The sequence below is a fragment of the Ranitomeya imitator genome, chromosome 1 (assembly GCF_032444005.1).
Source record: "Ranitomeya imitator isolate aRanImi1 chromosome 1, aRanImi1.pri, whole genome shotgun sequence".
Taxonomy (NCBI): Eukaryota; Metazoa; Chordata; class Amphibia; order Anura; family Dendrobatidae; genus Ranitomeya; species Ranitomeya imitator.
The window spans coordinates 352,457,870-352,529,958 of record NC_091282.1 but is presented as its reverse complement, the minus strand read 5'-3'; the positions used below and the strand labels follow the sequence as shown (position 1 = coordinate 352,529,958).

At 44.6% G+C, this 72,089-nt stretch overlaps 1 protein-coding gene across 1 annotated transcript; it reads right to left on the bottom strand.

Annotated features, from left to right (window-relative positions):
- Positions 1-19,552: 19,552 nt before the first annotated feature.
- On the bottom strand, positions 19,553-49,471 carry LOC138657771 (tubulin polymerization-promoting protein family member 3-like). Its single transcript, XM_069745435.1, has 3 exons — positions 49,302-49,471; positions 48,688-48,841; positions 19,553-20,183 (listed from the first exon to the last, which is right to left on the bottom strand). The coding sequence occupies exons 1-3, from the start codon at positions 49,469-49,471 to the stop codon at positions 19,995-19,997; spliced, it is 513 nt and encodes a 170-aa protein (XP_069601536.1). The 3' UTR covers positions 19,553-19,994.
- Between the last annotated feature and the right edge of the window lie 22,618 nt (positions 49,472-72,089).

Below are 72,089 nucleotides of genomic sequence, written 5' to 3'. Positions count from 1 at the left end.
GCTCTGCGTCATAAACTGTAGTAAAACACTTGGGGGTTCAAATTTCTCACAACACATCTAGATAAGTTCCTTGGGTGGTCTAGTTTCCAATATGGGGTCACTTGAGGGGGGTTTCTACTGTTTAGGTACATTAGGAGCTCTGCAAACGCGATGTGACGCCTGCATACCAATCCATCTAAGTCTGCATTCCAAACGGCGCTCCTTCCCTTCCGAGCTCTGCCATGCGCCCAAACGGTGGTTCCCCCCACATATGGGGTATCAGTGTACTCAGAACAAATTGGACAACAACTTTTGGGGTCCAATTTCTCCTGTTACCCTTGGGAAAATACAAAACTGGGGACTAAAAAATAATTTTTGTGGGAAACAAAATAATTTTTATTTTCACGGCTCTGCGTTATAAACTGTAGTGAAACACTTGGGGGTTCAAAGCGCTCACCACACATCTACTTTCAAAAATGGTGTCACTTTTGGGGGGTTTCAATGCTTAGGCACATCAGTGGCTCACCAAACGCAACATGGCGTCCCATCTCAATTCCTGTCAATTTTGCCTTGAAAAGTCAAACAGCGCTCCTTCCCTTCCGAGCTCTGCCATGCGCCCAAACAGTGGTTTACCCCTACATATGGGGTATCAGCCCACTCAGGACAAATTGCAAAACAACTTTTGGGGTCTAATTTCTTCTCTTACCCTTGGGAAAATAAGAAATTAGGGGCGAAAAGATAATTTTTGTGAAAAAAATATGATTTTTTATTTTTACGGCTGGGCATTATAAACTTCTGTGAAGCACTTGGTGGGTCAAAGTGCTAACCACACATCTAGATAAGTTCCTTAGTGGGTCTACTTTCCAAAATGGTGCCACTAGTGGGGGTTTCAATTTTTAGGCACATCAGGGGCTCTCCAAACGCAACATGGCATCCCATCTCAATTCCAGTCAATTTTGCATTGAAAAGTCAAATAGCGCTCCTTCCCTTCCAAGCTCTGCCATGCGCCCAAACAGTGGTTTACCTCCACATATGGGGTATCAGCGTACTCAGGACAAATTGTACAACTTTTGGGGTCCATTTTCTCCTTTTATCCTTGGTAAAATAAATCAAATTGGAGCTGAGTAAATTTTGTGTGAAAAAAGTTAAATGCTAATTTTTATTTAAACATTCCAAAAATTCCTGTGAAACACCTGAAGGGTTAATAAACTTCTTGAATGTGGTTTTGAGCACCTTGAGGGGTGCAGTTTTTAGAAAGGTGTCACACTTGGTTATTTTCTATTATATAGACCCCTCAAAATGACTTCAAATGAGATGTGATCCCTAAAAAAAAATGGTGTTGTAAAAATGAGAAATTGCTTGTCAACTTTTAACCCTTATAACTCCCTACCAAAAAAAAATTTTGGTTCCAAAATTGTGCTGATGTAAATTATACATGTGGGAAATGTTACTTATTAAGTATTTTGTGTGACATATCTCTGTGATGTAAGGGCATAAAAATTCAAAGTTGGAAAATTGCGAAATTTTCAAAATTCTTGCCAAATTTCCATTTTTTTCACAAATAAACGCAAGTCTTATTGAAGATATTTTACCACTATCATGAAGTACAGTATGTCATGAGAAAACATTGTCAGAAACATCAGGATCCGTTGAAGCGTTCCAGAGTTATAACCTCATAAATGGACAGTGGTCAGAATTGTAAAAATTGGCCCTGTCATTAACGTGCAAACCACCCTTGGGGCTTAAGGGGTTAATCAAAGAACCCTTTAATGTAAACTACCATAATTATACATCCCAGTTATGGTGGTGCACAATAGATGTGCAGGAGCTGCCTGTGTTTTACAGTAAAGGCTCCACTATAACGGGGATAACTGCTAACAGATATTTGCATATAGCTGTAGGGTGGGCCCCTAGGGTCAAATCCCCCTGTGGGCCACAGGCACCCCAGTCTGACCCTGACTGTGGGGCAGTGCACCTTAATAGCAAGTTACTAGTTGGCAAAGGCATTTTGCGTAATATCATAACTTTGGTAACCAAATGGTATCTCAGCCACCATATCATCAACAGTAATACATAGGAACTAAAAAAAGATATACAAGTCCTGGACAGTTGAGAGCACAAAACTGTGATTTTAGATTGCATTAGTCCTTAATTTTTGGGAAGCGGTAGACACATTTTCAACTTTTACAAAATCTAAACTTAACAAATGTTCTAAATATATCAATATTCCTAGACTTTTTCCAAATTGATATAAGATACTTGAATGTGTGTGGTCTTCTAACGTTAGATACATAAAAGATGAACTTTTTCAAAAGTAAAATAATGACTTTTTACATTCTTTACCTAAACTTCCCTTGATGTTCATGACTTTAATTCATTTGTTATCATTTAAGGAGGAAGTATTGCTCTTTTACAAAATCCATCTGTGCCACACATCCTGTTTGTGTTTAAATAACCCTGGTGTTTCTATAATATATACTCCTTCTTGACCGCTCTAAAGGTAGTTCAAACATTTAGAAATGTATTCACATGGAATAATAAAGAAAACCTACTACGTTTTGGTGTAGCTATTAGTGGTGAGTGAATTTGTTCGGAAAACGATTGCCAAACATAAATTCGGCATGAATATGGCACATTCGGATTCGTGATCGGAAACACAAGCAAAATTGTATAAAATCGGGAAAAATTGGAAACATTCGGTAAAAAGTGCGGGAAAATATTTGCGTTGCCACAAAAGTATTTTCAACACTTTGTCTATGATAATGGTGGCGTATCATGAGGGTGGAGCACATGTTTGATTAAGGGCGGGGGCTTGCAGAGCTCAGAGCCGCGGCATTCTCATGAGCAATTGATTTTTTCTTCTAACTTTATGTATACACATTGCGGCTAGCCAATCAGGGCGCAGGAAACACCCACAATGTCCTGACACAACAGCATGTGTCATTTCCTGCTGAAATCACATGTCCCTCTCAATATAAAGAGCGGACATCTTGTTTTAGCGCCATTTTGACAATGTAACAGCGCAGAGAGGCTTCTCCTGAAGCTGGCAGTGTTAGCAGCTAGATTTTAGGTAGTTAGCTAGGCAGTTGTTTCTTATTCAGATAGATTAGCTAGCTAATTTGGGGTTGGCTTCGGTCTCGTGCTCTCCTGGGGTAAATATGTATTGAGTCTCCTTCACATATACTTCATCTGTACTGCCATGGGAGTATTAGTTGGGAGGTTTTTGTCAGGAGTTTAGTACGTTGCTCAGGATTTAGTTCCAGGTATCACTACCTGCAGCCCCCTTCTCTCCTATATTTTACAAGATATAGTTATACTTAAGCACTATGCACTTGGGAGTTTTCTTTCCCTTTGAGATACTCTTACATATATGCCCTTTACCACTGTTGTGGATATAGATTACATTAAGCCAATATTTTGGCAATCTTCTATTAATGGTTTGCACGTGATCTGGTTATCATGATCGGAGGCATTTTTGTATTGTTTTAATTTTTTTCTGTATTGTGTATAAAAGCTTCAGGCTTTTTTTTAGTGATTTATTGAATACCGTATATACTCGAGTATAAGCCGAGATTTTCAGCCCAAATTTTTGGGCTGAAAGTGCCCCTCTCGGCTTATACTCGAGTAACGGTCGGCGTTGGGGTCGGCGGGTGAGGGGGAGAGAGGTCTGAGGCATACTTACCTGCTCCCGGCGCTCTCCCTGCCCGCCCCACGGTCTTCGGTGCTGCAGCTCTTCCCTTGTTCAGCGGTCATGTGGGACCGCTCATTAAACTTATGAATATGGACTCCACTCCCATAGGGGTGGAGTCGCATATTCATTCCTCTAATAAGCGGTGCCAGTGACCGCTGACAGAGGAAGAAGCACCCGAAGACCAGCTGTCCGGGAGAAGGAGCAGGACGCCGGGAGCAGGTAAGTATTACATATTCACCTGTCCACGTTCCATACGCCGGGTGTTGCTCCATCTTCCCGTCCTCTGGCTCTGACTGTGCAGGTCAGAGGGCGCGATGACGTATAGTGTGCGCGCCGCCCTCTGCCTGAACAGTCAGTGCGGAGAGACGCCGGGACGGGAAGCTGAGGAGCTGCAAGCAAGAGAGGTGAGTATGGCATTTTTTTATTGCAGCAGCCGCAGCATTATATATACCGGTAGCACAGTTTTATATGGCACATCTATGGGGCAATATAATGAACGGTGCAGAGCACTATATTGCAGAGCTTTCTATGGCACAGCTATGGGGCAATAATGAACGGTGCAGAGCACTATATGGCAGAGCTTTCTATGGCACATCTATGGGGCAATAATGAACGGTGCTGAGCACTATATGGCAGAGCTTTCTATGGCACATCTATGGGGCAATAATGAACCGTGCAGAGGACTATATGGCAGAGCTTTCTATGGCACATCTATGGGGCAATAATGAACGGTGCAGAGCACTATATGGCAGAGCTTTCTATGGCACATCTATGGGGCAATAATGAACGGTGCAGAGCACTATATGGCACAGTTTTATATGGCACATCTATGGGGCAATAATGAACAGTATAGGGCATTATATATGGCACAGCTTTATATGGAGCATCTATGGGGTAATAATGATCAGTATGGAGCATTATATGTGGCACAGCTTTATACAAAGCATCTATGGGGCAATAATGAACGGTATGCAGCATTATATGGGGCACAGCTTTATATGGAGCATCTTATGGGGCAATAATGAATGGTATGGAGCATTCTTTTTTATTTTTGAAATTCACCGGTAGCTGCTGCATTTCCTACCCTAGGCTTATACTCGAGTCAATAAGTTTTCCCAGTTTTTTGTGGCAAAATTAGGGGGATCGGCTTATACTCGGGTCGGCTTATACTCGAGTATATACGTAAATTATATACTGTTTGAACTATACATTCATTGTGGTCTGTCTTGAATTTCTTGGGAGGTCGTTGTGTTAATCGTTAAACAAATGTGTTCTTGTGACTTATACTAGGACTAATATGTATACCCAGATTAGCTAGCTAGTATCCAGTGTGGCTGTGAAATCGACCTTCCAGCAATTTTTTTGTTGTTGCCATCACTGAGGTCCACAGACAAAGCCAGCATGGCATATTTCGTACAAGTGTGTTGCGCACTGCTTGTATTGTGCTCTATGCACGAGTATACCGTTCTAAATCTTATTTTTCACTAGCTAAATGTGAAAAAGCATGCCATATCTCACTTTTGTCATTTAGCGCTGTGGTGACATAATTTTGTAATTTGATCTGTTGTGCAGGAAGAAATATTTTGGGGGGCAAAAAATTTTGTGAAATTCCACACTGTGCATAGCTCATGCACATTAAAAAAAAAATATTAATTTTTTTCTGTTGCTGAACATGATACAGCCCGCCATATCCCACGTTGTCATTTTTTGGTGGTGATATGTCTGCAGACATAACGCACATTAAAAAAATATATATACCGTTTATACTCGAGTATAAGCCGACCCGAGTAAAAGCCGAAGCACCTAATTTTGCCACGGAAAACTGGGTAAGCTTATTGACTCGAGTATCAGCCGGGTTGTATTGTCCCCTCATTCCTATCCCAGGATGCATGGTTCCCCCATCCTGTCCTGCTTTGTGTGGCTCTCCCTGTTGTATGCATTGCTCCTCCGGTCTCCTCGTATGCATGGCTCCTCCCATCCTATTTTGTATGCATGGCTCCCCCGTCCCATCTTGTATGCATGGCTCCCCCGTCCCATCTTGTATGCGTGGCTCCCCCGTCCCATCTTGTATGCATGGCTCCCCATCCCATCTTGTATGCATGGCTGGGCTCCACCACCCTCCCTTATCCTCCCCCTTGTATGCATGGCTTGGCGTCCTCTCCCATCCCCCCATCATATTATTATTATTTATTTATATAGCACTATTAATTCCATGGTGCTGTACATGAGAAAAGTGGTTACGTTCAGGGTTATAGATATCGTTTACAGTAAACAAATTTACAATGACAGACTGATACAGAGGGGAGAGGACCCTGTCCTTGCGGACTTAAATTCTACGGGATAATGGGGAGGAGACAGGTCGGGGGAGCGGCAGCTCTGGTGGTGGTGAGGCGGCAGCTCTGGTGGTGGTGAGGCAGCAGCTCTGGCGGTTGGTGACGCGGCAGTTCTGGCTGGGAGGCGGTTGTGTGAGGAACGAATAAGTGTGGAGGAGAGTAGGTCTTGGGAGGATCGAAGATTACGTGAGGGAAGATAGTGGGAGATTAGTTCAGAGATATAGGGAGGGGACAGGTTGTGGATGACTTTGTAAATCAGTGTTAGGAGTTTGAACTGGATTTGTTGGGGAATTGGGAGCCAGTGGGGGAATTTGCAGAGGGGAGAAACAGGGGAGTAGCGAGGAGAGAGGTGGATCAGCCAGGCAGCAGAGTTGAGGACAGATTGGAGTGGTGCAAGAGAGTTAGCGGGGAGGCCACAGAGGAGGGTGTTGCGGTAATCGAGGCGGAAGATGATGAGGGCATGCACAAGAGTTTTAGTAGATTGTAGGTTAAGGATGGGATGGATTCAGGCAATATTTTTGAGTTGGAGGTGACAGGAGGTGGCAAGAGTTTGGACATGTGGTTTGAAAGACAGGGCAGAGTCGAGAGTTACCGTGAGGCAGCAGATTTCAGGTGCGGGAGAGAGCGTGATTCCATTTACCGTAATAGATAGATCAGGTAGGGGGGATACACGAGATGGGGGAAAGATGATGAGTTCGGTTTTGTCTACATTGAGTTTTAGGAAGTGAGAGTTGAAGAAGGAGGATATGGCTGATAGACACTCCGGGATTCTGGACAGCAGAGAGGTGACATCTGGGCCAGAGAAGTAGATCTGAGTGTCGTCCGCATACAGGTGGTACTGGAAGCCATGGGACTTTATGAGTTGTCCTAGGCCAAGGGTACAGATGGAAAAAAGTATTGGCCCTAGGACAGAGCCTTGAGGGACTCCAACAGAGGGCGGGATGAGAAGGTAGTGTGGGAGTGGGAAATGCTAAATGTGCGGTCGGAAACGTATGAAGCAATCCAGGACAGGGCAAGGCCTTTGATGCCAAGGGAAGAAAGAATCTGTAGCTGTAGGCAGTGGTCGACTGTGTCGAAAGCAGAGGACAATCACCCTCCTCGCACTGTCGCTAAACGTCCCTGCTTCTCCATTGTCCCAGCGATGCAGCTTCTTCCTGTGCTGAGCGTTCATGTGGTACCACTCATTAAGGTCATGAATATGCGCTCCATGCCTATGGGAGTGGGGACTCGTACATATTCATTACCTTAATGAGCGGTATCACCTGACCGCTGAGCACAGGAACAGGAAAGAGCTGCTGGGACAGAGATGCAGAGACAGAGATGCAGCGATGAAGGGTGAGTATTGATGTATTCTGGAAGCCGTCGGCTGCAGCTGTCACTGTGCTACAGCCGCCGTCTCCCTGCTACCCCCCCCCACGACTTTCTGAGACCGTGACTGGGAGTTTTCAGCACAAAAAAAATGTCTCAGCTTTTACATGACTATATACAGTACTTTTTTCTGTTGTAAAACGTGATACAGCCTGCCGTATCCTACATTGTCATTTTGTTGGGTTGAAATTAGGCTGTTTGCAGACCTCACGCACATATAAAAAAAATGTTTCTGTTGCTAAAGGTGATACAACTCGCCATATCTCACGTTGTAATTTTGTGGCAATGAAATTGTTGTGTGTGCAGAGCTGTTGCACATAGGAAAACAAAATTTTATGGGTTTTATAAACGTGATACTGCAGGCCTTATTCCGACTTTGACATTTTTTGGAGCATATCTTCTACGTTATACAGGCATCACCCACAAAAAAATTCTTCTGTTACTAATGTTGTACAGTAGGGGACATCTCACTTTCAAATTGTAGAATCTAGTCTGTTATAGAGGTCTAATCCAGAGGCCCACAAAAAATTCTTCTGTTACTAAAAAATTATTGTGTTACTAAAGTCATAAAGTAGGGGAGATCTAATTTTTAAATTGTTTGGAGCATATCTGCTTTCTCATACAGTCCTCATCCACACTCAAACAATTCTTTCTTCTGTGACTAATGCGATTAAGCACACCATATTTCACCTTGTCATTTACTGTCGCTGAAATTCAGCTGTTTGCAGAGCTGATGCAGAGTTTAAAATCTAATTTTTTGTTGCTAATATTGTGCTCCTACCACACTGCCTGAGTAACATGACTGTGAAAAAGCAAGGCCATGGTAGAAGGAAAATTAGGCTTGGTGTTCAAGGTGTGCGTGGGGTAGGTGGTAATGTTTGTGGAAGCACTAGTGAACCAACAACATCACGTCTTATGCAAAGACAACTGACAACTTCTGTTACTCTGTTACTAGGCAGGCTACTTCACTGCCTTTCTTTGGCAGATGCACAGTGGTACACCTTGTTGATGAGGCCCAGAAAGAGCATGTGCTCCAGAGGATGGCAAACGCAGCTTCAAATGTCCTCTCCTCCTCTTCCTCCACCTCAACATCACACCCAGCACAGTCCACAGAGGTGGCACCTAAATTACACTTGCTTTCCCCCGTGTCCCAACTCTCCAACCATACAACTGCTTGTACAGAAACACAGATCGGTGAGTCTGAAGAGCTGTTCACACATTCTATGCCATGGTCATCAGAAGTGTATTCAAAAGCTTGTCAAGAGGACAAATCTGCACCGATGTCCAATTTTTTTTTAGCTTGGATCTGGGGAAGGACGAAGTAGGGGCCGAGCAGCATCCTGACCCTCGTCACCAGATGTTAACCCCCGTGGGGCAGGTGATCCAAATGAGACTCAGATATCTGAGGCTCACGCGAACTGTACTGTGCTGTCAGGGCAGGAAGAGGAGGAGGGTAACTCCAAGGGTGAGGAAAGTGATAACACAGAGGTTGATGATGAAGTGGTAGATCCAAGTTGGCGAGAACACAGAGGCACATGGCTGAGTAAGTCATCTGAGGAGGAAGACGAGAAGCTTACATCACGCCATACATCGCAGACACATAGTGATGCAGCCATGATGAGCAGCATCTGCAGGTCTGCAGCTAGCAGGGGTGGCAAGGGTTGCCTAGCCTGGGCCTTTTTTGACACTGCAAAGGATGAGCCAACTCATGTAATCTGCCAACGTTACAAAAAGAAACTGAATGGAGGTAAAAAGTGCAATAATTTGACTACTACTTGTTTGAACCTTCACATGTGCAATCAACATGTGTTACTCTGGGAATCCCACTGCACTAAAATGCGGACCAGCGAACGTCAACAACCATCAACCACCCCATCAATCACATCTGCTTTTTCATCCTCCTCCGTTACCAACTATTGAGATGCAGGTCTCCGATGGCAGAACCTCGGGTTCTTTACCTGCTCCAGTCACGCTGACTGAGAGTCTGCTGTCAGCTGTAACAGAAACGGACACGCCTGCTGTTTTTTGATCTCAGAGAATGAGCACACCACAACTTTCTCAATCCGCCATAACATCTCCAGCTGCACCTCCCTCATGGTCCAGCAGTTTGTCCGGTTCATTGTCCTCTCTCAGCACTGCAGCCAGCCCACGGTACAGCAGTTGTGGTCACGTCAAAGATTGTATCCTCTGACGCATGACAAAGCTAAGAGGTTGAACTCCACCATCTACAATTTGTTGGCCAAGGAAATGCTGCCTCTCCGCTGGTAGATACAGATGGTTTTCGAAAACTGATGGTCGTCGCAGTCCCTCAGTATCAGTTGTCCAGTCGTCATTACTTTCCTAAGAAAGCTGTGCCTGCGCTACACCAGCATGTTGCAGTTATCACCTGTTCCTTGACTAAATCTGTGTTTGCTAGAGTGCATTTCACCACAGACACTTGGACGAGTAAGCATGGCCAAGGGCATTACATCTCGCTGACTGGGCACTGAGTGACTCTGGTGGCTGTAGGATCAGGCGCTGATCCACAAGTCTTAGAATCCCCAAGGCTTACAGGACAAACCTCTATATTTTAAGGTACCGTCACATTTAGCGACACTGCAGCGATCTAGACAACGATGCCGATCGCTGCAGCGTCGCTGTGTGGTCACTGGAGAGCTGTCACACAGACAGCTCTCCAGCGACCAACGATGCCGAAGTCCCCGGGTAACCAGGGTAAACATCGGGTTACTAAGCGCAGGGCCGCGCTTAGTAACCCGATGTTTACCCTGGTTACCAGTGTAAATGTAAAAAAAAACAAACACTACATACTTACATTCCGGTGTCTGTCGCGTCCCGCGGCGTTCTGCTTCCCTGCACTGTGTAAGCGCCAGCCGTAAAGCAGAGCGGTGACGTCACCGCTGTAATCTGCTTTACGGCCGGCCGGCGCTGACACAGTGCAGGGAAGCAGAACGCCGGGGGACACGACAGACACCGGAATATAAGTATGTAGTGTTTTTTTTTTTTTTACATTTACACTGGTAACCAGGGTAAACATCAGGTTACTAAGCGCGGCCCTGCGCTTAGTAACTCGATGTTTACCCTGGTTACCAGTGAAGACATCGCTGAATCGGCGTCACACACGCCGATTCAGCGATGTCTGCGGGAGATCCAGCGACGAAATAAAGTTCTGGCCTTTCTGCTCCGACCAATGATGTCACAGCAGGATCCAGATCGCTGCTGCGTGTCAAACACAACGATATCGCTATCCAGGATGCTGCAACGTCACGGATAGCTAGCGATATCGTTGTTAAGTGTGAAGGTACCTTAACACTTCCTCCACTGCTTCTGAATCCTTCTCTATCTCCTCTAGGGCCACCACCAGCGCCCTCAACCTCTGCCTTAATGAGACACACGTTCCAACAGTGCAGGGCGAATCCCCATCACCTCCGTACTGCACAGCCTGGGCTCACCACAATCAGGCAGTGTTAAAATTGATGTGCCATGGAGATCGCAGTCATACAGCTGAAGAGTTGTGGACAGCTCTCTAGGACGAGCTTGAGCAATGGCTGTCTCCTCTGAACCTGCATCCAGGGAAGGCGGTGTCTGATAACGGTACAAACCTGGTGGTGGCCACACGTGCCTTGGATAGCTCACACCCTCAACCTGGTGATCAAGCATTTTCTCCTTCACTATCCTGGCCTGCGTGAGCTGCTACTGAAAGCATGGCAGCTGTGTGCTCACTTTCGCCGTTCGCACCCCTCAGGTCATCGACGTCCATGCCAATTAACAGGTTGATATGCAATGTGCCAACATGATGCAATTCCACTAAGCACATGTTGCAGCTACTGTAGCAGCAGCAAAGAGCCCTAACGCAGTATGTCATATCATATCAGCCTGGGTCAATGCGTGGCACATATCACGTTTATGGAGTCGGCACAGATTAAGGATCTCTGCACACGTCTGTACAGTTTCGAAATGGCTACTAAGATGGTTAGCACTGACAACACTGTCATCAACATCACTATTCTGGTCATCTATATGCTGGAGCAGACTTTGAATAGCCTGCGGGAGGAGGTGGTGGCCCAGAGGAAGAGGAGAGCAGAGGAGGATGCTATGTTATCATTGTCTCAAAGTCCCAGACTGCCGTCACACAGGCAGGTGGCAAGGGAGAGTGGATTACTGCCATCGAGGGGGGTTACTGATAACAAACTGATCGGTGCAAGATCCAAGGGACAAATGGAGGAGGAAGAGGTTATGGGCGAGAAACTGTCAGGAAATGAAGAGGATAATCATCTTTCTGTTGTGCGTGGTTGGCGGAGGGAATGGAGGAAACAAGCATCAGTTTTACCCAGCCACCAACACAGCAAGGGCTTGGACCTCATGTTAGAGCCCTACATATGATTGCCTTCTTGCTGCACTATCAGCAACATGATCCCCATATAGTTATGATTAGAAATAGTGCTGACTACTGGTTTACCACTCTGTTAGATCCACGTTTTAAAACCAAATTTTGACAAATGTCTCCCGCCCTGGAAAGGGACCCACGAATGCTGGAGTATCAAAATACGCTTTTACACAACCTTAAGAGAGGTTTTCCTCAAGACAGCCGTGAAGCACACAGTGCGCATTGCAGCTCTAGACTTTCAACGTCCGGCATGTCAATTCATTAATGCCAAAACATGAGCAGAAGCAGCCGTAGTAGTGTAAGTGGAAGAAGCATTTTTTGTGAGTCCTTTGACACTTTTTCTTAGACCAGCTCGTGCACCAGCATGAGAGAGTCCAAGTCTTACACATGGTGAATGAATGGATAGGATGGTGCAGGAGTATATAGAACTGAATATCGATACCATCAGGGAAGGTTTGGACCCTTTCACATTTTGGTCTTCCAAATTGAATGAGTGGCCTGAGCTCACCTCACATACCTTGGAGGTTTTATCAAGCCAGCATTCTCTCAGAACGTGTCTTCAGCGCTGCTTGAGGTATCCTGATGGATAAGCACAGACGGCTTTCCTCTGAAAGTGTAGACCACCTAACTTTCATCAAGATGAACAAGTCATGGATCTCCAAGGACTTTTGCACCACAATCACAGACTGTACAGACTAGGCGATGTTGTATTTTTTAGTATGCTGCATTAACCTTGCGTAACTGCACTCTGTGATATCTTTAGTGTGGCTTCTGTGCCTGCTGTTGCAGATGTTAACACAAATTTGTGGAAATATGAACAGTCATGGTTGGTCTACATCTGATGGGTTGGCTGTAGTGAAAAACATGTCAGTCCCTATTACAATATTTCTACTCTCGTGAAATGTTTCCACTTCGGTGGTGTCAGGCCCTCATTTTTTTTTAATTTGAAAACTCCTGGTTGGGTGTTCATCTGCTGGGATGGGTGTAGTGGAAGACCTGTTGGTCCCTATTATACTATTTATACTGTGGTGAAATTGATGCCACTTTGGTGGTGTCTGCCAATAATTTTTGGAAATGTGAACACTCCAGTTTGGGTGTCCATTTGCTGGCTTAGGTGTAGTGGAAGACCTGTCGGTCCCTATTATACTACGGGGAAATTGATGCCACTTTGGTGGTGTCTGCCAATAATTTTTGGAAATGTAAACACTCTTGGTTGGGTGTCCATCTACTGGGTCGGGTGTAGTGCAAGACCTCTTAGTCCCTATTATATTATTTATACTGTGGTGAAATTGATGCCACTTTGCTGGTGTCTGCCACAATTTTTTTTAAATGTGAACACTCCTGGTTGGGTGTCCATCTGCTTGGTTGGGCGTAGTGGAAGACCTATCGGTCCCTACTATAATATTTCTACTGTGGTAAAATTGATGCCACTTTGTTGGTGTCTGCCACTAATTTTTGTAAATGTGTAGACTCCTGGTTGGGTCTCCTTCATATGTGTTGCCTGTAGCAATAGGCCTCCAAAACCATCAGGCCTCCACTTCATGGGAGCCAACTACCCGTGTTACTACTATCCTTAGATTTTTCTGACAATGGTAGTCTACAAAAATGATATTTGTGTCACCTGAGTGTGGCTCAGCATGAAAGCAGATTGAGCTCTTGTATGTGGTATCAGGGCTCCCAGCACAGCAGGTCTACACCAATCCCTCACCCACCTCGTCTTGCTTTGACGTTCAGTTGAAAGCTGTAAATGCGGCCCAGACCACGATACCTCATGCATGCTGATTGCTGCAGTGCCATGCTACAATATGTACTGTGGGTGAATTGAGGCCACTTTCCTGGTGTTTGTCCCTCATTTGATGTGTGTTGGCAGCTGTTGGGGCCGTTAGAAGGTGTTGTGCATGCGTTTGTTTTTGCCTCCCATTGACTTGAATGGCGACCAGCTATGTTTGTCGAATATTCGACGAATACAGTACATTGGCAAATGTTGCAAATTCGGCGATCGTAATCTGAACCGAACATCGAAATATTCGCTCATTTCTGTAACTATTCAAAAGGATCATAGAAATACATAGATATTTTCACCCTTTAGCAGTATTAAAAATCAATACTAAATATATATACATACACCAGAGGTGTAACTATAGGTAGCAACGAAAGAATTTGTACCTTATAATAAAACCGAAGGCTCCAATTATATATGAGGTCAGAAATAACATAAATAACAGAGTTCCCGCACGCCACCCCTTCTCCATACCGATCCCTCCATCCGTTCTCCATTCTGAGCTCCCCTCTGTTCTCCATACCGGGCCCTCTCCTGCTACCCCATTCTCCATAATGAACCCCCTCATGCTGCCCCATTCTCGATACCAAACCCTCAGGCTGCCTCATTCTCAATACCGAACCCCCACATGCTAACCAATTCTTCATACTGAACCCTCCCATTCTACCCCATTGTCCATACTAAGCCCCTATTCTCCATACTGAGCCCCCATACTACCCTATTCTCCATACTGAGTCACCTCATGCAACCCCATTATCCATACCAAGCCCTCTCATGCCAACTCATTCCCTATACCAAGCCCCCATTTTTCATACTGAGCCCCCTCCATTATCCAAACCAAGCCCCCTATGCCATCTGTTCTCCGTACCGAGTCCCCCATGCCACACATCGATACTGAGCCCTTCCTCCATTCTCCATATTGAGCACCCCATGCTCCATACCTAGTCCTCCATGCCACCCCATCTCCATACCAAGCCCACCTCTATTCTCCATACCAAACCACTTCCATAAGTCATACTGAGCCACTCCTCCATTCTCCATACCGAACCTCCCCCTCATGCCACCTCTTTTCCATGCAGTACCCACTTCCATTCTCCATAACGAACCCCCCTCCAGTCTCTATACCGAGCCCCCCATTCTCCATACCAAGGCCCCATTCTCCATACTGAGCCCACCTCAATTTTCCATACTGAGCTCCTGCCAATTTCAGTAATGAGCCTTCCTTCATTCTTTATACCAGGCCCTCCATTCTCCATAATGAGCCCCCCTCCATTTTCTATAGCAAGCCTCCCACACCATTTTCCATATCGTTGCCCCCCACCTCCCATTCTCCAAACTGAGTTTTGACCCAAGCTGCCTCCCTGTATCTTTGACTCTGCTCCAGGCTCCGGCTTGTCCTCTTTTTCGGCACTCTGCAAGATGTCGGCAGCATGATGATGAAACCTCATGGCGCTGACATGTGCATGCCGCCGCACATCAGGTCAGTGTCATGACTCTGGATGGGCTGGTTCTGGCTCCTTCCTGGTCAGGTCTGGGTTAAAATAGTCCGCCTCTCTTTGGTTCTGGGGCATTTATTTAATGCTGGTAGTTTCTGGGTGCTGAGACTCAGGGAGAACCTGCTTTCTGATAAGTTGGAAAAATGCTCATTTTTTTGTCCTGGAACTGTCTTTCTTGGGGTTTATTGTCTCCAGGGAGGGGTTTCGCATACATACCGAGAAGGGTCAGGCCATTGTAGATTGGGTTCAGCCTTGTGACCTGAAAGGTCTGCAATGCTTTTTGGGATTCGCCAATTACTACCTGAGGTTTATTAAGCGGTTCTCACAGGTAGTCAAGCCCCTCACTGATTTGACACAGAAGGGGGCTGACATTAAGAACTGGCCTGCCTCAGCGGTAGCAGCATTTTTATTGTTAAAAAAATGTTTCATGACTGCCCTGGTTCTGGTACAGCCAGATCCATCTGAGCCCTTCATAGTAGAGATTGATGCCTCAGAGGTGGGGGCAGTGTTGTCCAAGGGTCCTGCCACATTGACCAATCTTAGACCATGCGCCTTCTCCAAGAAGTTCTCCCCAGCAGAGAAATTATGATGTGGGCAATCGGGAACTTCATTCATTTGGACTCCAGGTGCCCTGGAGCAGATGTTGCTGTATAGCGGTTGAGGGATTTATGGTGGGAGGTCCAAAGGAACATTGAGGAGGCTCAGTGGACATTTATGGTTTTTGCAGACAGGAGACAGGCTGCGGGACCTTCTCTCCAGGTTGGGGATAAAGTGTGGTTGTCCACCAGGAACATTAAGCTTAGGGTTCCTTCGGCAAAATTGGGACCTAAGTTTATTGGCCCGTATCAATTCATGGAAGTGGTCAACCCTGTGGCTTTTCGTTTGCGCCTCCCTTCATCCTTTAAGATCTCCAATGTGCTCCATAGGTCCCTGCTGAAACCATTGGGGGCCATGGATAAGGGGTCATTGGGTCCCGCACCACCCATGTTGGTCGATAGTCAGGAGGAGTACGAGGTGGAGCGCATCATCAATTCTTGGATGGTCGTCATACTTTCCAGTATCTGGTGCACTCGAAAGGGTATGGTCCTGAGGATTGTTTTTGGGTTCCTGCCCGATCGTTTCATCCCGACTGTCTGGTTTGGTCTTTTCATGCTCAGTTTCCTGAGAAACCTGGGGGTCCAGTGGCCCCCCATTGAGAGGGGGGGTATTGTCATGACTCTGGATGGGCTGTTCTGGCTCCTTCCAGGTTAGGTCTGGGTTAAATTAGTCCACCCCTCTTTGGTTCTGGGGCAGCTATTTAATGCTGGTAGTTCCTGGGTTCTGAGTCGGTTATACTTCCGTCTACTCGGTTTGAAATAGCTGGCCCAGGTTATTCGTCTGTAATCATTGTGCCTCTGTGTGTTAGGGGTCGAGTTCCTGCCTCTGCACAGGGGGAATCTCGGGCCATCTCCGCTGCGGTCTCCCGTTCTTCTCCTGCCGCAGTGGAGCCTGCTCAGCAGAGACGTCAATACCAGCGTCTCGCTCAGACTGACTCTGTGCTAAGAGTTACTGCTGCATTTCCTGCTTATGCCATTGAAGTCAGTGCTGGGCAGCGGCGAGCAGACGCTTCTGGGACTAAGTCCTGCTTTTCACGTTCTGAGCATGCCCAAAGTAAGATCTCTCAGTGGAGATCGAGGGTCACATGATCAGATACTGCAGCTAAGGTCATTGGTCCTTCTTGGAAGGTCCTTGTAGGTGCTAGGACTAAATCCTGCTTTGCACTCTGAGCATGCCCAAGGCAAGATCTCTCAGTGGAGATCTAGGGTCACATGCTCAGGTACTGCAGCAACTCCATTGGTCCTTCTTTGAAAGGTCCTAAACGTGCTGCAACTATTTAAGGCCCGCATGGCCACACGGCCATGCGCTAGTATTGTCTATTGTTATGTGCTTTGCGCCGGTATGGTCACATGAGAGTGTGTTCAGGGACCCGGCTGAAATAAGCCCCTAGAATGCTGGCTCCTCCAGCGAGGAGTTTTGTGTACATGCGTGACCACTAACTGCTCTCTGTTTGGGCAGTTAGCCTGTGCCTCTGTGGCGTCTAACAGGGCACAGTGCTTCTCTTTCACGGCTACTCGGAGTATTAACTGAGTTAGTCTATACCACCAAATAGTTCCGCCATTTGCTAGCAGCAGGTACTCCTGCACGGTGGACCCCGGGCTGCGAACGCACCAATATCAATAAAAACATCTCTATTTACTCGGTGCGTTCCGCTAGCCCTAACAGCATACTAGCGCCAGGGTCTGGCTAGTAAATGGCGGACATCCAGCAATCTTTGCGGTATATCCAGCAGCTGGAGGGTAGGTTGGCGGCTCTCGAGAGCTCAACCTAAGCTGTGGATGTTACCGCAGTTGCTGTACAGGCTGCTAGCGTGGCTGCAGCAACCTTGTCCACTGCCACCTCTGTTCCAACATTATCTCGCCTTCCGCTGCCAGAAAAATTTTCTGGAGATAGCAAATCTTGTAGGGGATTCGTGAGTCAGTGCTCTATTCACCTCAAGCTCCTGGCTGCACGTTTTCCTACAGAGCGGGCTAAGGTGGGATTTATTGTGTCTCTCTTGTCGGACAGGGCGTTGGAGTGGGCTACCCCGCTGTGGGAGCGAGGTGATCATGTGGTGCAGAGTGCTCCGCTGTTCCTGAGCACTCTGAAAAAGGTCTTTTTAGGACCTCAAGTCACCCATGACACAGCGCTCCAACTACTGGCATTAACTCAGGGTGAGTCCTTGGTCAGCCATTTTTCCGTCCGCTTCCGTACTTTAGCTTCTGAGCTGGAGTGGTCGGATAAAGCCCTTATCCCCATATTTTGGAGGGGCCTGGCTGATCACGTTAAGGACGCTCTGGCCACTAGGGAGATTCCTGCCACACTGGAGGAGTTAATAACTGTCTCTACTCGAATTGACCTCCGTTTTAACGAGTGGAGGTTAGAGTGAGCTCAGTGTAGGCAGAGGTTTCGGCTGGCTCCCACCTTTGCCAAACCCCTGGAATCTCCGGTCCAGGTTCCTGAGTCACATGAGGCCTTGGAAGTGTCACGAGCGGGATCTAAGTCCCGGACCGCTTGTGCACTCAAGGTCTGTCATGTTTGCCAGCAGTCAGGACATCTTGCCACCAGATGTTCCCAGCGGTCGAGGAAACGTCAGCGTCTAGTGGTAGTAGGTGGAGGTACACTAGACACGGTGACGTTTGCCTCCAAATTGTCCTTTAAAGGGACAATTACTATAGGCTCATCCTCCCACTCGGTAGAGCTCTGCGTGGATTCTGGGGCGGAGGGCAATTTTATGTCTTCTGCCTTCGCCCAACGGCACGCAATACCCCTGGTTATGCTAGCTCAACCAGTAACAGTACGAGTGGTGAATGGGTTAATGGGTTGACACTGCCCTCACAGATAACACACCAGACCATCCCTTTTACTCTGTCCATGTCGCCATCCCATCAGGAGAATATATCTCTACTCGTCATTCCTGAGGGAATTGATGAGGTCCTGTTGGGGATACCTTGGCTACGGTACCACATTCCTCATATCGAGTGGTCCTCAGGCAGAATTCTGGGATGGGGTGAATCTTGTGGGGGTAGGGGCCAGAGGGAGTGCGTTCAGGTTGCATCTCTATTTACTCGGTGCGTTCCGCTAGCCCTAACACTGTGCAGGTGTGCCTTGCTGTGTATGACCCCTGACTACTGCCCTTGTTTTCTGCTTGGTACTTCTCTGTCTGTCCTGGCTTTCTGACCCCTTGGCTTGTCTCTGACTATTCTGCTGTTTTGCCCCTTGGTACGTCGCTACCGTCTGGCTCCCGTCCCTCGCCTTGTCCTTTGACTATATCTCTGTCTTAGTATTCTGTGTCCTGCATTTTTTGGTAGACACTCCGTTCTCGCACGGTAGCTGCACCCCCATCGTCCCTGCAGTGATCACATGACCTGCCTAGTTCAGGTGCGGTGTGTACTGCGTGCCTCATTCCTCCCTCTCCCTGCGCTCCCGCTAGCACCCCCTTAAGCTGCCTCTCTATGATACCAGGCAGCGTCATTACAGTCAGGGAGCTGATTGTGCCAGTGCACACAGAAGTTCATTTGTATTTTGTATTTGCGAATACAAATGAATGCGGCGCCCCCCTCTTCCCCTCCAGAAATACTCCGGTTTTTTTAAGGAGCCTGGAGGAGGGAGATTTAATTTTTTTTTTTTTAAATCTTGATCTAGGCGCCACCCCCTGCAACCTAATGCCCTAGGCACTGGAATTCCGGTGCCTTGTGGCAAGTATAGGTCTGGCTATTGTGGTGGTTGAAGGGAGCCAGAATTTTATAATATTACCACGCCTGTGCAAGGGATTGACAAGAAAGTGAACCTCTAACCACTGTAAAGATATATGGGATCCCTTGGTATTGTAAAGAATAATCATCTATGCTTTCTAAAGCAAATGAAAAAAAAAAAGTTATGTATTCTTTGGAAAATTGGGTGAAATTAATTTGGGCCTCATGAACACAGTTGTATTATAGCCTCTTAAAAATTACAAGTTGTATAGAGACGCAATACAGCAGCAATTCAAATCTACAGGTCACATAGAGGTTCACAGAGCGCCTGCTGTGGCTCTAACGTACAACATTATAAACACTGTGAACAGGCTACATATACATGTGCTAGGGTTAATCAGAGACTCAGGAACAGTCAATCTAGATGAGCAGTCTGCATGCTCCTAGTAGAAGAAAAGACGCAGTGTGCCACTTGCTCAGTCCTGGGATAGAATAACATGTCTCATATGACCTAGAAAAAATGAGAGGATCCAATTTCACATTTGATGGTGTATTATTGACAGGTTAATGTAAGCTAAGGACAGATGTCTTAGATACTAAATAATTAACTGTTTCATCCTAGTGGATTTCGGGACATTACTGATGTTTTTAGGGTCCCTTCAGTTATTATTCCTTCAATTGTTGTTCTTGAGTTACTCCTTGACTTTCTTCTCATACGACCCTTCTCCTTTATACGCCCCAACGTATCCAGAGTTGTCAGTCAGTTCTTCACGTCCTGCTATGCCTTTGCCTTTGCCACTCTCATCAAAACGTTCCTTGTGTGATCCCGTGTACTTTGATGTGTCTGTTAGACGATCCACGGCCCCTGCAGTCACAGCTTTCTGTAAAACAGAGCAGAGTTATGCTGTTTATATGAAAAATCCAGGTAGTCAAGAAGGAGGGTCTCGCACCACAGGAACAAAGAGGTTTCAAAGGGATCAAATTACCCCTCTACTAAAAGACTTGATGTCATTTCTGTCAATCTCCTCTCCTGGTGGAGCTATACAATTACTGGCTTTTAAATACACAGTAGCATATACATCTATGACATCTTATATGATACTTTTGGTAATGTATACTGCATATCTGAGTTGATAAACAAGGTCTATGCACTAATGATTTCATACTGGGTTACAGTACATTTGAAAAATTACTTTATAACACATACATCCATGTATGTGCAACCCACTAACAAACGGTAAAATAAAAAAGCATTTACACTGGCAGATTTCTGCGGACTGACATTATACAAGTAGGTCAGCGCTCATTTAAAGAGGACCTTTCACCAAAGTTTTCATGTTGATCTGGACAGACTATGTAATAGTGACTACAGAGCGGAATCAAACATTTTTGTTTTTCTTTAATTTCGCCACTCTGTTGCAGAGATATTAGCAATCAAAGTATTTGGCACTTAAACGGTTACTTTTTATTAAGTCCAAGTGGGCATTACCAGACAGAATTTCTAGAGGCATGTACTTCTTCCTCTTTCTGATGCTGACCAATCATAAGCAGACAGCAACACACTGCGGGAGGGGGGAAGAACATGCCCCCACAATAGCTTAGAACAGGTTCAGTGTGAGACATGGATTGGCAAACATTCTGCTCTCCTCACTGCAGTGTGATAACATATGCTGAGTGTGATTAAAGGGGTTATCCAGTCTAAAACTTGACAAGTATGCAGTCTGTGACTGCACAACCCCTATGGAGAATGATGTACCCACACAGCTCCCTTATACATTATTATGTTCCCCACCCAGCCTCCTTGGAAAATAATGTCCCCCGCACAGCCCCCTTACACAATTATGTCCCCAAACAACCCCCATGGAGAATAATGTCCCCACACAGCTCCCTTATACATTATTATGCTCCCCACCCAGCCTCCTTGGAAAATAATGTCACCTACACAGCCCCCTTACACAATTATGTCCCCAAACAACCCCCATGGAGAATGATGTCCCCACACAACTCCTTTACACATTATTACGTGTCCCACCCAGCCTCGTTGGAAAATAATGTCACCTACACAGCCCCCTTACACAATTATGTCCCCAAACAACCCCCATAGAGAATGATGTCCCCACACAACTCCTTTACACATTATTACGTGTCCCACCCAGCCTCCTTGGAAAATAATGTCTCCTACACAGCCCCCTTACACAATTATGTCCCCAAACAACCCCCATGGAGAATGATGTCCCCACACAACTCCTTTACACATTATTACGTGTCCCACCCAGCCTCGTTGGAAAATAATGTCACCTACACAGCCCCCTTACACAATTATGTCCCCAAACAACCCCCATGGAGAATGATGTCCCCACACAACTCCTTTACACATTATTACGTGTCCCACCCAGCCTCCTTGGAAAATAATGTCTCCTACACAGCCCCCTCACACAATTATGTCCCCAAACAACCCCCATGGAGAATGATGTCCCCACACAACTCCTTTACACATTATTACGTGTCCCACCCAGCCTCCTTGGAAAATAATGTCACCTACACAGCTCCTCTACACAATTATGTCACCAAACAGCCACCATGGAGAATGATGTCTCCACACAGCTAGCATGGAGAATAATATCCCCCACACAGCCTCCTTTCACAATTATATCCCCACACAGCCTAATAGAGGATGCATGTTATTTTAGTTGGGAGAGACTGTCAAACACCTCTGGTGATGTTTATTTGCTAAAATATAAGTAATTGTATTAGCGAGTATAAATAGCAATATGTTTAGGTAGAGTCACAAGATCATGTGTAAAAATTTAACTTCTTCCCCAGCTACAAGACTCTTTATGATGGAAATGACCATCAAATTAACAGTTTGGGACACCAATGGTAGAAATCATCAGAAGTAATCTTGCAATATACAAAACTGAAATTCAGATATTTTGCCGATGCACGCAGTCAGGTTCCAGCCCATCAATCTGCTATCCAGTAAAAAAGAAAAATAATACCGCAGCACACTTTCCAAGGTACAAAAAAAAGGTACTGAGCCTCGCTGATTAAAGATTACCAGTTTTTTTGTATCTTGGATGGAGTGCTGAAGTATTCTTTCTTCTTACTGATTGAAGATATTGTTTAAGGGATTGTTCACTATTGCACAGTCCCATCTTAACCCCTTCATGACCCAGCCTATTTTGACCTTAAAGACCTTGCCGTTTTTTGCAATTCTGACCAGTGTCCCTTTATGAGGTAATAACTCAGGAACGCTTCAACGGATCCTAGCGGTTCTGAGATTGTTTTTTCGTGACATATTGGGCTTCATGTTAGTGGTAAATTTAGGTCAATAAATTCTGCGTTTATTTGTGATAAAAACGGAAATTTGGCGAAAATTTCGCAATTTTCACATTTTGAATTTTTATTCTGTTAAACCAGAGAGATATGTGACACAAAATAGTTAATAAATAACATTTCCCACATGTTTACTTTACATCAGCACAATTTTGGAAACAAAAATCTTTTTTGTTAGGAAGTTATAAGGGTTAAAATTTGACCAGCGATTTGTCATTTTTACAACGAAATTTACAAAACAATTTTTTTTAGGGACCACCTCACATTTGAAGTCAGTTTGAGGGGTCTATATGGCTGAAAATACCCAAAAGTGACACCATTCTAAAAACTGCACCCCTCAAGGTACTCAAAACCACATTCAAGAAGTTTATTAACCCTTCAGGTGCTTCACAGCAGCAGACGCAACATGGAAGGAAAAAATGAACATTTAACTTTTTAGTCACAAAAATTATCTTTTAGCAACAATTTTTTTATTTTCCCAATGGTAAAAGGAGAAACTGAACCACGAAAGTTGTTGTCCAATTTGTCCTGAGTACGCTGATACCTCATATGTGGGGGTAAACCACTGTTTGGGCGCACGACAGGGCTTGGAAGGGAAGGAGCGCCATTTGACTTTTTGAATCAAAAATTGGCTCCACTCTTTAGCGCAGAGGTCCCCAACTCCAGTCCTCAAGGCCCACCAACAGGTCATGTTTTCAGGATTTCCTTTGCATTGCACAGGTGATGCAATTATTACCTGGGCAAAACTAAGGAAATCCTGAAAACATGACATGTTGGTGGGCCTTGAGGACTGGAGTTGGGGACCTCTGCTAGCGGACACCATGTCACGTTTGGAGAGCCCCCGTGTGCCTAAAAATTGGAGCTCCCCCACAAGTGACCCCATTTTGGAAACTAGACGCCCCAAGGAACTTATCTAGATGCATAGTGAGCACTTTGAACCCCCAGGTGCTTCACAAATTGATCCGTAAAAATGAAAAAGTACTTTTTTTTCACAAAAAAATTATTTTAGCCTCAATTTTTTCATTTTCACATGGGCAACAGGATAAAATGGATCCTAAAATGTGTTGGGCAATTTCTCCTGAGTACACCAATACCTCACATGTGGGGGTAAACCACTGTTTGGGCACATGGTAAGGCTCGGAAGGGAAGGAGCGCCATTTGACTTTTTGAATGAAAAATTATTTCCATCGTTAGCGGACACCATGTCGCGTTTGGATAGCTCCTGTGTGCCTAAACATTGGCGCTCCCCCACAAGTGACCCCATTTTGGAAACTAGACCCCCCAAGGAACTTATTTAGATGCCTAGTGAGCACTTTAAACCCTCAGGTGCTTCACAAATTGATCTGTAAAAATGAAAAAGTACTTTTTTTTCACAAAAAAATTCTTTTCGCCTCAATTTTTTCATTTTCACATGGGCAGTAGGATAAAATGGATCATAAAATTTGTTGGGCAATTTCTCCCGAGTACGTCGATACCTCATATGTGGGGGTAAACCACTGTTTGGGCACTCGGCAGGGCTCGGAAGGGAAGGCGCGCCATTTGACTTTTTGAATGGAAAATTAGCTCCAATTGTTAGCGGACACCATGTCGCGTTTGGAGAGCCCCTGTGTGCCTAAACATTGGAGCTCCCCCACAAGTGACCCCATTTTGGAAACTAGACCCCCCAAGGAACTTATCTAGATGCATATTAAGCACTTTAAACCCCCAGGTGCTTCACAGAAGTTTATAACGCAGAGCCATGAAAATAAAAAATAATTTTTCTTTCCTCAAAAATGATTTTTTAGCCTGGAATTTCCTATTTTGCCAAGGATAATAGGAGAAATTGGACCCCAAATATTGTTGTCCAGTTTGTCCTGAGTACGCTGATACCCCATATGTGGGGGTAAACCACTGTTTGGGCGCACGGCAGGGCTCGGAAGGGATGGCACGCCATTTGGCTTTTTAAATGGAAAATAAGCTCCAATCATTAGCGGACACCATGTCACGTTTGGAGAGACCCTGTGTGGCTAAACATTGGAGATCCCCCAGAAATGACACCATTTTGGAAACTAGACCCCCAAAGGAACTAATCTAGATGTGTGGTGAGGACTTTGAACCCCCAAGTGCTTCACAGAAGTTTATAACGCAGAGCCATGAAAATAAAAAAAAAAAATTATTTTCTCAAAAATGATCTTTTAGCCTGCAATTTTTTATTTTCCCAAGGGTAACAGAAGAAATTGGACCCCAAAAGTTGTTGTCCAGTTTCTCCTGAGTACGCTGATACCCCATATGTGGGGGTAAACCACTGTTTGGGCACATGCCGAGGCTCGGAAGTGAAGTAGTGACGTTTTGAAATGCAGACTTTGATGGAATGCTCTGTGGGCGTCACGTTGCGTTTGCAGAGCCCCTGATGTGGCTTAACAGTAGAAACCCCCCACAAGTGACCCCATTTTGGAAACTAGACCCCGAAAGGAACTTATCTAGATGTGTGGTGAGCACTTTGAACCCCCAAACGCTTCATAGAAGTTTATAATGCAGAGCCGTGAAAATAATAAATACGTTTTCTTTCCTCAAAAATAATTATTTAGCCCAGAATTTTTTAATTTTCTGAAGGGTAACAGGAGAAATTTTACCCCAATATTTGTTGTCCAGTTTCTCCTGATTACGGTGATACCCCATATGTGGGGGTAAACTACTGTTTGGGCACATGCCGGGGCTTGGAATTGAAGTAGTGACGTTTTGAAATGCAGACTTTGATGGAATGCTCTGCGGGCGTCACGTTGCGTTTGCAGAGCCCCTGATGTGCCTAAACAGTAGAAACCCCCCACAAGTGACCCCATTTTGGAAACTAGACCCTGAAAGGAACTTATCTAGATGTGTGGTGAGCACTTTGAACCCCCAAGTGCTTCATAGAAGTTTATAATGCAGAGCCGTGAAAATAATAAATACGTTTTCTTTCCTCAAAAATAATTATTTAGCCCAGAATTTTTTATTTTCCCAAGGGTTACAGGAGAAATTGGACCCCAAAAGTTGTTGTCCAGTTTCTCCTGAGTACGCTGATACCCCATGAGTGGGGGTAAACCACTGTTTGAGCGCACGTCGGGGCTCAGAAGGGAAGTAGTGACTTTTGAAATGCAGACTTTGATGGAATGGTCTGCGGGTGTCACGTTGCGTTTGCAGAGCCCCTGGTGTGCCTAAACAGTAGAAACCCCCACAAGTTACCCCATTTTAGAAACTAGACCCCCCAAGGAACTTATCTAGATATGTGGTGAGCACTTTGAACCCCCAAGTGCTTCACAGACATTTACAACGCAGAGCCGTGAAAATAAAAAATCATTTTTCTTTCCTCAAAAATTATGTTTTAGCAAGCATTTTTTTAGATTCACAAGGGTAACAGGAGAAATTGGACCCCAGTAATTGTTGCGCAGTTTGTCCTGAGTATGCTGGTACCCCATATGTGGGGGTAAACCACTGTTTGGGCACACGTCAGGGCTCGGAAGTGAGGGAGCACCATTTGACTTTTTGAATACGAGATTGGCTGGAATCAATGGTGGCGCCATGTTGCGTTTGGAGACCCCTGATGTGCCTAAAAAGTGGTAACCCCTCAATTCTAACTCCAACACTAACCCCAACACACCCCTAACCCTAATCCCAACTGTAGCCATAACCCTAATCACAACCCTAACCACAACCCTAATTCCAACCCTAAGGCTATGTGCCCACGTTGCGGATTCGTGTGAGATATTTCCGCACCATTTTTGAAAAATCCGCGGATTTCCAGTGCTTTTTGTGCGGATTTCACCTGCGGATTCCTATTGAGGAACAGGTGTAAAACGCTGCGGAATCCGCACAAAGAATTGACATGCTGCGGAAAATACAACGCAGCGTTTCCGCGCGGTATTTTCCGCACCATGGGCACAGCGGATTTGGTTTTTCATATGTTTACATGGTACTGTAAACCTGATGGAACACTGCTGCGAATCCGCAGCCAAATCCGCACCGTGTGCACATAGCCTAATTCTAAAGGTATGTGCACACGCTGCGGAAAACGCTGCGGATCCGCAGCAGTTTCCCATGAGTTTACAGTTCAATGTAAACCTACGGGAAACAAAAATCGCTATGCTGCGGAAAAACTGCACGGAAACGCAGCGGTTTACATTCCGCAGCATGTCACTTCTTTGTGCGGATTCCGCAGCGGTTTTACAACTGCTCCAATAGAAAATCGCAGTTGTAAAACCGCAGTGAAATGCGCAGAAAAAAACGCGGTAAATCCACCATAAATCCGCAGCGGTTTAGCACTGCGGATTTATCAAATCCGCAGCGGAAAAATCCGCAGAGGACCAGAATACGTGTGCACATACCGAAACCCTAACCCTACCCCTAGCCCTAACCCTACCCCTAACCCTACCCCTAACCCTACCCCTAACCCTACCCCTACCCCTAACCCTACCCCTACCCCTACCCCTAACCCTACCCCTAACCCTACCCCTAACCCTACCCCTACCCCTAACCCTAACCCTACCCCTAACCCTAACCCTATTCTAACATTAGTGGAAAAAAAAAATTTCTTTATTTTTTTATTGTCCCTACCTATGGGGGTGACAAAGGGGGGGGGGGGTCATTTATTATTTTTTTTGTTTTGATCACTGAGATATAATCTATCTCAGTGATCAAAATGCACTTTGGAACGAATCTGCCGGCCGGCAGATTCGGCGGGCGCACTGCGCATGCGCCCGCCATTTTGGAAGATGGCGGCGCCCAGGGAGAAGACGGACACGACCCCGGCTGGATCGGTAAGTATGATGGGGTTGGGGGGGACCACGGGGGGGGGATCGGAGCACGGGGGGGGAATCGGAGCGCGGGAGGGGTGGAACGGAGCACGGGGGGCGTGGAACGGAGCACGGGGGGGCTGGAACGGAGCACGGGGGGGTGGAACGGAGCACCGGGGGGGTGGATCGGAGTGCAGGGGGGGTGATTGGAGCACGGGGGGGTGATTGGAGCACGGGGGGAGCGGACAAGAGCACGGGGGGGAGCGGAGCACAGGACGGAGGGGAGCCGGAGCAGTGTACCGGCCAGATCGGGGGGCTGGGGGGGGCGATCGGTGGGGTGGGGGCACATTAGTATTTCCAGCCATGGCCGATGATATTTCAGCATCGGCCATGGCTGGATTGTAATATTTCACCCGTTATAATAGGTGAAATATTACAAATCGCTCTGATTGGCAGTTTCACTTTCAACAGCCAATCAGAGCGATCGTAGCCACGAGGGGGTGAAGCCACCCCCCCCCGGGCTAAACTACCACTCCCCCTGTCCCTGCAGATCGGGTGAAATGGGAGTTAACCCTTTCACCCGATCTGCAGGGACGCGATCTTTCCATGACGCCGCATAGGCGTCATGGGTCGGATTGGCACCGACTTTCATGACGCCTACGTGGCGTCATGGGTCGGGAAGGGGTTAAAAGCCACAGTCTGGTCAAGAAAACAAAAAAACAAAATAATAAGCATACTTACCTCCCTGACTGGCACGGCTCCTCCAATCTCCCTGCTGTCTCTCCTGGCGTTCACAAGGCATTGTTATTACACATGAGCATTGCAGTTAATCTACGACTTCCTCTGTTCCATCAGAGCAAATTTCCACTCTTAGGCTACTTTCACACTGGCGTTTTTTTCAATACGTCGCAATGCGTCGTTTAGGGGAAAAAACGCATCCTGCAAAGTTGTCTGCAGGATGCGTTTTTGCCCCATAGACTAACATTAGTGACGCATTGACACACGTCGCAACCGTTGCGCCGTGTTGTGGCGGTCCGCCGGGAGCAAAAAACGTTACATGTAACATTTTTTGCTGCCGATGGTCCGCTTTTTCAGACCGCGCATGTGCGGCCGGAACTCCGCCCCCACCTCCCCGCACCTCACAATGGGGCAGCGGATGCGCTGGAAAAATGCATCCGCTGCCCCCGTTGTGCGGCGCTTTCGCTGCTTGCGTCGGTGCGCCGCAACGTCGCATAGCGACGTGCGCTGCACGACGCAAGTGTGAAAGTAGCCTTAGGCCGGGATCACACACAGCGAGATGCGGCCGATTCTCACAGGTTAAAACCAAGCTCTGGCACCGGCACTCCAGAGCGGAGCGTGCGGCCGCATAGCAATACATGGAGCAGCACGCTCCGCTCCGGAGTGCTGGTGCCAGAGCTTGGTTTTAACCTGCGAGACTCGGCCGTATCTCGCCGTAGTGTGACTCCGGCCTTACTGAAAAGCTGCACCCAATTCACAGTCACTGATGGGCTGCAGTGGTCACATGACACAACACTGTCACAAGATTACAAGATTGAATATTGCAGGAGTGGTGCCAGGTCATGAGGCAAGTATGGTATTTTTTTTCTCCAATAGAATGCAACTATTAGGCCACGTTCACACTGGTCAGTATTTTACCTCAGTATTTTACCTCAGTATGTGTAAGCCAAAATCAGGAGTGGAACAATCAGAGGAAAAGTATAATAGCAACACGCCACCACTTCTGTATTTATCACCCACTCCTGGCTATGGTTTACAGATACTGAGGTAAAATACTGACTAAATACTGAATGTGTGAATGTGGCTTTAAAAAAATGTAACTTGGATGTGCCAAAGCTTCTATTCAGCACACTGAGCACACTGTGCCAGCAGGAGAGAAGACAGACAGTGATAATAAATTCCTTCTGTCTTCTCAGAGGACGCCCAGCTGGTCAGTGCTCATGCTGCGCGGTACTGCACTTATGAGGGCAGGACGGAGCAAATGGCTCACCACTCAGGACAGTGGAACGGTTGGGAGTTATGGGTTATCCAGTAGTGGAAAGTCCCCACAATATAAACAAGCAGTGTGTCAATAGAGCATGTCTGGAGCTGTTGTGATGAATGGTAGTCTATGTAAAAATTGACTCCAAATCCCTCAGAACAGGAATAACTGATTGTCTGCAGCTCTCCATTCATTTACTCATCCATACGCCTTTCCACTTTTTTGACATGTCAAGAGGGGACTACTGTACAGTTCATAACCTGCCTGCAGCCCACAATATAGAACTGTAGATATTCTACAGGCTTTATGTTCATGAGGCCTTATATGTCAAATCTATCATATCCAACATAGTAGAGTACATAAATACATATCTTAAAAGATAAATGAATTTATTATAATTATACATCTCTAAAACTGATACAATCGCCATAGGTATTCTTAAAATATGTAATTTTGGCTATAAGGTACAATAACTGGATTGATTCAATCCAGTTATCAACGGACCGACTGAAGCATATTTTATGAGAGCAGCAAAATGTAGAAAATGAGACCCTGATCCCAATGATGTATCACTTAGTTTACTCGGTGCAGCAGTTGTTACACAATCAGTGTTCTTAGATGAAGAATGTAACAGAGCTCAAAGGCTAACCTCACCCTACCCCAGCTTTCTGTGTGCATTGTCTATTGACAGTTAGAGGAGGGGGTGTGGTCAGACTAGCAGTTGTGTGAGCTGTAGTCCAGGCAATGATAATCTCCTGGTGATAAAACCTTCATTGTAAGTAAACAGCCCCTAAAAACGACACGTAGCTGAATGGTGTGTTTCAGCCAATATCTCCAGCTGCCTTCAGATTACATAGCAAAAACCTTATCACGGTTCAGATTTCATTTTAAAACATGGATAGTTTATTTTCTCTTTAAAGTGGCCACACATCTTTGCTGGGTTGTAGGGAATGTGCAAAAGTGGTGCACACTTTAAGAAAATCATAATGTAACTGCCCCATGCTATGGCATTGCTGTACCCTCAGGGGAAGAACCAAGGTAACATGGACGACAGTGCAAAAACTACTCTCTTTAACCACTGGGAAACACATTTTATTAAGCATTATAGCAACTATTTATAGTCCTTATAGAAGCATAGAAAGAACAGTATTTTAACAAACTCTGCAGGGTAATCAATACAGAGGAGGACAATTTTATATTACAGGATGATTTATGTAAACTAGAAGCTTGGGCTGATAAATGGCAAATGAGCTTTAATGGGGATAAATGTAAGGTCATGCACTTGGGTAGAAGTAATAAGATGTATAATTATGTGCTTAATTCTAAAACTCTGGGCAAAACCGTCAATGAAAAAGACCTGGGTGTATGGGTGGATGACAAACTCATATTCAGTGGCTAGTGTCAGGCAGCTGCTACTAAGGCAAATAAAATAATGGGATGCATTAAAAGAGGCATAGATGCTCATGAGGAGAACATCATTTTACCTCTATACAAGTCACTTGTTCGACCACACTTAGAATACTGTGCACAGTTCTGGTCTCCGGTGTATAAGAAAGACATAGCTGAACTAGAGCGGGTGCAGAGAAGAGCGACCAAGGTTATTAGAGGACTGGGGGGTCTGCAATACCAAGATAGGTTATTACACTTGGGGGAAATTTAGTTTGGAAAAATGAAGACTAAGGGGTGATCTTATTTTAATGTATAAATATATGAGGGGACAGTACAAAGACCTTACTGATGATCTTTTTAATCATAGACCTGAGACAGGAACAAGGGGACATCCTCTACGTCTGGAGGAAAGAAGGTTTAGGCATAATACCAGGCGCGGATTCTTTACTGTTAGAGCAGTGAGACTATGGAACGCTCTGCCGTATGATGTTGTAATGAGTGATTCATTACTTACATTTAAGAGGGGACTGGATGCCTTTCTTGAAAAGTATAATGTTACAGGTTATATACACTAGATTCCTTGATAGGGCGTTGATCCAGGGAACTAGTCTGATTGCCGTATGTGGAGTCGGGTAGGAATTTTTTTCCCCAATGTGGAGCTTACTATTTGCCACATGGTTTTTTTTTGCCTTCCTCTGGATCAACATGTTAGGGCAAGTTAGGTTAGGCTATGGGTTGAACTAGATGGACTTAAAGTCTTCCTTCAACCTCAATAACTATGTTACTATGTAACATTGGATTACCCCTTGCAGTCTCCATGTCCGCTCTTTTGAATGGCAGGACTTCACCCCTCAGGCTCACACTCTCTTTACCCACAGGTATAAGCCATCATGCCCCCCTTTGTAGTTATCGCAACTGCTCCGCTCTGCTGTGTCTTTGTCCCGTTACATTTTAGGAAGTGATCCCACTCTCCCCGTTTGGGTAGACACCTTCCACACAGAATATCACACAGGAAACCTTAATCTCTGGATTTTTCAGCACTAACTAAATATGGGATTGTGATCCCCATCTTTGCTCTCCACCTATGATGCCGGCTTGTATACATGAGCACCACAGCCTTTCCTGCTTTTCATCCTCTGAATCTGACCCCCACTAGAAGGAAAACAAAGGCCCTTTTACTCTCACACTATAGGTTGGGTGTAGGTCGGTGCATGCTAGCTCAGACCAAATGCTACCTCCTCTCTGCACATTAACCCATTGCTCACGCTCACAAATTCATTGCCCCTAGACTTTTCTGTCTAATATTTCCGGTCTATCAGCTGTACTAATAAATGGTCAGCCTTGAAAAGCAGTGTCAGAAGCTCTCCACTGGCTCATAGTGGTTCTCAGCGGACCCCGTTCTGTGACATCCATATGCTCTAACACGATCTAATGACAAGGGTTGTCTTAAAGCGTTTCTCTTTAATGAAAGAGAAAGTCCAAAGCACAACAGGTTCAGAGAAACTATTGCTGTCACTGAGGCAACAGATAAGACAAGGCAGTAAACATCTTAGAATCTTGATCCTGGTGACAAAGATGCCATGTTTCTCTTCTACATTTGCTTTTAGATATCAAATCGTTGCAAACACAAGAGCTGCCATATCATCTGTAAGCAGAGAAATGACAGATTGCACATGCATCCTATTAAAAGTCAGACAAGCATCTCAAACATCTCCACAAACACCAAAGAAACCTCCTACATAAAAGCTAGTTTGGCAATTCTTGGCAGTCTGAAGGAACCAATCAGGTCTCTTATCTACTGTTCTAACTTTTACTGGAAAAATGGAAGTTGGAATTTGGTTGTTATGGGCAACATCAACAGATATACATGTACTATGATTGAATAATTTTGTGGTCTTTGATCTGAAGTAACTTGGTACTGAACGGCACTCCCCCATACTCCACTTGTCCATTGTCAACATTTGAACAGTATCTGAATACTTAGGAACAGCATGGTGTAAAAAGGAGCTTTCGGCTAACTGCTAACCTGGAGCTGGGCAAAGTACTCGTCTTCCACGGCACGGGCACGCTACATGAAAATGGTGGTCCTGGTTGGGTGTCTGGGCTTTGTCTATGGGGGCACTACGCCCTTGCAGGCCACATGACGCTAGTGACTTTGGCTGGCCAGAACCAGATGTTATAAAGTGAAGGAAACCACCACTCAAAAATAAACTGTCTTTTACTGAACATCAATGTAGGAAGGGGTATGTACTGTGGACAATGGGTACCAAACTTCATGGACGTTTCTCTTAACACATGGAGCATCATCATACACATTCTCTCTTTCCTTTCATAAAAACTCACTTGATTCTGCCTCAGTTATTTCCTCTGCCTTCTTCACAACCCAGAACAGTGCACCAGGAGCTTGCCTTGCCCCCAATAACGGCATTACAGTCTAGTCAGCGGGTGTCATGTACATCAACCCGTAGTTCCGCGTCTTTTTCCCCAAGGGTGAGATACCTATGCCACTATAGTCTTTACTTAGCTTATTTGTTTGTCGATGCCTTGGAACTACGGCCCGGGGCACTCTCTTCACCTTGCGTTCCCTGATCCTATTTGTCCTGTTACCTATTTACCTTTTATAGCCCCTGATGATGTCATACGGCCAGCCAATCACAATAATGCCTCTACCAAGATGGCTAGAGCATAAGGGTACCGTCACACTATACGATTTACCAACGATCACGACCAGCGATACGACCTGGCCGTGATCGTTGGTAAGTTGTAGTGTGGTCGCTGGAGAGCTGTCACACAGACAGCTCTCCAGCGACCAACGATGCCGAGGTCCCCGGGTGACCAGGGTAAACATCGGGTTACTAAGCGCAGGACCGCGCTTAGTAACCCGATGTTTACCCTGGTTACCAGCGTAAAAAAAACCAAACAGTACATACTTACATTCCGGTGTCTGTCCCTTGCCGTCTGCTTCCCGCACTCACTGACTGCCGGCCGTAAAGTGAAAGCACAGCACAGCGGTGACGTCACCACTGTGCTCTGCTTTCACTTTACGGCTGGCAGTCAGTGAGTGCGGGAAGCAGACGGCAAGGGACCTGACGGACACCGGAATGTAAGTATGTACTGTTTGTTTTTTTACATTTACGCTGGTAACCAGGGTAAACATCGGGTTACTAAGCGCGGCCCTGCGCTTAGTAACCCGATGTTTACCCTGGTTACAAGCGAACGCATCGCTAGATCGGTGTCACACACACTAGCGATGACAGCGGGAGATCCAGCGACGAAAGAATGTTCCAAACGATCTGCTACGACGTACGATTCTCAGCAGGATCCCTGATCGCTGCTGCGTGTCAGACACAGCGATATCGTATGGATATCGCTGGAACGTCACGAATCGTACCGTCGTAGCGATCAAAATGGCACTGTGTGACGGTACCCTTAGACTGACTCGCAGGCAATCCCCACATGCTTATTGGCTGTGTAATAGGCACTAAACATTCGAGGTAGGGATTTGAATTTCAAATTCGAGCACCAGCTAATGCTCGCTGAGTAATGAGCGCATCCAAGTAACCAGATACTCGAGTGATATCCAAGTATCACCGAGCATGTTCGCTCATCCGTAGTGGTATGATGAGACAATGTCCCTGTACAATCAGACATGGCCATTACAAAAGCACATAGCAGGGGCACAAATTTTTAGATCATTTCTCAGGAACATTTCTTTTTAACACATCCAATTGTGGAACTTATTATTATGTGCAATATCTATAATTAAAATGTACTTTGTTCATGGAAAAACCCCATTAGTGCCGCAACGCAAAGCACACTGACACCATTGCACTGCTCAGGGGCAGTTCTTATTGGAGGTAGAGACAAGGGCTGTCTCAGGGGCAGTTCTTATTGGAGGTAGAGACAAGGGCTGTGTGTGCACAATTGAACGAATTAGAGTCCTCTACCGTTGATAGTGATGCTGATTCTGAACTATCATACTAACAGCTAACTATCATACTAACAGCTCTTGTGAGGGCTAAATCTATGCTTTGCTGTTTGTATCAGATACAGTTTAACGAGGTACTTTATATTATATTATATTACGGTGGTATATAACACTCCAACAAAGCGTGTCAAATTTTTTCTGGATTCAATTACTTATCCATACAGTATTACGTGCTTTTGTGGTACATTACGGTGGTTTATAACACTCAAAAAAAGAGTTGAAAAATGTGTCTGGATTCAATTAGTCATCCTTAGCTTAGAGTATTTGGTGCTTTCTGTGACATTAGGGTGGTATATAACACTCCAAAAAAGTGTTGAATAATTGGTCTGGATTCACTTAGTCATCCATACAGTATTAGGTGCATTCTCTTAAATTTTGGTGGTATATAACACTCCAAAAAAGCATTAAAAAAATTGTCTGGATTCAATAAGTCATCCATATAGTATTACTTGCATTGTGTTAAATTTATGTGTTATACAGTGCTACAAAAAAAAGTTTGCATATCCATAAAGTTTAACATGGTTATTATTACATTACGGTGGTATATAAAACAAAAAAAAAGCTTCCAAAATTTTTTATGGATTCAAATAATCATGAATAAAGTTTAACAAGCTTTGTGTAAAATTACGGTGGGTTAAAAATTGAAAAACCGTTTAGCCTGGTACAGTTTACAATTTTGTTCAAGAATTAATGAAATTTAATTGATGTGACATAAAATCCAAAATTGGCCTGCTTCAGGTGTACAAATTTAGTTGTTCAAAAATGTACAATTGTCATATGTGCTGTAGAACTTGGTTTGTGCACAATTTCATTGGTTTGAAATAAAAACGTATGATCTGTTTTCTGTAGACTGTAAATAAAAAAAACAAGTGGGAGCTGTTCCAGTAACGTAGCTACCGGGAGGCAGAGGAGGCAGTCGCCCCGTGCTCTGAGGGGGCCCACTTGGTGCTACGCTACTGTAACTGTATCGGCGTACACAGTGTGCCCATACAGTTACATTCTGCGGCAGAGCAGGGAAATTCGATCTCCCTGCTCTGCCACCCAGCCGCTATGGAGCCCCTGAGCAGTAGGGGGGCCGGTGCCAGCAGTGGGCCCCCGTCATTGCAACTTCAACTATATCAGTTGGATAATGATACAGCTGATAGCATTCATGAGAGTGAGAGTGTTCCCCCTCTCAGTGTTTAATATCCCTGACACTGACAGCGGGTAGCGGGTGCGATGACATCATTACATGGCGCCCATGGTCCAGACATATACGGGCACTTGGAGCAGCAGAGGAACAAGGAGGAGAGGTGAGTATTGTATTTATTTATATTTTATGGGGGTGCTTTATATTGTATAGAGTCTGCCTATGGGGGTGCATTATATTATCTAGAGTCTGACTATGTGGAGTGCATTATACAATATAGAATCTGCCTATGTGGAAGTGCATTATACGATACAGAGTCTCCCTATGGGGGTATTATATTATATAGAGTCTGCCTATGGGGGGTGCATTATACAATATAGAGTCTGCCTATGTGGAAGTGCATTATACTATACAGAGTATCCCTATGGGGGGTACATTATACTATGTAGAGTCTGCCTATGGGGGGGCATTATACAATATAGAGTCTGCCTATTCGGGGTGCATTATACAATATAGAGTATTCCTATGGGGGTACATTATACTATATAGAGTCTGTCTATATGGGAGTGCTTTATATTATATAGAGTCTGCCTATGGGGGGTGCATTATACAATATAGAGTCTGCCTATGGGGTTGCATTATACTATATAAAGTCTGCCTATGGGAGTGCATTATACTATATAGAGTCTTCCTATGGGGGTTGCATTATACTATATAGAATCTGCCTATGGTGAGTGCATTATACAATATAAAGTCTCATTATGGGGGGTTCATTATACAATATAGAGTCTGCCTGTGGGGTGCATTATACAATATAGAGTCTGCCTATGGGGTTGCATTATACTATATAAAGTCTGCCTATGGGAGTGCATTATACCATATAGAGTCTCCCTATGGGGGGTGCATTATACTATATAGAGTCTTCCTATGGGGGTTGCATTATACTATATAGAGTCTGCCTATGGTGAGTGCATTATACTATATAAAGTCTCATTATGGGGGTTCATTATATTATATAGAGTCTGCCTATGGGGGGTGCATTATACAATATAGAGTCTGCCTATGTGGAAGTGCATTATACTATACAGAGTCTCCCTATGGGGGTACATTATACTATGTAGAGTCTGCCTATGGGGGGCATTATACTATATAGAGTCTGCCTATGGGGAGTGCATTATACTATATAGAGTCTGCCTATGGGGGAGTGCATTATACAATATAGAGTCTGCCTATGGGTTGTGCAATATACTATATATAGAATCTGTCTAGGTGGGGGAAATTATACAATATAGAGTCTGCCTATTGGGGGTGCATTATACAATATAGAGTATTCCTATGGGGGTACATTATACTATATAGAGTCTGTCTATATGGCAGTGCTTTATATTATATAGTCTGCCTATGGGGGGTGCATTATACAATATAGAGTCTGTCTATGGGGGTGAATTATACTATATAAAGTCTGCCTATGGGAGTGCATTATACCATATAGAGTCTCCCTATGGGGGGTGCATTATACTATATAGAGTCTTCCTATGGGGGTTGCATTATACTATATAGAGTCTGCCTATGGTGAGTGCATTATACTATATAAAGTCTCATTATGGGGGTTCATTATATTATATAGAGTCTGCCTATGGGGGGTGCATTATACAATATAGAGTCTGCCTATGTGGAAGTGCATTATACTATACAGAGTCTCCCTATGGGGGTACATTATACTATGTAGAGTCTGCCTATGGGGGGCATTATACTATATAGAGTCTGCCTATGGGGAGTGCATTATACTATATAGAGTCTGCCTATGGGGGAGTGCATTATACAATATAGAGTCTGCCTATGGGTTGTGCAATATACTATATATAGAATCTGTCTAGGTGGGGGAAATTATACAATATAGAGTCTGCCTATTGGGGGTGCATTATACAATATAGAGTATTCCTATGGGGGTACATTATACTATATAGAGTCTGTCTATATGGCAGTGCTTTATATTATATAGTCTGCCTATGGGGGGTGCATTATACAATATAGAGTCTGTCTATGGGGGTGAATTATACTATATAAAGTCTGCCTATGGGAGTGCATTATACCATATAGAGTCTCCCTATGGGGGGTGCATTATACTATATAGAGTCTTCCTATGGGGGTTGCATTATACTATATAGAGTCTGCCTATGGTGAGTGCATTATACTATATAAAGTCTCATTATGGGGTTCATTATATTATATAGAGTCTGCCTATGGGGGGTGCATTATACAATATAGAGTCTGCCTATGTGGAAGTGCATTATACTATACAGAGTCTCCCTATGGGGGGTACATTATACTATGTAGAGTCTGCCTATGGGGGGGCATTATACTATATAGAGTTTGCCTATGGGGAGTGCCTTATATTATATAGAGTCTGCCTATGGGGGAGTGCATTATACAATATAGAGTCTGCCTATGGGTTGTGCAATATACTATATAGAATCTGTCTAGGTGGGGAAAATTATACAATATAGAGTCTGCCTGTGGGGTGCATTATACAATATAGAGTCTCCCTATTGGGGGTGCATTATACTATGTAGAGTCTGCCTATGGGGGGCATTATACTATATAGAGTCTTCCTATGGGGGTTGCATTATACTATATAGAATCTGCCTATGGTGAGTGCATTATACTATATAAAGTCTCATAATGGGGGGGTTCATTATACAATATAGAGTCTGCCTGTGGGGTGCATTATACAATATAGAGTCTCCCTATTGGGGGTGCATTATACTATATAGAGTCTGCCTATGGGGGAGTGCATTATACAATATAGAGTCTGCCTATGGGTTGTGCAATATACTATATAGAATTTGTCTAGGTGGGGAAAATTATACAATATAGAGTCTGCCTATTGGGGGTGCATTATACAATATAGAGTATTCCTATGGGGGTACATTATACTATAGAGTCTGTCTATATGGCAGTGCTTTATATTATAGAGTCTGCCTATGGGAGGTGCATTATACAATATAGAGTCTGCCTATGGGGGTGCATTATACTATATAAAGTCTGCCTATGGGGGTGCATTAAACCATACAGAGTCTCCCTATGGGGGGTGCATTATACTATATAGAGTCTTCCTATGGGGGTTGCATTATACTATATAGAATCTGCCTATGGTGAGTGCATTATACTATATAAAGTCTCATTATGGGGGGTTCATTATACAATATAGAGTCTGCCTCTGGGGTGCATTATACAATATAGAGTCTCCCTATTGGGGGTGCATTATACTATATAGAGTCTCCTTATGGGGGGTGCATTATGCAATAGTCTCCCTATGGGGGTGTATCATTATACTATAGAGATTGCATATGGTAGTGCATTATACTATATAGAGTCTGCCTATGGAGGTGCATTATACAATATAGAGTCTCCCTTTTGGGGAATGCATTATGCAAATAGAATTTCCTTATGGGGGGTTCATTATACAATATATGGTCTCCCTATGGGGGTGCATTATACTATATAGAGTCTGCCTATGGTGAGTGCATTATACTATATAAAGTCTCATTATGGGGGGTTCATTATATTATATAGAGTCTGCCTATGGGGGGTGCATTATACAATATAGAGTCTGCCTATGTGGAAGTGCATTAAACTATACAGAGTCTCCCTATGGGGGTACATTATACTATGTAGAGTCTGCCTATGGGGGGCATTATACTACTATAGAGTCTGCCTATGGGGAGTGCATTATACTATATAGAGTCTGCCTATGGGGGAGTGCATTATACAATATAGAGTCTGCCTATGGGTTGTGCAATATACTATATATAGAATCTGTCTAGGTGGGGGAAATTATACAATATAGAGTCTGCCTATTGGGGGTGCATTATACAATATAGAGTATTCCTATGGGGGAACATTATACTATATAGAGTCTGTCTATATGGCAGTGCTTTATATTATATAGTCTGCCTATGGGGGGTGCATTATACAATATAGAGTCTGTCTATGGGGGTGAATTATACTATATAAAGTCTGCCTATGGGAGTGCATTATACCATATAGAGTCTCCCTATGGGGGGTGCATTATACTATATAGAGTCTTCCTATGGGGGTTGCATTATACTATATAGAGTCTGCCTATGGTGAGTGCATTATACTATATAAAGTCTCATTATGGGGGTTCATTATATTATATAGAGTCTGCCTATGGGGGGTGCATTATACAATATAGAGTCTGCCTATGTGGAAGTGCATTATACTATACAGAGTCTCCCTATGGGGGGTACATTATACTATGTAGAGTCTGCCTATGGGGGGCATTATACTATATAGAGTTTGCCTATGGGGAGTGCCTTATATTATATAGAGTCTGCCTATGGGGGAGTGCATTATACAATATAGAGTCTGCCTATGGGTTGTGCAATATACTATATAGAATCTGTCTAGGTGGGGAAAATTATACAATATAGAGTCTGCCTGTGGGGTGCATTATACAATATAGAGTCTCCCTATTGGGGGTGCATTATACTATGTAGAGTCTGCCTATGGGGGGCATTATACTATATAGAGTCTTCCTATGGGGGTTGCATTATACTATATAGAATCTGCCTATGGTGAGTGCATTATACTATATAAAGTCTCATTATGGGGGGTTCATTATACAATATAGAGTCTGCCTGTGGGGTGCATTATACAATATAGAGTCTCCCTATTGGGGGTGCATTATACTATATAGAGTCTGCCTATGGGGGAGTGCATTATACAATATAGAGTCTGCCTATGGGTTGTGCAATATACTATATAGAATCTGTCTAGGTGGGGGAAATTATACAATATAGAGTCTGCCTATTGGGGGTGCATTATACAATATAGAGTATTCCTATGGGGGTACATTATACTATATAGAGTCTGTCTATGTGGCAGTGCTTTATATTATATAGAGTCTGCCTATGGGGGGTGCATTATACAATATAGAGTCTGCCTATGGGGGTGCATTATACTATATAAAGTCTGCCTATGGGGGTGCATTAAACCATACAGAGTCTCCCTATGGGGGGTGCATTATACTATATAGAGTCTTCCTATGGGGGTTGCATTATACTATATAGAATCTGCCTATGGTGAGTGCATTATACTATATAAAGTCTCATTATGGGGGGTTCATTATACAATATAGAGTCTGCCTCTGGGGTGCATTATACAATATAGAGTCTCCCTATTGGGGGTGCAGTATACTATATAGAGTCTCCTTATGGGGGTGCATTATGCAATAGTTTCCCTATGGGGGTGTATCATTATACTATAGAGATTGCATATGGTAGTGCATTATACTATATAGAGTCTGCCTATGGAGGTGCATTATACAATATAGAGTCTCCCTTTTGGGGAATGCATTATACAAATAGAATTTCCTTATGGGGGGTTCATTATACAATATATGGTCTCCCTATGGGGGTGCATTATACTATATAGAGTCTCCCTATGGGGGTGCATTATACTATAGAGACTGCCTATGGAGGGTGTATTATACAATATAGAATCTGCCTATGGGGGATGCATTATACAATATAGAGCCTGCCTATGGGGGGGTGCATTATACAATATAGAGTCTGCCTATGGGGGTGCATTGTACAATATAGAGTCTGCCTATGGGGTATGCATTATACCATATACAGTCTGCCTATGAGGAGTGCATTATACTATGTGGAGGCCTATGGGGAGTACATTATACTATATGGAGGCCTATAGGGAGTACATTATACTATCTGGAGGCCTATGGGGAGTGCATTATACTATATTGAGGACTATCTGGTAGTTATTCTATATGGAGGCTATCTAGGGGGCCATCATACAGTGTGGAGATTACAGTGAGGGGGCATTATACAGTGTTGGAGCCATCAAACAGTTTGGGGGCTACTTAGGGATCAGTATACTGTGTGGGTGGTACTATACAGTGAGGGGGCATTATACTGTATGTAAGAAAGCACCATACTGTGTACGGGGGGAGACTTGGGACATTATTAAATGTAAAGTGGGCATTTATTATTATAGGGGAACTCAGGTCATTGTGACGGTCAAAGGGGAACACAGTGCATTATTACTTTGTAGGGGAAAAAATGTGGGCACTGTTTTCTAGGGCAATTGCACACGGCATTATTATATTATACAGGGTTGCTTTAGAATTTAGAGGGCACACAGAACCATATAGTAGGTGCAGTAATAGGGATATATATATGGCAGCAGCGGCTCAGTATTGGGTATTTGCAGGATAAGGAGTTTGTGCAGGTTGGGAATAGTCCCATTGGGGACAGTGCTGAAAATATGAGAAGTGAAATGTCTTTGTTGTAATCTCTGCAGCCGAGTCGTGGCTGGAAGACGTTGTCATGTCCGTCTGGGCCAGATGGAAAAGATAGAAAAGTGATATACTCCATCAGAAGGAGGGTCAGCTGTAAATCACCATTTATTACTTCGCTGTGATCACTTATATCTTCTGTAGGACTGATATTTACCAATGACCAAATGGGGGTAATATCAATTTTGGTCTTTGTATAGAGATTTTTAGTAACAGCGCGGTTGTGGCACCCGAGGGTCCAATTGCCACAGAGGTACTGCACCTCAGCCAGAGGTGTGGTATCCCACTCTCATGCATGGAGGGGGCACTACCCGGTACCCACACACTAGCATCCAACACAGTGTTGTCCTGGAAATGGGAGGAGTTAGTTAGTAGAGTCTGTGAGAGGAGTCAGAGGAGGATGGAGGTGTCTGAGAGGAGGTCCAGAGAGAAGGGGTCCTAGGGGCCAGGGAGGTGAGGAATCCACCTGTGACACTCGAATCCACGCTGACTGTAGTCAGGTGGAGGGACCAAATTGTAGTGGGGAGTGGGCCCAGACTAGTGGACAGACTGTATGACTCAGCTAGCGAACCGGAGGCTGTGGTTTCTGTATGTGCCACAGCCAAATCTACACATAATCGCTAAAAAGGCAGCCACATAGGACTTCGCCCGACAGGAGCCAAGGCTGGTGGCTTGGGACACTGTGTGTACAGCGCAGGCAGGAGGGTGTGACCCAGCGCAGAAAGGTGACCAGGAAAGGTACACATGAAGGGGGTCCTAGAGAAGTGCACCCCAAACTACCCGAGAGCTGGACCACAGACCCGGAGGACACACTACCCAGCTGGTGATTGTAACCAGGAGACCATGAGTAAAGTGTGAAAACTGCACCCTGCTGTGTCCTCACAGTTATTTACTGCGTCACCTGCCCTGCACTACAAAAGTTCCCATCAACAAACTTACCCTTTAACCCCTTCACCCCCGGAGCGTTTTCCGCTTTTTCATTTTCGTTTTTTGCTCCCCTCCTTCCCAGAGCCATAACTTTTTTATTTTTCCGTCAATATGGCCATGTGAGGGCTTATTTTTTGCGGGACGAGTTGTACTTTTGAACGATACCATTGATTTTACCATGCCATGTAACAGAAAACGGGAAAAAAATTCCAAGTGTGATGAAATTGCAAAAAAAGTGCAATCTCACACTTGTTTTTTGTTTGGCTTTTTTGCTAGGTTCACTAAATGCTAAAACTAACCTGCCATTATGATTCTCCAGGTCATTATGAGTTCATAGACACCAAACATGTCTAGGTTATTTTATATCTAAGTGGTGAAAAAAATTTCCAAATTTTGCTAAAAAAAAAAAAAAAAAAAAATTGCGCGATTTTCCAATACCCGTAGCGTCTCCAATTTTCGTGATCTGGGGTCAGGTGAGGGCTTATTTTTTGCGTGTCGAGCTGGCGTTTTTAATGATACCATTTTGGTGTAGATACGTTCTTTTGATCGCCCGTTATTGCATTTTAATGCAATGTTGCGGCGACCAAAAAAACGTAATTTTGGCGTTTTGATTTTTTTTCTCGCTACGTCATTTAGCGGTCAGGTTAATCCTTTGTTTTTATTGATAGATCGGGCGATTCTGAACGCGGCGATACCAAATATGTGTATGTTTGATTTTTTTTTAATTGTTTTATTTTGATTGGGGCGAAAGGGGGGTGATTTGAACTTTTATATATTTTTAATTTTTTTTATATTTTTAATCACTTTTTTTTTTTAATTTTAGCATGCTTCAATAGCCTCCATGGGAGGCTAGAAGCATGCATAACTCGATCGGCTCTGCTACATAGAGGTGAAGTACAGATCACCTCTATGTAGCAGAAATGCAGGGTTGCTTTGAAAATCGAAATCGAAAATCGCAGCATGCTGCGTTTGTCACCGTATTGCGCAAATAAAACGCCAATGAAAGTCTATGGAAGCCCCAAAAATAAGGATTACATACGGACCAGCAGTGTGACTTGCGAGAAATACGCAGAGCTGTTACAGAGAAAAGCCGGTAATTCAGTGCGGTGTACAGTAAAATCACACTGACAGCTTACAGTAGAATAGGTAGAATAAATATGTACACATAGAATAGGTATATATATATATATATGTCAGTGAGACACATATATGTATATATATTATTACTTCATACAGCCGCGATATAGCAAAAAGCCGGTAATTCAATTACCGGCTTTTGCTTTCTCCTTCCTAAAACCCGACATGATATGAGACATGGTTTACATACAGTAAACCATCTCCTATCACCTTTTTTTTTGCATAATCCACACTACTAATGTTAGTAGTGTGTATCTGCAAAATTTGGCCGTTCTAGCTCTTAAAATAAAGGGTTAAATGGCGGAAAAAATTGGCGTGGGCTCCCGCGCAATTTTCTCCGCCAGAGTAGTAAAGCCAGTGACTGAGGGCAGATATTAATAGCCTGGAGAGGGTCCATGGTTATTGGCCCCCCCCTGGCTAAAAACATCTGCCCCCAGCCACCCCAGAACAGGCACATCTGGAAGATGCGCCTATTCTGGCACTTGGCCACTCACTTCCCATTCCCGTGTAGCTGTGGGATATGGGAAGCTCCCAGGCTTTCTAGGAAAGTTCCCACGATCTATGAACAGCCAGCAGAGGGCGCCTCACCGCAAATGAAGCTAAATATAGATCATTGACCTATATTTAGCTTCATTCCCCGGGGTTTTGCAGCAAGGAGCAGCCTGCATTAGCGGAACTCCTTGCTGCAAAATGTTTTAACCCCTTCAGAAGGATTTACATCGTTGGACTTTACAGATCTGCGGAAGGTAAGTATATTGTTGGTTGATTATGTTTTTTCTTTTCCAGAACGAGGGTCTTCAGTGATTGGATTGGGCGTTAAATAAAATATTACAACAACTTTTGTTTTTATTTCATTAAAATAATTTTTAATAATGTGTGTGTGGTTTTTTTTAACCCTTCCATTCAATTGGATTAATAATGGATAGGTGTCATAATTGACGCCTCTCCATTATTAATTAGGCTTAATGTCACCTTACAATAGCAAGGTGGCATTAACCCTTCATTACCCCATATCCCACCGCTACACGGGAATGGGAAGAGAGTGGCCAAGTGCCAGAATAGGCGCATCTTCCAGATGTGCCTGTTCTGGGGTGGTTGGGGGCAGATGTTTTTAGCCAGGGGGGGGCCAATAACCATGGACCTTCTCCAGGCTATTAATATCTGCCCTCAGTCACTGGCTTTACTACTCTGGCGGAGAAAATTGCGCGGGAGCCCACGCCAATTTTTTCCGCCATTTAACCCTTTATTTTAAGAGCTAGAACGGCCAAATTTTGCAGATACACACTACTAACATTAGTAGTGTGGATTATGCAAAAAAAATGGTGATATGAGATGGTTTACTGTATGTAAACCAGGTCTCATATCATGTCGGGTTTAGGAAGGAGAAAGCAAAAGCCGGTAATTGAATTACCGGCTTTTTGCTATCTCGCGCTGTATGAAGGAATAATATATATATGTGTCTACTGACATATATATATATATATATATATATATATATATATATATATATGTATATATAGACAGTATATATGTTTTTATTTTTTTTTAACACATGGATCCCTTGTATAGCCGTATGTCGGTTTGGCAAGCCTGCGATAAAAACACGCAGTACGGCTGCCATAAGGATTACATACGGAGGATGCCATGCGCAAAAAACGGTGACACACCCTGCCTACGGAGGAGCTACGGACCACTATTTTCAGGACTTTTCAGCGTATTACGGCCGTAATATACGGACCGTATTTGCATACGCTGAGTGTGAAGCCGGCCTTAGGGTGCGACACCCAGTTGTAATCAAGGTTACCTGGTTAGGGGCCCATAGAGAAGTTTTGCCCCTCTGAATCAAAACCCTAGCTATGCCTCTTAGCTGTTCTGTTTGCTTTCTGGAAGGGAAAAAAACGTTGTACAGACTACTATTTTTATATAAGAAAACAAACAAAAAAGAATAGCAGACAGAATGGATGCAAAATAAGATCATTTTAGGACACTTCAGGACCCATTCAAATAAATAAGTCCTCTAACAGAACATTGATGTGAACAGAGCCTAAGGATCTTTATAACTGCAAAGTACGTTGCTCTTAAGAAACTTTGTAACAATCAAGCTCATTGCCTCCTTGTGAGTAATTTTATCATGAATCATTTTTCTGTGTACTGTATTCTACATATTTAATAATGTTGTGTGCCAGTTTTTGTTGATTCACCTAACCCGATGCAGATGGTTGCATGTTCCAGCGTTGATCTCGGAGCTACATCCGAAATAAAAACTATCCAGGAAGCATCAGGATAGGAGTGGTGATCAGTGGGGAAAGTATAAACTCTTTATCTTTTTTTTTTTAATGTTATTCTGAACATGTATATTTTACATGTACATTTCGCTTAGTAACCCGATGTTTACCCTGGTTACCATGCTAAAAGTAAAAAAAACCAAACACTACATACTTACCTACAGCTGTCTGTCCTCCAGCGCTGTGCTCTGCACTCCTCCTGTACTGGCTGTGAGCCGGAAAGCAGAGCGGTGACGTCACCGCTCTGCTTTCCGGCTCACAGCCAGTACAGGAGGAGTGCAGAGAAGCAGAGCGCAGCGCTGGAGGACAGACGGCTGTAGGTAAGTATGTAGTGTTTGTTTTTTTTTACTTTTAGCATGGTAACCAGGGTAAACATCGGGTTACTAAGCGCGGCCCTGCGCTTAGTTACCCGATGTTTACCCTGGTTACCGGCATCGTTGGTCGCTGGAGAGCGGTCTGTGTGACAGCTCTCCAGCGACCAAACAGCGACGCTGCAGCGATCCGGATCGTTGTCGGTATCGCTGCAGCGTCGCTTAATGTGAAGGGGCCTTTAACTAAAAAGCTTCTTGTGCCACTGTTTGCGTAGTTGTGTTTAGTTAGTTGAACTGTTTTAGTTCCTTTGATCCAGGACTGTTTTTTGTTTAGAAGGGAACCACTCGAGAGGGATCCACCCATACTATATTTCATGTATATGCTGTATGTATACATAAACGTAACATCTATTCCACAGCGTGTAGATTGCTGGTGTTTTATTGAATTCTCTATTAATTATGAGACATATTTATCAAAGTCACTTCATAAATTAGTACTGGGGTGCAGCTAACTACAACTATTCCAAGTCTAGTTCACACAAAGAGCACGCGGGAGTATTTCTTTTCCTGAAACGCACTCAGCAGTCCAATATTATTACCCTTTACTTTGATGCTCTCTTTTATTATTTTGGCTTGCATTCCAGAATGTGTCTTATATAAACTTCAACTTGGAATGTGGCAGTACAGAAAGCGTGTCCATCCCATTGTTACTTCTTTTCTCGCTCCCAGATGTGGGGAGAGCGTTCAATAAACTCGCAGTAAATCTCTGCTACTTGCAATCCTTTTTTTTTCTTCCTTCCGTTGGTGACCTTGGCTTACTTCCTGAGTCATTTCTTAATCCCAGTCTGTGGAGTGATTCATAACCCCCACCCTGCTTCAGAGTTATGTATGATTTTTGAATGTAAAGCCACATGCCTGGAACCGTTACCTGGTCAGGCTTGCCCTAACGTGTCTGGGAGCCTACACCTAGTCTACTTTACTGTACCTGTAAACCAAGGAGCAAACTATTCTGTCATGTCTGAATAAAGGTAAAGCATTTCTCACCACCCTTTTTCATGAATTTCTAAAATGCTAACTACTTCTTAAAGGGAACCTGTCACCAGGTTTCCCCCATATAAAGTACGGCCAGCACCTGTAAGCCTCTGTTACAGCATTCTTTTAAGCTATATGTATATCCACAATCCCCTATGCAAGGCACAAAAAGACCTTTTATTATACTCAGATACACTCCGATGGACATCTCTGTGCTTGATCAGGCGCATCCTCTCTTCCTATGATCGCCGTCCTCCTTCCCTGCTTCATGTGGATGACGCATCGTATATCCACACAGTGTCCCCCATCGCGCTCCTGTGCAGGCCTACTTCACTTTACCCTGCCGATGGCAGACCAAGGTACTGTAGTGTGCATACACCGGGAAAAGTCAAAGGGCGCCAATGACCCGTAGGTAAAGCCGACATACTGTATGTGCACTACATAGCTTTGCTCTACCTTCAGCAGGGCAGAGAGAAGTATTCCTGTGCGGGAGCATGACGGGGACACTGTGGATGACGTAGGACATGTCATCCACATGAAGCGAAGAAGGACAGTGATCGTAGAGAGGAGGCGCCGGATCAAGAACAGAGATGTCTATTATAGAGTATAATAAAAGGTCTTTTTTGTGAATTGGGACATGAACACAGTATTCTATAATGTTGTCACATAGGGCTTACAGGCACTGGCCGTTTTTCCTTTGGGGAAAATCTGGTGACAGGTTCCTATTAACAGGCAGAGAAAAGCAAGCGACAATATGCACTCACCGTGGTCCCCATGTTTGCAGGTTCTTTACCCTCTACAAGCTTGTGGATAGCTGCTATTGCCTCATTTGCAGGCATCCGTTGAAATCTCTTTGCTGACAAAAGTTCCATGGCCTTCTTAAATTGTTCATAGTTGATCGCATGTGCTGCCTTAGACCTTAAAAAAGAAGGGACAAACTTGTAGTTATGTCATTGGTCTCCCGGAAGCACCACTAAAATGGCAAAGATAAGTCTTTCCAGGTAGCTCACCATAAAACAAAACTGAACTTGAAAGTATAAATTTGATCTTGATTCTGTATTTTAGGTCTTTTTCCATTGTAATAATTAGGCCAGTCTCAGAAAGTTATGGATGTGACTGACTCCATGTGCAGCTCCATGGCTCATTCACAATGCACACGGGTGCATGAGCTGCCTGCCATTACATACATTAGTCTGGTGCATAAAACAGGTTGTGCACACTGCAATTTTTGCCACACATGCCTAACGTACACTAGCACATAGGGTAATATTGGTCCATGTTCTTGTCAATTTCACACAGGGACATCACGCTGGCAGAAATTATGTATGAACAAGGCCTTAAATATAAATACTACTCAATCATTTTTCTGAAGACTCACTTCACTTTAGCGAAGGCAATGTCCACATCTGTGCTGGTACATCCATGTTCTTGGATACTGCATTCCTTGCAGAGTTTGCTGAAGTTTTTGCCGGTCATCTCGTTTCCAGTTGCTTTGGTGCTGCCATAGACGGCAAACTTATGGAACGCTTTCTCAAGTTCATGAGACATCTAAAAAAAAAGGAACCATATAATGCATTTATTATACTTGGACCCTGTTCAGATTATATTGGTGAACTAGCTGAAGAGCCCGGCGTTGCCTGGGCATAGTAAATATCTGTGGTTAGTTATAGCACGTCACTTCTCTTATTTTCCCATCCCGCCTCTCATTTTCCCAATCACATCTCTCATTTTCTCCCTCACATGTCTCATTTTCTCCCTCACTCCTCTCATTCCCCCCTAACACTTGTCATTTCAACCTCACATCTGTCATTTTCTGATCACTCCATTATTTTTCCTCACTCCTCTCATTTTGCACTCACACCTTTTCATTTTCACCTCACACCTCTCATTTTCACCTCATCACCTCAGTATATACATGTTTGTCATCTCCCTTATATATAGTATACATCTGTATGTCATCTCCTGTATATAGTATACACCTGTATGTCATCTCCCCTGTATATATTATATACCTGCTGTGTGTCATCTCCCCTATATATAGTATATACCTGAATGTCATCTCCTTCTATATATAGTATATACCTGTATGTCATCTCCTCCTGTATATAGTATATACCTGTGTGTCATCTCCCCTGTATATAGTATATATCTGTGTGTCATCTCCTCCTGTATATAGTATATGCCTGCATGTCATCTTCTATATATAGCATATACCTGTATGTCATCTCCTCCTGTATATAGTATATACCTGTAGGTCATCTGCTCCTGTATATAGTATATACCTGTGTGTCATCTCCTCCTGTATATAGTATATACCTGTATGTCATCTCCTCCTGTATATATATGTACCTGTATGTCATCTCCTCCTCTATATAGTATATACCTGTGTGTCATCTCTCCTGTATATAGTATATACCTGTGTGTCATCTCCTCCTGTATTAGACCTCGTTCACACGTTATTTGCTCAGTATTTTTACCTCAGTATTTGTAAGCTAAATTGGCAGCCTGATAAATCCCCAGCCAGCAGGAAGCCCTCCCCCTGGCAGTATATATTAGCTCACACATACACATAATAGACAGGTCATGTGACTGACAGCTGCCGTATTTCCTTTATGGTACATTTGTTGTAGTTTGTCTGCTTATTAATCAGATTTTTATTTTTGAAGGATAAGACCAGACTTGTGTGTGTTTTAGGGCGAGTTTCGTTTGTCAAGTTGTGTGTGTTGAGTTGCGTGTGGCGACATGTATGTAGCGACTTTTGTGAGATGAGTTGTGTGTGGCAACATGCGTGTAGCAACTTTTTGTGTGTCGAGTTGCATGTGACAGGTTAGTGTAGCAACTTGTGTGCAGCAAGTTTTGCGCATGGCGAGTTTTGCACGTGGCGAGTTTTGCACGTGGCGCCTTTTGAGTATGTGCAAGTTTTGTGTGAAGAAATTTTGCATGTGTTGCAACTTTTGTGCATGTGGCAATTTTTCCGCATGTGCAAGTTTTGCGTGTGGCGAGTTTTCCATGAGGTGAGTTTTGCACTTGTGGCGAGTTTTGCAAGAGCCTAGTTTTTGCATGTGGCGAGTTCTGCGCGCGGCGAGTTTTGAGCGGCGACTTTTGTGTTTCGACTTTTATGTGGCGAGGTTGGAGAATGTGTGGTGAAATGTGTGCTGAGGGTGATATGTGTTCAAGCACGTGGAAGTGTGTGGCGCATTTTGTGTGTGTGTTCATATCCCCGTGTGTGGTGAGTATCCCATGTTGGGGCCCCACCTTAGCAACTGTACGGTATATACTCTTTGGCGCCATCGCTCTCACTCTTTACATCCCCCTTGTTCACATCTGGCAGCTGTCAATTTGCCTCCAACACTTTTCCTTTCATTTTTTCCCATTATGTAGATAGGGGCAAAATTGTTTGGTGAATTGGAATGCGCGGGGTTAAAATTTCACCTCACAACATAGCCTATGACGCTCTTGGGGTCCAGACGTGTGACTGTGCAAAATTTTGTGGCTGTAGCTTCAACGCCTCCAACACTTTTCCTTTCACTTTTTCCCCATTATGTAGATAGGGGCAAAATTGTTTGGTGAATTGGAACGCGCGGGGTTAAAATTTCACCTCACAATATAGCCTATGACGCTCTCGGGGTCCAGAAGTGTGACTGTGCAAAATTTTGTGGCTGTAGCTTCAACGCCTCCAACACTTTTCCTTTCACTTTTTTCCCCATTATGTAGATAGGGGCAAAATTGTTTGGTGAATTGGAACGCGCGGGGTTAAAATTTCACCTCACAATATAGCCTATGACGCTCTCGGGGTCCAGACGTGTGACTGTGCAAAATTTTGTGGCTGTAGCTGCGACGGTGCAGATGCCAATCCCGGACATATATACACACATACACACATTCAGCTTTATATAGTAGATTGCATGTGCTAGGTAAAAATCTCATCACAAATGTTAAGAGAACCCAAAAGGGTTAGGTAGAAACCTTTGCATATATGCCATATGAAAGCTGCACGCCATGATTTTGACTATTGCTCTATACAGTGCCTTGCAAAAGCATTTGGCCCCTTGGAACTTTTCAACCTTTTCCCACATATCATGCTTCAAACATAAAGATACCAAATGTAAATTTTTGGTGAAGAATCAACAACAAGCGGAACACAATTGTGAAGTTGAACTAAATTTATTGGTTATTTAAAGGGACACTGTCACCTGAATTTGGAGGGAACAATCTTCAGCCATGGAGGCGGGGTTTTTGATTCACCCTTTCCTTACCCGCTGGCTGCATGCTGGCTGCAATATTGGATTGAAGTTCATTCTCTGTCCTCCGTAGTACACGCCTGCGCAAGGCAAGATTACCTTGCGCAGACGTGTACTATGGAGGACAGAGAATGAACTTCAATCCAATATTGCAGCCAGCATGCAGCCAACGGGTAAGGAAAGGTGAATCAAAAACCCCAAAACCCCGCCTCCATGGCTGAAGATTGTTCCCTCCAAATTCAGGTGACAGTGTCCCTTTAAAATTTTAGTGGAAATTCAAAAACTGAAAAGTGGGGCATGCAATATTCTAACTGCAGATCAGATTTGATTCAGTTAAATAGGAGGTAGTCTATAGTAGGCAGAAGCAGCCTATCCTAAGTATAGGTCATCAGTATCACAGGATTGAAACACCTCAACATGTGTAAAAAATCTCATGTGTATGGCAAGCTTATCAAAGGTTCTAAGATTCATGTATTCATGCTATGCAGCAATTCGGACCACTGTTATGAGGCTTGGGTGTTAATACCAAATTTGCTGATTAACTGGAGATTTAGAGTAAAGACTATTGTGCGATCTAAAAAAAAATGTTATGGCATGTGTATGATGATGACTGAATGATTTCAACAAGTTCTATAATAATAATAATAATAATTTTATTTATATAGCGCCAACATATTCCGCAGCGCTTTACAAATTATAGAGGGGACTTGTACAGACAATAAACATTACAGCATAACAGAAATACAGTTCAAAACAGATACCAGGAGGAGTGAGGGCCCTGCTCGCAAGCTTATATAAGCTCTATACCTCACATTTATTTAAGGGAATCTGTCAGCAGAATTTTACTAGAGATGAGCGAATATGATCGGGTTATTATTATGATTGGGTTCAGTAAGCGGTGTAGCGCTTATTGAATAAGCTGCAGAGGGAACCCGACTTCCTGGATCGCTCCGGCTGATCAGCTGTTCCGAGCCGCAGCTGCATGTGTTGTGGCTGTTTCACTGTCACATCATATGCATGGAGAACCTGTGTGTTGGGCTCTCCATGCATGTGATGTGACTGTCAGACAGCCGTGACACATGCAGCTGCGGCGCCGGACAGCTGATCAGCCAGAGCGATCCAGGAAGCCGGGTTCCCCCTGCAGCTTATTCGGTAAGTGCTATAGCTTTTCGAATAAGGAGGGACCCGAACATATTTGCTCATGTCTAAATTTTACCTCCAAACTATTTATATGAGCATATAGCTCTTTCAAAGACAAGTCCAACAATACGTTTACATGGCCACTCCGTTCCTCCACAACTGAGAAATCAATGTTTGAACTGATATGCAATGAGGCTATTGGTAGATCTGCCTCTCCAGCTCTATTCCCTGCCCAGCGCCGACTTCTGCTTGACTAACAGCCTCTATGCTGTGTGACTTCAGGCAAAAAAGTCGCCAGTCATGTAGGATCAGGCAGCGCTGGGCAAGGAATAGAGCTGGAGAGACAGTGGCTTCAAATCTACAAATGGTCCTTCAGCCTCATTTGCATATCAACTGAAATCCTGATTTTTCAGTAATGGAGGAACAGACTTGCCATGTAAAGGTATTGCTCAACTTGCCTTTGTAAGGGTATGTGCACACGTCAGGATTTCTTGCAGAAATTTTCCTGACAAAAACCGGACATTTCTGCCAGAAATCCGCATGCGTTTTTACCGCGATTATACCGCGTTTTCACGCGTTTTTGGTGCGTTTTTTCCCAAATGCATAGAATTGCGGGAAAAACGCAGAAAATCCGCAAAAATAATGAACATGCTCATTTTTTTACCGCGATGCGTTTTTTTCACGGAAAAAAACGCATCCATGTGCACAAAACATGCAGAATGCATTCTAAATGATAGAATGCATAATGTATGCGTTTTTAATGAGTTTTTATAGCGTTTTTAGCACGAAAAAAACGCGAAAAAAAACGTGAAAAAACCTGAACGTGTGCACATAGCCTAAGACCTACACGCACACACCTCACAGTTTAAGGTGTGAAATCCTGATCCTGTTGACAGATTCCCTTTAAGTAGTTTTCACCAGTTTTTGGCTAGTATAGATGCATTCCCCCTGAAATGTATGTTAGAGTGAATTAAAACTCAATTTCACTGATAATCATAGGAGAAGCATAAACGTATAAAGCATATACAGTACTTACAGATCATACACTTACAGAGCATACGCTTACAGAGCATACACTTTTAGAGCATACACTTACAGAGCATAAACTTACAGACTATACACTTACAGACCATACACTTACAGATCATACACTTATAGGGCATTTACTTACAGACCATACACTTACAGACCATACAATTACAGAGAATACATTTACAGACCATACGCTTACAGACCATACACTTATAGATCATACACTTACAGACCATACACTTACAGACCATACACTCCCTGGTGTCTGGTGTTTTTGTGGAGTTTGTGATCCTGGTGCCTTACTCTCTGCTGTGTGGTGCTTTCCAGCAGACAGTTGTTAAGTTTAAGTTCCCCTCTATCTGTCTGTATTGTGTTTTGTCACTCTGCCTGTATTGTTTATTATCTGCAGTGGTGAGCCTAGTGTCCTTACCGGCCAGTTTATTAGCCAGGGATTAGTGAGGTGACAATCAGGGACTAGGCACGGGACGGCAGCGGGGGGGGGAAGGACCTGCTAAGGGCGTTAGGGGAATTTAGGGACAGGTTCAGGTTGGAGTTAAGGAGGTGTCCCCATCCCTCGTTCCCTATGGTTGGGGCCTTCCTCACTCCATTCCATCCTGTTGTAGGTATAAGTTATGTCGCCAGCTTGATTTTACCTTATCTTTCATGACAATACGCTTACAGACCATACAGTTATGGAGAATACACTTACAGACCATACACTTATAGAACATACACTTATAGCGCAAACACTTACACACCATACACTTATAGAGCATACACTTATAGAACATACACTTACAGACCATACGCTTACAGATCATAGGCTTACAGAGCATACATTTACAGACCATACACTTATAGAGAATACACTTACAGACCATACACTTATAGACCATACATTTACAGACCATACGCTTACAGACCATACACTTATAGACAATACACTTACAGACCATACGCTTACAGACCATACACTTAAAGACTACTATGTGGGCTCTGCTGTATACTACTGTGTGGGCAGTGCTGTATACTACTGTGTGGGCAGTGCTGTATACTACTGTGTGGGCTGTGCTGTATACTACTGTGTGGGCTGTGCTATATACTACCATGTGGGCTCTGCTATATACTACTGTGTGGGCTGTGCTATATACTACTATGTGGGCTCTGCTGTATACTACTGTGTGGGCAGTGCTGTATACTACTATGTGGACTAGGGGGGGAGGAGAGATGCGGGCTCTGCTATATACTACTGTGTGGGCTGTGCTGTATACTACTGTGTGGGCTGTGCTATATACTACTGTGTGGGCTGTGCTGTATACTACTGTGTGGGCAGTGCTGCATACTACTATGTGGGCTGTGCTATATACTACTGTGTGGGCTCTGCTGTATACTACTATGTGGGCTGTGCTGTATACTACTGTGTGGGCTGTGCTATATACTACTATGTGGGCTGTGCTATATACTACTGTGTGGGCTGTGCTATATACTACTATGTGGGCTGTGCTATATACTACCGTGTGTGCTCTGCTGTATACTACCATGTGGGCAGTGCTGTATACTACTGTGTGAGAAGTGCTATATACTACTGTGTGGGCTGTGCTATATACTACTATGTGAGCTGTGCTATATAGTACTGTGTGGGCAGTGCTGTATACTACTGTGTGGGCTGTTGTGAATTCTGCTCTTGGGTTCCCTCCAGTGGTTGTATGTGGGAATGCAGTTGTCTCTGACTCACAGTCCTGGCCAGGTGTATCGGATGATTACAATGCTGACTGGGATATTTAGCTGTGCAGGATCCTTTAGCCCTTGCCAGTTGTCAATGTTCCTTGTGAAGTGTTGGATCACTTTCTGGCTTCTCCTGTTTGCTGCCAAATTCAGCAAAAATAAGTGTTTGGTTTTTGTATCTGTGGCACACTGCTGTGTGCTTGTTTCAGTTATTCCTGCTCTGATTGTAGGATTCACTGGATTTGCAGATTTATGCTCCTACATCTTTTAGTAGATGTAGGATATTCTGCTGTGTATGTTTTGAAGGGTTTTAATACTGACCGCACAGAACTCTGTCCTATCCTGTCCTATCTAGCTAGAGTGGCCTCCTGTGCTAAATCCTGTTTTTCTGCCTGTGTATGTTTTTTCCTCTCCGACTCACCGCCAATATTTGTGGGGGGCTGTCTATCCTTTGGGGATTTTCTCTGAGGCAAGATAGTATTCCAATTTCCATCTTTAGGGGTATTTAGTCCTCCGGCTGTGACGAGGTGTCTAGGTGTGTTAGGTACACTCCACGGCTACTTCTAGTTGCGATGTTAAGTTCAGGATTGCGGTCAGTATAGTGGACACCTTCTCCAGTGATAGTTCTCATGCAGCTCCTAGGTCACCGGATCATAACAGTGGGCAGTGCTGTATACTACTGTGTGGGCAGTGCTGTATACTTCTGCTATGCGGGTTGTGCTATATACTATGGGGGAACCAGAAACACATGGGCTACTTGCACATTGAACAAGTCTGTAGGAACCTATTCACACACCACCAAGAAACTTTAAGACACAAAAGAGCACAGTGAGGTCAAAAATACTCTGTTGTAAAAAAAAATCACAGTAATAAGCAAGTGCTAGTCAAAAGATGGACAAAACAGGGTATTTAGTTGATACTTTTTTTTGCAAAAAAAATGTATACTAAGCTATTCCACCAATCATCAAGGCATACCCATATAGAGCAGTCCTAACTAATGTATATAATCTCTATCTGATGTATTTAAAAACCTGATCATCTGTATAGTACCTGTATAAGCAGGTATTTTACAACAGAGTATTTTTGACCTCACTGTGCTCTTTTGTGTCTTTATATACTATGGGGGGTATATTATATTCTATGGGGGAGGCCGTGTTATATACTATGTGGCTGTGTTATATTCTATTGTGGGTGTATTATATTCTATGGGGGAGCCTGTGTTATATACTATAAGGGCTGCATTATATTCTATGGGGGCTACATTATATATTATGGGGAGGTGGGCTGTATTATATTCTATGGGGTGGCTGCATTATACTCTGGGGTGGCTGCAGTATACTCTGGGTGGCTGCATTATATTCTGTAGGGTGGTGGCTGCATTATACTGTATCGAGGACTATGGTGAATACGTTATACTATATGAAGAACTATGGGGTGCATTATACGATGGGAAGTGAATTGTACCACATGGAAGACTATGGTGGTGCATTATACTATATGGAGCACTATGAGGAGTGTATTATGCTATATGGAGGACTGAGCAGTGTATTTTAATATATGAAGGACTATAGGGAGTGTATTATACTATATGGAGGACTGTGGTGCACATTATAATATATGGAGGACTATGGGGTGTATTTTACTAAACAAGTAAAATGCTGCATATTCAGATTGTTTTTGCTGGAACAAAAATCCTTGTTCTCAGCAGCACATCGCCGGTGTAAACTGTAGATATGCTGCTGATAACATGATACTGGATGGTGATCTGTTAGGGATCTATTATTGATCGTTCTGTCCCATCATTATTCCTCAGCTGGTGGAAAGAGGCCGAGAAACAAGTGTTGAACAACTTCAGTATTGTCGATCAAACTCATTTAGCGGCCTGAACTCAGCGCATGTAAATACAACCGAAATGCTTTTGTGTGATGTGCAATATGTTAGCATTTGGGGCCCCATTTTAAACTTTGCCTAGGACCCCACTTTGCCTAAAACCGGCCCTGCCTACAAGTGTACAAAGATATTATATAGTCACCATGTGACAAGTGGGCCTGTGTAACTTCAAATACCAGGGCTGAATTTTAGTCCCAGTCGGGCCCTGCTTACAGACCACATGCTTACAGACCATACACTTACTGACCATACACTTAGGGTACCGTCACATTAAGCGACGCTGCAGCGATATAGACAACGATGCCGATCGCTGCAGCGTCGCTGTGTGGTCGCTGGAGAGCTGTCACACAGACAGCTCTCCAGCGACCAACAATGCCGAGGTCCCCGGGTAACCAGGGTAAACATCGGGTTACTAAGCGCAGGTTACAAGTTACAAGTGAAGACATCGCTGAATCGACGTCACACACGCCGATTCAGCGATGTCAGCGGGTGATCCAGCGACGAAAAAAGTTCTGGACTTCTAGCTCCGACCAGCGATCTCACAGCAGGATCCTGATCGCTGCTGCGTGTCAAACACAACGATATCGCTATCCAGGACGCTGCAACATCACGGATCGCTATCGTTATCGTTATAAAGTCGCTCAGTGTGAAGGTACCTTTACTGATTACTTACAGACCACACACAGAGCACACACTTAGGGTATGTGCACAGTCCGTTGCGGATTCTCTGCGGATCCGCAGCGTTTTTTGAGGTGCAGAAATGCTGCAGATCCACAATTGATTTACAGTACAATGTAAATCAATGAGAAAAAAAAATGTGCACACTTTGCGAAAATCTGCTGCGGAAATGCTGCGGTTTAAAAGAAGTAGCATGTCACTTCTTTTTTGTGAATTTGCAGCGTTTTTGTACCCATTCCATTATATAAAACCGCAGGGGTAAAAACCGCAGCAAATCTGCAAGAAAACCGCAGTAAAAACGCACAAAAAACGCTGCGGAACCGCACAAAAAACGCTGCGGAACTGCAGGTGTGTTTTCTGCCAGGAGAGGCAGAATCCGCACCAGAAATTCCTAAGCCTAATCCGCAACGTGTGCACATAGCCTTACAGAGCATACACTTACAATACACTTACAGACCATAGTCCAGTGTCGGACTGCGGTGCCAAGGGCCACCAATAACCAACCCAAGGGCCTCACTTTTCAACTACATGCAAACGTGACATTATCCTCAATCACAAATTTATAAAACAATGATCAGGGTAGATTGTTGGTGGCCCACTCTTGTACAGGGGCCCACTGGAGGATTCTCCTGTTCTTCTGTGGGCCAGTCCAAGCCTGGACCATACACTTATTAGTTAATTGATTGCTTATAGACCACACAGTTACAGACCGTACATTTAAAGACCATGCACTTCCACTTTAAGGAGGCGAGTCACCACAGGAATTTTGCAACATTTTACAAAAAAACAAAACTATGTAAAGATTCCTAAACAAAAAGAGACAATAATATACTGAAAATCTTGTTTTCTCATTACTATTCTAAAATAATGTCATGATAGAAAATGCATGTGAATTATAAACAGCAGATGCTCCTTCTTCCTTGTAATTATTTTTATGATATTCGTGTACTGTCATTGAAGAATATCCTAGATAAATAGGAGCCAGAGTGTTTGTCACCTCGGAAATGCCACTAAAAATAAACATAAAACAGATGCCACATGCATCCAAGGGATTGTTAAATATACATGCATATGAATGTTTGATACAGCTCTCATTGAAAAACACCAAACGCAGTGGGAGATCCTCAGTGCTTTGGTAACAAAGTAACAGACAGTACATTTTTTAAATTTAGACCTGTCACAATCACAGATCTTAAATATTAGCACCAAACTATTAGAAAAAGAGATATGTGGAAAATAATACACCGTTGTAAATAATGTACCTTGCTGTTCTTGTCCCAGGATAAACAGTGTGTGGAATGTCAGAATGTTACCCTGTCTATGAGAGACAGAATTACATCACAAGTATTGTGATGTCATCAGCAATGTGATCAGGAGTCAGGACTATTAAAGTGCCTAATCTACTATATAATTGTCTAAGGGTCACTTCCATCTTTCTGTCTGTCTTTCTGTTTGTCTGTATGTCACGGAAATCCCGCATCGCTGAGCGACGGGCACAGTCCGGCCGCGAATTCGCCCCTTCCTACTCTCTGTCAGTGCCCCCTCCAATCAGCGCTCACACAGGGTTAATGGGTGCGTTATACCGCGGTGTAACACAGTCCGTTAACACTGCTATTAACCCTGTGTGATCAACTTTTTGCCTATGCAGCATCAATAGTAAAAAGATCTAATGTTAAAAATAATAAGAAAAATTAAAAATCATTATATACTCCCCCTCCGGCGCCTTTCCCACTTATCGCTACGCTCCGGGCCATGCATTGCGTTCTTGCGAGATGACGTAGCAGTTTCGCGAGACCGCTAAGTCATCAGGGTAATTTCGCAATGCATCGCTAGGAACGGAAGCTGGCGGTCGCATCGTGCGCATAGGGACAGCTTCGCTGTACGCCGGAGTGTGAGTATATAACTATTTTTTATTTTCATTCTTTTTTTAACAGGGATATGGTGCCCACAGTGCTATAAAGTACGTGGGCTGTGTTATATACTGCGAGGCTGCTAAAAACTATGTGTCTGTGCTATATGCTACATGGGCAGTGTTATATACTGTGTGGCCTGTGTTATATACTGAGTGGATGCTATATGTTACGTGAGCTGTGTTATATACTGCGTGGCAGTGTTGTATACTACGTATTAGTGTTATATACTACGTGGGCAGTGTTATATACTATGTGGGCTGTGTTATATACTACGTGGCAGTGTTATATACTACGTGTGCAGTGTTATATACTACGTGTGTTATATACTACGTGGCAGTGTTATATACTACGTGGGCAGTTTTATATACAACGTGCGCAGTGTTATATACTACGTGGGCAGTGTTATATACTACGTGGGCAGTGTTATATACTAGGTGGGCTGTGTTATATACTATGTGTCAGTGTTATATACTACATGGGCAGTGTTATATACTATGTGGCAGTGTTATATACTACGTGGGCAGTGTTATATACTACGTGGGCAGTGTTATATACTACGTGGGCTGTGTTATATACTAGGAGGGCTGTGTTATATACTATGGGTCAGTGTTATATACTACGTGCGCAGTGTTATATACTACGTGGGCAGTGTTATATATTACGTGGGCAGTGTTACATACTACGTGCGCAGTGTTATATACTGCGTGGGCTGTGTTATATACTACTTGGGCTGTGTTATATACTACGTGGCTGTGTTATATACTACATGGCTCTGCTATATACTACGTGGCTGTCTGTGTTACGTGGCCTCTGCTATAGGGTATGTGGCTGCTATATATATATATACATACACACATACATATTCTAGAATACCCGATGCATTAGAATTGGGCCACCATCTAGTATACATTAATTACCTAGTTTACAAATAGAAATACAATATCTAACATCTTCTCTATTTTTTGTCAGTGTTTAATCTGTGAAATGTAAAAAACTTAAATGGTCCACATTTACTGATGTGTTTGCGCCAGAAATTTTGTGGAATTTGAGGCTGAGACATTAGGTGATATACATGATGTTGCTACTCATAACTGATTTTCCACGTTTAATTCGGCCTGGAGGGCAGTCATCTCTTTGCAATACTTTTTGCAAAGAACTGAACTGAAACAGATTTCACTCTTCCGGTTAGGCTTTCTATAAGATTTTGGAGTGTGTCTGTGGGAATTTTTGACCATCTAGAAGAGCATTTGTAAGGTCAGACACTGATGTTGGATGTGAGGGCGTGGCTCACAATCTCCATTCTAGTTCATCCCATAGTCATCCATTGGAGCTACTGTAGGGTTCTGTGTGGGGTAATAAATTCTTCAGACAATAGTCATACTGGAATAGAAAAGTATGTTTCCACAAAGTTGGAAGCGTAAAATAAAATAGCTTCAAGCCTCAGAAAATTGCAACATTTTTTTTTAAGCTCAGAATTTTATTAAAAGCAGTAAAAAATAAAAACACTATATAAGTTTAGTATTGTTGGCATTGAACTGACCTGTAGAATGAAGTTGCCAAGTCATTTTTACTTAACAGTAAAAACAAAACCCAAAAATCACTGGTGGAAGTGCATTTTTGTTTCACCATTTCACCTACCTTACAATATTTTCCCACTTTCAGTATATTATATGGTAAAGTAAATGGTGCCATTCCAAACTACTACTTATCCATTTAAAAAATAACTCCACATACGGCTATGTTGGTAGTGAAATACAAATGCTCTTGGAAGAAGCGGTGGAAAGACGAAAGTAAAAATATGATAAACTAAAAAAAGAGAATGAGAGCTGATAAAAACTTATCAATCAGTAGGGGTGACCGATCCCTGTTGATCTAATACTGTCAATGGAGATGGGCAGATCAATTCACAGGATTCTGGTCCATCGGTCAGGTCAGTTGTCTCAGGTGTAATGTTTCAGGCAGTAGTGTAGCAAATGATGCGGTTGCCCCTGGCCCCGAGCCCCATCTGCAGATATGCTACTTTTATCTGTATTGGCGTGTGCATAGCTTGAACTGCCACACGGACACTATGAGGCCCATGAGCCATGGAGTCCCGTGATCGCAAGTTCAACTGTATCCTGGATGCTGATACAGTTGAAAGCAATGATGAAAAAGGGAGTGTAAGCTGATGCTTCCTACCTCATCTTTCTTCAGCAGGCGCGAGGATGTCAATCATGTCACTACATGGTGCTCGCTGCGCTGAGATGTACAGGTGCTCAGAACTCTTGCAGCAGAGACCGGAGCAGTGAGGAAACGATGATGAGAGGTTAGTATTGTATTTTTTTATGGGGTTTGCATTATACTGTATGGAGGACTATGTTTAGTGAATTATACTGTATGGAGGACTATGTTTAGTTAATTATACTGTATGGAGGCCTATGAGGAATGCATTATACTATATGGAGGTCTAAGGGGAGTACATTTTACTGTATGAAAGCCTATGGGGAGTACTTTAAACTATATGGAGGACTATGGGGTGCATTGTACTATATGGAGGCTATTTAGGGGGCCATCAAACAGTGTGGTGATTACAGTTAGGGGGCCATCATACAGCGTCAGAGCTAATGTGGGGTCTTTCTACAGTGTGGGGACCTCTATACAGTGTTGAGGCCATCTTACAGTTTGGGGCTAGTAAGGGGTCTGTCATGATGTAGCCTCCATCCTGGTCAGGTCAAGGTTAATTTAAGTGCTGACCCAGATTACTCATCTATAATTGTTGTTCCTCTGTGCGTGTGAGCTTTGTTGTGTATGACCCAGTTTTTCCCCGACTTCAGCCTCTGTTTTCTGCTCGGTACTTATCTGTCCATCCTGGTTCTCTGACCCCCTGGCTTGTCTCAGTTTACTCTTCTGTCTTGTCCCTGGTACCTCACTGTCATCTGGCTTTTGACCCCCAGCTCCCCTGTGACTACGTTATTGTTCGATGCCCAGTGCTCCGCTCTCGGCTGAATTAGCATCCTTGCGCACGGTGGCTCCGCCCCTCTGCGGTCATGTGACTGTCTAGTCTCAGATCCTGTGCTTACTGCGTGCATTCCCTGCTCCTTTCATTCCTCTCGGTCTTGTGCCCACTGTTTGTGCCATCTGGGCTTTCCACAGTGATACTATCTGTGTCACTACAGGGTCAATATACTGTGTAGAGGGTACTCTACAGTGTGGAGGTCATTATACTGTCTATAGGAGAGCATCATACTGTGAAGAGGGGAGCTATACAGGGGGGAGACTCAGGACATTATTGTTATAGGAGAACTCAGGTTATTATCATTGTCAAAGGTGCACTGCACACATAGGTCAGTATTTCTTTCTAGGTGGCAAAATGTGGGCTCTGTTTTCTAGGGCACTTGCACTGGGCATTAATATTTTCTAGAGGTTTATTTTACCATATAGATACACAAAGTACCACACAGTAGGTGCAGTAGGACACATACAATGACTTCCCCTGACGAAGCTGTCCTAGAACAGCGACACGCGTTGGGCTTCTCCTCCGGTCGCATTTGCCCTGTGACTATTCAGCCTCACAGCCTCCTGCAGCAGGATTTATCCTATGGTGCTTTCTCCAGCACTATCTTCACCTTTTGACCACTCCTAGGATCAGACTATGCAGGGTATTTCAGGGTATATATTTGGACATCTTCCCCTGTCCCTTTCTTTGGATATCTAGGGCAGTTTATTTTATCTGCTCCTCTGGGTCCATAGGTTTTTTTGCTGGAAGCTGCATATTGTGGTGGGGTGTTGCATGCTATTTGCATGCTGTGTGGCTTGTATTATACTTGACTGTGTGCATATTTGTTGTTATATGGTTGTATACAGCGTGTTCATTCCAAATTTTGACTATATATAGTTAGAGTAATAATATTAAGTGCAGAGGGCAGGGACACGTCTGTAAGATTTCATACGTTTATATATCTATGTATATTTTGGCATACAGTGTTCACAGGGGTATCTGCACGGAGGTTATGTGTGATTTTAGATGTTTTTAATTATGTTCCCAATAAAGCTTATATTATTTTTATCATAACTTTGGTATTGTGCAGATATTTTGATGGCTCTTGTTTCTTGTGCTTTTGTCAGTTTGCATTATTAGCCATCAGTCTTGCACCCCCTCTATATATCTGCATATTGTAGTGGTGCGTCAGCTATCCCATATGTTACAGGACACATACAATAGTAGCGGCTCAGCATTGGGAGTTTGTGCAGGTTTGGAATAGATGGGGATGGTGCTAGAAATGTGAGAAGTCATATATGTCTTTGTTGTAATCTCTGCAGCCGAGTCCTGGCTGGAAGAAGTTGTGATGTTGATCTGGACAAGATTGAAAAGTGAATGACACCACCAGAAAGCCCGTCAGCTGTAAGTCATTATCTGTTACTATACTGTAATCTCTTACATGTTTTGAAGCACTGCTATCTACCACTATATGGTCACCATATGGCGGTAATATCAGTATTGGTCTTTGCAAAGAGATTTTTTTTAGTAACAGGGCGGTCATCTGCTGAGGTTCCCCTACATTCACTAGGTTTGCCACCATAGTTGTAATCACGGTTACCTGGTTAGGGTCCCAGTCAGGAGTTGCCCCCCCAACCATAACCCTAGCTATGACTCTGGTTTTAGGCCATGTGCACACGTTGCGTTTTTTACCGCGGATCCGCAGCGTTTTTGACGCTGCGGATCTGCAGTTTTCCATGCGGTCTACAGTACCTTGTAAACCTATGGAAAACCAAATCCGCTGTGCACATGCTGCGGAAAGAAACGCGCGGAAACGCAGCGTTGCTTTTTCCGCAGCATGTCCATTCTTTGTGCGGATCTTCAGCGTTTCTGCACCCATTGACTTGCATTAAGTCGGGCACATCTGCAGCAAAACCGCAGATATAAAAAAGATCTGCGGTTTAGCTGTGGTGAAACGCTGCAGATCGAGAGGGGGGAAGAGTGTGGGCGGTGCAAGGGCAGTGTGTGGGCGATGACTGTGTGGGCGGGGTCTGTGCGGGCCCGCCGGGGGTCTGTGCGTGCCCGCCGGGGGTCTGTGCAGGCCCGTTGGGGGTCTGTGCGGGCTGCCGGGGGGTCTGTGCGGGCCTGTCGGGGGTCTGTGCGGGCCTCTCGGGGGTCTGTGCGGGCCTCTCGGGGGTCTGTGCGGGCCTCTCGGGGGTCTTTGTGTCTGTGTGCAGGCATCGTCCGATGGGACTACAAGTCCCATCGGGCTATGTCTGCTACAATGACAGTGATTGACACATTAGCCAATGATGGGACAGTAGTAGTCCCATCATCCGGCTAATGTGTTGAATGTAAAAAAAAACCCCACAAACATACATACTACATACATGCATACTACATACATACTACATACTGTAGCATGGCTAAAGCTTGTATAGTCGACGGGAGGTATGTATCACAGAGAAGGCTTGTCGCTGTGATGTAACCCGGAGTGTTTTGTTTAATACACATAAGGCAATAAGGAATTGTTTAGTATGTTTGGGTACGGGTTACGGGTAGCTATGAGAGATGGGAGGGTCTGGCTACCCATATACCTCACCCCTGGGTAAGGGGCATAACCATGCCTATTTATGTTTGTTTCAGGACCTGTGGTGATGTCATAGCCACATGTCTAATCATGTGACGTTACTTCACCAAGTAAGTGGGTGTGGTTTCAGGCTACTTAATGGAGATGTGTAGCACATGGTAAGTGAGTGTTTGGGAATCCGTCAGGGTGGACAGAGGTCCCTGTGTCCAGATGGGACACTACAGACAGGAGTCTGTGTGTGTGGAGGAGAAAGCCTCCACAGTGTGTTAAGGTTGCAAGACTGAGCCTGAAGGACTGGACTTTTGTATTTTCCTTTCCTGAGCTAAAGGCTGTTTGTTTACCTGTTGTTCACACTGTTATGTGGTTTATGGAGCAATAAACCCACTTGAACGCAGAAGAGAATGTGGCTCCTGTTTCCTCCTACGCACCTGAGCGAGTGAACCCCTACAATTGGTGTTTTAGAATGCGGGCAGCGATCCAAGGAGCACATGTTGCAGCGATGGCTGGTCTGAGCCAGAAGAGTGGACGGTCTTGACAACCGTGAGTAATGCTGATCGGGATCAGTGAGAACTGCTGTAAATGGGATACCTCTGTGGAGAAGAGGTGTCCAGGAACCCGTGCAGGTTGCCAGCGGTAACGGTCTGAAAACCGTGTATTGTGCTGATTGGGATCAGTGGAAAAAACTGTTTTTGGGCTATGTTAAAGCCGGGTGTGTAACAGACCGTAGTCTGTGTTAATCTGACCAGGGTCAGTGAGAGACTGTGGTTTTTTTTTCTATAAGCACGTGTGCAAGTGCTTGCTGTGGAACGGCGAGTCCATGTATTTCTTTTTTTCTTCTGTGAACAACTTGCTGTGGCTCGGCGGGGCCACGAAGACTGAAGGCGTCTGGCGGTAACTCGGCGGGGTTACGAAGTTTTGCGGTGGATCGGCGGGTCCACGAAGTCTGCGGTTGAGCTGCAGTGGCGGTAGCAGCAGCTTGTGATCAGCACCCGGAGGAGCCAGAGATTTGTGACTGCAGCAGGAGCTGTAGCAGTGCCAGCAGGAGCTGGTGGAGTATTGGAAAAAAAAAAAAAAAAAAGTTGTGCTCCAGGTTGTGCAGACTCTTAAAGGGACAGTGCCGAGCTAAAGAGACATATACTGTGGAACTGTTGGGGCTTGAGAGTACTGTGGGGAAGTCCACGGGGTGTACCCGAGGGAAGGGGTGGTGTCCCTAATAGGGTGGTGTTCCCCCCCCAAAAAAAAAATGGGGCGGAAAACCCAAACAGGGATGGTTGCCAAAAAAGGGGCGGAGTCCCAAAAGGGGGTGGTATCCCAAAAGGGAGTAATTGCCCAAAAAGGGGTGGATCTTTTAAAAGGGGAACAGCAATGTTTGTGTTTTACGTATTCTGAGTGCGGCATAGACTTCCCGTTTGATGACAGGGCGCAGGTGTGTACTGTTTTGTTACACCATGAAGGAGTATCTGGACTGCTGGACCCAAAGAGTCAGGTGACTCTGACAGGAACTCCTCTCGTCTTCTGTCTAACTGAGAAAAAGGTCAATGTTCGCTGCATTCATGGGGGCACTGTTGACTATATTGTGGACAGAGTGATCATTGATATGTCCAAAAATGTAAAGTGCCAAGGTGGCGGTATAACACCAGACTTGTTCTACCCATTTGAGAGGGGCCGGGACTTTGTGATCTTTGAAGACATATGGGAAGTTGACGCAGTGTGGGGTTGTTCAGAGGAGAGACGGAGTGCTCATATTGAAGCCCCACTACAGCAGCAGGCTGTGGGGATTCCTGTTAATGGGATGTGTAAAGAGGAAGTAGCGCCACCTAATGTCAATAGTCCAGAGTTACGCGTGACCAGAAAAAAATGTGGGTCTGACACTTGTTTAAGGCTACGTTCACATTAGCGTTACGCTAATGTGCGTCGCTGTTGCGTCGGCGACGCAGCGGCGACGCGCCCCTATGTTTAACATAGGGGACGCGTGCGTTTTTTTGTTAGCGTTTTTCGACATGTGCGTCGTTTTCGACGCTAGCGTCGGACGCACGAAAATGCAACAAGTTGCATTTTTCGTGCGTCCGATTTTCATCAAAAAACGACGCACGCGTCGCAAAACGCAGCGTTTTTGCGCGAGTTTTTGGTGCGTCGCGCGTTGCGTCGCCGACGCACCGGCGCGCAACGCTAATGTGAACGTAGCCTTAGTGGGGAATTGCTGTTCCAGGATGACAGAGTGAAAGGGGGTGACTCCTATTCAGACTGTGACTCAAGCGCAAGGGGAAAAGAGTGCAGTAAGGAGGAGCCGAGTAAAAATCACAGATCTTCATCTCGTCGCGGGGGCCGCAGAAAGGCGGGACAGGTTACACCCTCTGAGAAGAGGGATGATGAGGAGGAGACACGGTCAGGTGCAGATCACGTTGTTGTCCTTGATGAGGACGTCACTTTATCTCTGACAAACCCTAGCACTAAGGTAGTTAGTGACGGGCTCGGGTTAGAACAGACCTGTAGTAGATCCACATCTGCAATGCCCGGAAAAGGTGAAGTGGCTCAGTATGACGAAGGCTCCAGAGTACCTGATGCTGAAAAGATGGAGAACTCTGAAGTTACCAAGAGTCAAGAGGTGTCTAAGAGTAAACAGACAGAGAGCCCAGGAGAGACCATAGAGGTGGATGCAGAAGCAGGTGGAACTCTGAAGAGGCAGAGTGTGGGTGGGCAAGAGACCCCATCCGAAAATCTAATTAAAGAGGTGATGGTGCGACGTGGGCTGGCCAAAAGAGAGCAGCACCATGAGATAGAGCTGCTTGAAGAGACAGTAAAGCAAGAAAGGGTCCTGAGACTGGCGATTGAGCACAGAGTGGATGAGCTGGAGAAGGAAATCTCTGAGCTCAGAGGTGACCTATCAGCGTGTCAGGCCATGAATGGGGCCATATTGAAGGATATGGATGTGCTTAGAATGGCTCAAGAAAAGCATCAGCAGGAGCTTCTCCAGAGAGAGGAGGAACGTCGCTGCCTGGCAGAGGAGTTGCCAATGCCCATCTTGGCGAAGGCTCAAGCGGAAGAAAAGACTGAGGAAGAGTTCGTGCTAAAAGCGGAACAAGAGAGTCACCCGGTTGTGGCAGATGTCCGTGAAGATGAGACCCCGCTTTTCAAGAGCGTAATAGAAGTACCCGAAGACATGCGAGAAGTGTGCGCCAGGAAGGGTGTGCATGAAGCATTTAAAAAGGCAGTAGAGGCTTGTAGTGTGCACTGGGCGCCTGAGACTCAGCAATTGGTCATACTGTCGACTAGGGAAGTCACAGTGAAGCGGGTGGCTGTCCTGAGGGATATGCACCTACACTGCCTCCGTACAAAGCAGAAGATCATTTTGAAGAATGATGAAGCCATTCGACGTTTGGAGCGTGAAAGGAAAGCTCTTAGTCGGCTGGGCTTAGTGGAAGACACAGTCTAAGTACCTAAAGCTCTGGTGGCGAAAGTCATTGGGAAACTTGGGAGAGTGATGCAGGAGATGGTGGATAAATCCGGTCTGAAGAGACTGAGGATACCCACTGATGAAGAGGTCCAGGTCTTGGGTGAAGATGGGATGGTTCCGTTCCTGGTTGTCGGATCCAGAGAGAGTCTCAGGAATATCCGCATGCTCCTGGAATATCGCATGGCATACCTAAGGGAGGTAGAGCAGCTGAGACTTGAGAGATGGCAAGTTAATAGACAGCTGCCAGAGATGCGAAGAAGTTTGCGTAAGACCGGAAGTCCTCAAGCGGAAGCTAGCAGGGGACATAGAGAAAAGTGGATGGATTGCTCTCCAGGCAATAAAGACCATGGGAGAAGGTGGCCTGTTGAAACAGGTAGAAGCAGTGATGCCTCAGTTAGCTCAGGGTTAAGTGACCTAAGCAGGAGATCCTGTAGCAGACGAGATGACAAGGGGTCATCGTTATTAAGGGATCTGACTGAAAGGGATGACGAATGCCGACGAAAGGGTTCAATGACAGGCCCTGACTTAGACAGATGGTTTGACTATTAGGGACGACTGAGAGGGGTCTCTAGTCGGTTTAGGACAAGTGCCAAGCCCCACGGCTTTAGGCAGAGGGGGGAGGTATGTAGCATGGCTAAAGCTTGTATAGTCGACGGGAGGTATGTATCACAGAGAAGGCTTGTCGCTGTGATGTAACCCGGAGTGTTTTGTTTAATACACATAAGGCAATAAGGAATTGTTTAATATGTTTGGGTCCGGGTTACGGGTAGCTATGAGAGATGGGAGGGTCTGGCTACCCATATACCTCACCCCTGGGTAAGGGGCATAACCATGCCTATTTATGTTTGTTTCAGGACCTGTGGTGATGTCATAGCCACATGTCTAATCATGTGACGTTACTTCACCAATGGGTGTGGTTTCAGGCTACTTAATGGAGATGTGTAGCACATGGTAAGTGAGTGTTTGGGAATCCGTCAGGGTGGACAGAAGTCCCTGTGTCCAGATGGGACACTACAGACAGGAGTCTGTGTGTGTGTGGAGGAGAAAGCCTCCACAGTGTGTTAAGGTTGCAAGACTGAGCCTGAAGGACTGGACTTTTGTATTTTCCTTTCCTGAGCTAAACGCTGTTTGTTTACCTGTTGTTCACACTGTTATGTGGTTTATGGGGCAATAAACCCACTTGAACGCAGAAGAGAATGTGGCTCCTGTTTCCTCCTACGCACCTGAGCGAGTGAACCCCTACAATACATACTACATACAACATACATACAACATACTACAGACATACTACATATATACATACTACATACATACAACATACTACGTACATTCATACTACATACAACATACATACCGTATTTTTCGGACTATAAGACGCACCGGACCATAAGACGCACCCCAAATTTGGGGTGAAAATTGCAGAAAAAAAGATTTTTTATAACATGGGGGTCCGTCTTATTGTCCGAATTTACAGTATCTTATGGCGGTGGCAGAGCAGGGTCACAGGAGGCAAGGTGGGGTGATGCTGGGATGAGGAGGTGCTGGGATGAGAAGGTGCTGGGATGAGAAGGTGCTGGGATGAGGAGGTGCTGGGATGAGGAGGTGCTGGGATGAGAAGGTGCTGGGATCAGGAGGTGCTGGGATGAGGAGGTGCTGGGATGAGGAGGTGCTGGGATGAGAAGGTGCTGGGATCAGGAGGTGCTGGGATCAGGAGGTGCTGGGATCAGGAGGTGCTGGGATCAGGAGGTGCTGGGATGAGGAGGTGCTGGGATGAGAAGGTGCTGGGATCAGGAGGTGCTGGGATCAGGAGGTGCTGGGATCAGGAGGTGCAGTGAGAGGTATGGCGTGAGAGGGGTCCCTGGCGTACCATGCAGGCTTACCTAGGTGGCAGAGGTCCGGTGGCAGAGGTGCGGTGGCGTGGCAGCAGAGGAGGCGCAGGAAGCGGGGTCCCTTTCCCCGGTATGGTTATGCAGCAGAGCCGGGTGAATCCTCTTGTTATCGGTGGGCGCGGCCATCTTCCTGAGGCCGCGCGTGTGCAGATGAAGCGCTCTGCTCCCGGGGCTTCAGGAAAATGGCCGCGGGAGGCCGCGCGTGCGCAGATGGAGATCGCGGCGGCCATTTTCCTGAAGCCCCGGGAAGCAGAGCGCTCCATCTGCGCACGCGCGGCCTCCGGAAAATGGCCGCCACCACCGATAACAAGAGGATTCACCCGGCTCTGCTGCATACCGGGCCTGCTGCATCACCATACCGGGGAAAGGGACCCCGCTTACTGCGCCTCCTCTGCCGCCACACCCCCGCAACCGCACCTCTGCCACCGCACCTCTGCCACCTAGGTAAGCCTGCATTGCGACTATTAGACGCACCCCCCATTTTCCCCCCTTTTTTGGGGGGGAAAAAGTGCGTCTTTTAGTCCGAAAAATACGGTACATACTACATGCATACAACATGCTCACATACTACATACATACTACATACAACATACTACATACAACATGCTACATACATACTACATACAGTACAGACCTAAAGTTTGGACACACCTTCTCA

Coding starts and splice junctions, on each gene's coding strand:
- LOC138657771 (XM_069745435.1), bottom strand. CDS start 49,471: ATGTCTCATGAACTTGAGAAAGCGTTCCATAAGTTTGCCGTCTATGGC. Junction 48,842..49,301: donor ATTGCCTTCGCTAAAGTGAA/GTGAGTCTTCAG, acceptor TTCTTTTTTAAG/GTCTAAGGCAGCACATGCGA. Junction 20,184..48,687: donor CTGCAAACATGGGGACCACG/GTGAGTGCATAT, acceptor TCTGTTTTACAG/AAAGCTGTGACTGCAGGGGC.